At 37.3% G+C, this 72,089-nt stretch overlaps 2 protein-coding genes and 1 pseudogene across 2 annotated transcripts; 1 reads left to right on the forward strand and 2 right to left on the reverse strand.

The window, feature by feature from the left end:
- Nucleotides 1–2,079: 2,079 nt before the first annotated feature.
- LOC149189817 (uncharacterized) lies at nt 2,080–3,272 on the reverse strand. The gene is made up of 2 exons (XM_089413292.1): nt 3,087–3,272; nt 2,080–3,010 (listed from the first exon to the last, which is right to left on the reverse strand). Exons 1-2 carry the CDS (start codon nt 3,225–3,227, stop codon nt 2,312–2,314), a joined length of 840 nt encoding a protein of 279 aa, XP_089269418.1. The 5' UTR covers nt 3,228–3,272; the 3' UTR covers nt 2,080–2,311.
- A 20,232-nt stretch (nt 3,273–23,504) lies between these two features.
- Nucleotides 23,505–44,572, reverse strand: LOC149189818 (uncharacterized). The gene is made up of 3 exons (XM_089411944.1): nt 44,196–44,572; nt 43,925–44,113; nt 23,505–24,046 (listed from the first exon to the last, which is right to left on the reverse strand). The coding sequence occupies exons 1-3, from the start codon at nt 44,334–44,336 to the stop codon at nt 23,540–23,542; spliced, it is 837 nt and encodes a 278-aa protein (XP_089268070.1). The 5' UTR covers nt 44,337–44,572; the 3' UTR covers nt 23,505–23,539.
- LOC149189819 (xyloglucan galactosyltransferase XLT2 pseudogene) lies at nt 24,829–25,320 on the forward strand (annotated as a pseudogene).
- Nucleotides 44,573–72,089: the final 27,517 nt, after the last annotated feature.

A 72,089-nucleotide genomic window follows, 5' to 3' on the forward strand; every position in this document is an offset into this window, starting at 1 on the left:
TAATACAATTTCCAGAAATGACATAAGCCAATTTAGACTCAGGATTGTAATTCCCAGGCGCCTGGTCCCATACATTGTGCAAGTTGAGGGATTAACCTCCCCATGCTGACAGGAGGTTGTCACCACTACTATGTCCCCCTGCACCTAGTTACCCTGCTCTCCCTCAACCCCATTTCCCTCAAATTTCCAACACCCATCGTGTAGAGGTTTTGTTCTAACTACCCAGTTCTTTGTCGGGTCAGCCTCACTCAGTTGCAGAGCCGAGGCCACCGTTTTACCGAGCCAGTTCATCTTTATGCTTACTAAGGTTCACTCGCCCCCTTGGCATCAACCTCTGCCCAATGCCATTCGACCAGAAGCCCAATGGGTCTCATGCATGTAATTCCCTCGCCCTGCCTACCCTCCCTACAAACCCTCCCAGCTTTCAAGGTTAGGAAGATCCCCCGATGAGACAACCATATGCCAAATAGTAGGGAAATGGTGGCGCCTCCAGGCCAATTTCCAATGCAACACCCCCCCCTCCCCCAACTCAATGCAAAACCAAACAATGCACAACTCAGACTCATAAAACCCCACTAAATGATGCCCTCCAAGCCGAGACCTTAAATCTCGTAAACTTCCAGCATTGCGAACAAGGAGATGGGGCAGACTACATACCAATTCACCCTCACAGTGGTTGGCTGAGTGCGTCCTTGGTTCGTCCACCCATCGTTGCTTCAATCTCCTTGCAGACTCCAAGTATTTACCCACAAGCAGTCCTTCAACACCTCATAGCAATAATGGAGATGAATACACCTCTCACCGCCACCCTCATGCATATTACTTCTCCCACTGCGCGACGTGATCCTACTAGCATTGCCACGCATGTGGAAGGCGGTGGGTTGAACTTTCGAGACCTTCACCATTAAATTTGTTGATTGCATCGAAATCCTCGTAGGCACCCCAATCTGGGGAATTTTAATCATAACTTAAAATTATAAAATAAAAAAATAATTTTTAGGAATATTTTGCAGTAACACTTAAAGACTTTGTATAACTATTTTTTTTATTATTTAATATAATAGACATTGTAAATTTTTAGATGAGATGTTTTATTACATATGAACTCTTTTCCACAAAATTAAGATGGCTTGGGATACTTCATATTAATTTTTTTTTTGACATAGAAATTCTACCATAAATTATTTATTTGTGGTTGAATTAGGTTGAGTATAAATTTAAAGTTAAATAAATAATTTGTTACAATAATTGGTTAAAAAAAGAAAAGTATTTATATTGTATATATACATTATTTAATATAAAAATACTAGTTATTGTAATTTCTCCTCTTTATTTGGTTCTATAAGCTAACAATAGAATAAAATATGCACAAACACATTTCAATACTCTTAACTTTTGTGACAAAAGATAACGCTCGAACTAATTTTTCATCCAAAATTATATATGCACCTATCTCTATTTTACTCCAATATTATTTAGTCCATTAATTACTTTCATTATTTCTATAGTCATATTCTAATGTATTTTATTATTAAATTTATGATTTTTTCAAATATTCTATAATTATTATCCATAAAAAAAATTGATATAAAAAACATATTCTAAATAGCAAGGCTTCCTATTATACTTGTTATCTAAATATTTTTTCTTTCACAATATTCATTTCCTTTTCTTTTAAAAGGACACGCAACTGAAATATGGAAAAATATGCCTTTCCATTTACTCACATCATATATGAACGTGGAGTTGTAGAACGTTCCCTATCGTCGGGAAAGTGTTACCGTGTAACACTAGGATACGTTTTCTCCTTTTCGTCTATGGTGTCAGAAGGTGGGTGCGGCCGAAGATCTCCAGCTAATTCTCGGAGAAAGCACGGCACTGCACCACAGTTTGAAACATGGAGCATGCCAGGACCGCTTTGCACAAATTTGACTAAATTCACTAAGAAATTCATTAACTAAAATTAGGTTCGATTACATGCAAAGATCACCGCAAGGAGTGTGAACGCGACTTAATTCATTCAATAAATTGCTGCAAATTTTATTGGCAATTTAATCATCATCGTGCAATTCATATTCAGAAGCAATAATCTACTCAACAAATATAATAAATAAAAAGCGAAACGAGTTCGGTCTTCATATTAATTCCGCGACCGAGACAATGAAAGCTATCAATTTCGACATCAAGAATCGTTTTAGTCAGTAGCACTTATAAAGCGATGAGAATCACAGAATTGAAGGTCTATGTGGCCCTTTTATTGACGTCAGAAGATCGATTCCCACAGACTGGGGAAACGCACAAATGAGATTATTCAAGAACGCTTCAGATTGGGATTTCCTCCATGCTTGGGCGGCGCGAGTAGGAGAACAATGGGAAAGAAAGCAAACAGAGCGATGTTACAGCCGAGGAAAGCCCAAAACATCATACTGAAATTCGAGCCAAAGAGTAGGCACATCCATTTATCCCCCACAACACCTCCAACCGCCAGTACCGCTCCCACCACCGCCACTGCCGACCACTTCCATATACGTTTTCTCACAGCTTCGGACGTTTGCCTGGCCGCTGCCTCTGTATTAACTTTCCAAAGAAACCAAGCTGTCGGAACTATGCACAAAACCATTGGCCCCAGGTAAAGGACTTCCCGCACGGCCTGTGAACCTGAAACGGCCAAGAATATCAGGAAACCATAAATCGCTAGCAGAAAGATACGCGTGGCGTCTGATGTGTCGTCTGCGAGAGTCGAACCGGCGACGATCGAGATCGAGGAGCAGGCCGTCCCTATGATATCCGTTTTATAAAAGAAGGGGGACGGGCTAATGCAGTGGTGGAAGAAACCGCCCAGGCACATGATGGCGTACCAGAGAAACGCGAAACCCCAAGAGAAGAAGCCTCTTTCTCGCCGGCTCCTGGTCACGATGCGGCGGAGCATGTGACCGCTGGTTAGGAAGCCCAGCAGACATCCACAGAAAGAAGCCGCTGCTACCGTCGGCCATCTCAACGCTGCGTCCCCCTGCAGATAGATCGATTATGGGCGCCAATAAATAAAAGAGATTAAAATGGATAGGAATCTGTCGACAGTAGAATACCTGTAAGTGGATGACCGGGACGGGGCATAATTCTTCGATATATTTGGGGTACAATACGGTCAGTATGTAGCGCACAAGAGGTTGCCGTTCGGCACCGGCTACGGACTCCGGAAGAAAAGTCCGAAGGACTGTGGCGGACATGATGACTGTGGCTAATAGATCGTCGCCTACTTCCCCTCCTGAGTTGAAAGACGTCACAGATCATGTGGATTATATGCTGTTGATCCCACGCGACGCATGTGGGATAAAGTATAGTCTCTCATTCGAAGGCCACGTGGTTTGGCGTGTGATGTAGGCTTACGGATAATTGAGTTTGGTTTTATTGGGAAGTATCAAGCACCATTTAATACGCAATGATTGTCAGTCGCACATTTTTTTTTTAATATTACACTATTTTTACGCGATTTTTATTCATCCGATAAGATAGAAAGGCACTAAGTTAATTCTTAGTTTATGCCTGATGCTTAATATTTATTGTTTTGACTTTTGTCTGCTTGTTAGGATTTTTTCGGTTTGGATTTTTTTTTAATATTATATAATTTTTATAAAAGTCGCTGAGTTAATTATTTGAATAGACTATCTTGTTTTATTGAGGATGGGGTGTTCAATTTTTTTTTGGTTGTGTATCAAATTTTAGAAAAGATTTTGACATTGTCGAGTAATTTTTAGAATAAGTTAAATAGCTGAGAGCATGATGGTTATTTTTTTTTATTGTTTGTACTTTTATTTTGCATCATAGGATTTTTTTTCAAAAAACAGGATTTTTATAGCTGCTTTGCCTTTGGTTGGTTATAATGTTTTTGGTTTATCTTCAAAGGGTTTCGACTTATATTAAAAGTAACAAATTTATATAGTTTTTATAATTTAAACAAAAAATTAAACTTAAAAAGAAATGAAATTATTTATTTTTGATTGGGGTCAAATTGATTTTAAAAATGAATTTATTTATTTTTGATTCGTATTTAAATTGATTTGAAATTTTTTATGTGGATTAAATTATATTTTTTTAGAAAAAATAAGTAAAATTATAATAGATACACTGGGTATTTATAGTATTATTGATGGTTCTTCAAACATTTACATCATATACCTCGAGGTGAACACTGTTTGACATTGTATATAATGTGTTATAAGTAGTGTTCCCAACTATGATAAAATTGTAAAATGAAATATATAAATATATATTTAACATTTTGCATTTATAGGTGTAATTTTTTTTGTTTTTATTGTTTTTTTATATTGTAATTAAGTATTTTATGGTAGATAAAGGTAATATGTCGTGTAAGAATTGATTATTGAAGATAATGTAATATGTCTAGTAAAAAGATAATATAAAAAACAAATTTGGTATATTATTTATTTAAAATTTAAAATTCTTATTAAAATTATAAATTATCAATTTAAAAATTCAAAATTTGATTTGGTTTTTATATCAACTTATAATATTAAATTAAAATCTTTTTTTTTTTCATAATTCAAATTTTATTAAAATTTTAATTCATTTTTTTTATTAAATTTGTCACTTTTAATTAAAATAAATATTATGATTTCCAATTATGTTTACATTCTTTAAATAATAAATTCTACTTGCAATTGTATAGATACGACTTGCAATTGTAGTATTAAGTGGTCTTTACTTTAATTGGTCATTTCAATTATGTTCACATTCTTTAAATAATGGATTTGAGTTTCAATAAAAAAAGAGTATTGAGTGGTCTTTACTTTAAATGGTTAAATGATTAGTTCAAGCTATATGTCTATATATTATGTTTTTGTGGGATTTCTTTAGCTTAGGATTGGTTCTAAGTGATGTCGGGTCTTACTCTACTTCAATGTGTTATTTAAGTTTCACTTTTATCAACATTTTCTAATATTTCCCTATCTCCAAATAAAATCTAGCTATTGATTTGAAATGTGTTTAAGAGATTGAATAATATGGAGTTCCAAAAATAATATTTTTATAAAAGTAATGTAGGAGAATATTTGATTACTTGTTAATATTTTTATTTTTTTGAAATATGCTTATTTTTATCTTTTTAATATTTTAATATTTATTTTTAGATAGAGTGTTTTTTACTATTTTACTATTCATATTTATATAGTGAAAAAAGTAAAGTGTAATTTTATGTCTTTTCATGTAATTTAGCATCTCACTATTTAGGTGAAAGGTTTTTTTACCACAAGGCTGGAATTCATTACCACAATATACATACATATTGTACTTTCTTATGAATTTCAAACTATGACCTTATAATAGGAAACACAACATTCCTATTCATTAGGTCCATACATGTTCTACATTTTAATACACACATATAAAATATGTTTACATCATAAAAATATAATTTGCATGTAATAACTTTTGCTATCAATTACTTTTTACATAAGAGGCAGGTACTAAGCAACCACGCTGCATATCACACTTGTTTGGTTTGGAAAATTAGTGATTTATATATGGTTAAATGTTATTATGAATGTTTTTTTAAATGATAGTTCAATTGATAGATGAAATGGTTTTTTTTTTGCTAGAATTCGACAATACAATTTAGAACAAGATTGTAATTTCTTGTTGTTTAAAATGCACTTTTGAATACATAAATAGATTTAGCATCCTTAAACACTTTGAGCCACTCGAACTTTGCAGATTAAATCACTTAAACTTATGATTTTTAAAATTCTCTACCATATTCATATATGAATTTAGCATCCTTAAAAACATTGAGACAATGATTTTTACCCCGTAAGACATTCTTTTGGGAGATCTTCTTTGAGTTGTCACCCTGCATTTCTCCGCATTGTTTGATCAATTTTTAGACGATTGAAAAACCTTTGATCATTGGATTCCACAACTTTAACTGTCAACCAACTTCCTTGATTTACATTACTTAATTGACAACTTCTGTCATTGGTAATTTTCATTTATATTGACAATGTTTTGCTCCCAAACAAAGTTGAAGAAGGCCAAGGTGCACTTGAATGACTTCTCCCTATTCATATGGGGATGTCATTTTTCCTCCCGCATTTGAGCTCTAGCCCCACAGTCTTTAGCAGAAGTCTAGTCTTTTCTAGCAGTAATCTAGTCCTTTCCAGAAGAACTCTAGTCTTCTCTGACAATAATCTGGTCTTTTACAGAAGAAGTTTGGTCTTCTCCGACAATAATATGGTCTTTTTCAGCATAAGTCTAATCTTCTCCAACAGTAATCTGATCTTTTCCAGCAGAAGTCTGGTCTTCTCCAGCCGAAGGCCAGTGCATGTCATCCCAACCTACCTCGGTGAGATCTACCTCCATTACATCTCCCGAAGGATTTACCTCCATCACATGTTCCTCATGTTGCTCACCCCATGCCTGTTTCCATAGCTTGAACAAATCTTTCTCATGGGGGCTCTTGTATGAAAAAAGCATATTTTTTAATATTCCCCTGAGCCATCTTGTTATTTAGGGATTTATACCTCCCCTTCATCCTAATTATCTTTTCGTACAACTGGGTCTTACTTTCCTGGTCGACCAATGATTTATTAATCTTTTCAAGAAATTGTTCTATGTTTTTCGAATATTGCAGACCCTCGTTCGCACAACCAAGGTAGCCATGCATGATGACGTTCTCATCGTTGTCTGTCCACACACACGTTGTCTTCTTGGAGGAGTCCTTTACTATTGTTGCTTTCGCAGATTCTTGTTGCTCCTTCCGTTGTTTCTTTTTCGGAGGGCTCAAAGCCGAGACTTCTTTTTCAGTAGACACATGTTTCTTTCCCTTGGACTCAGATTTATTCTTCGACTCGATATGTTCTTTAACATTGTACATTTTTAAATAACATATTAAGTTGTTGGTATAAAGACTAAATTCATAACACATCATAATTAGAACGAAATTCATAACACATCATAATTAAAACCAGAGTGGAGACCATCTCCATGTCTATCCACACATGGAATTTTATTTCTTATTTTTTTTTATTGGCATACTTGGAATACATTGTGTGGGCACATAGTACTAGTAAGTTCCATGGCATCGTTAAAAGGCGTTGAAGTATGAGGGCACCCTGTGGGATTCAAAATCTTTAAAATACATATGTTAGAGAAGAATTTACGATTAAGTATTTGGAAGTTACCAAGTTCCTTATATGTTGAAAGACTATAAGAGTAAAAAATCTTCAGTAACGTATTAAATTATTGGTATAAAAACTTTATCTTATTAAATTAATATAAATTCATTTTAACGTTATTTTATTAAAACATCGATAAGCAACAATTATTTGCTCTGATTAGGACTTCAATTCAATAACATCAATTTCTACAAGGTATTTTAATACTTGTGAAGTTAAACAAGAAATGGTTTTCAAAGTTCTTTAGTAACATTTTTTTATTTTAATATTCATGCACACCATCATCATCATGCTTCATGGACCCAATGATATAACCTACGATTTCATTAGAATTGCGACGAGGATTCATATAATTTTTATCTTAAAGCATATCTTGGTAGTGAAAAGTCGAATTACAGAGGTATCATACGAAGTAGAGTAGGTACTATGGGGTTTGCATGGTCATCCTCATGGCATTTCTTTGACAAAATATGAAAACAGTGACGAGGTTATGTTAATTTTTTTTTTTAAAGGATTTGGTGTATGTTTTATTTGTTTTGATTCAATTTGGGGTATTTTAATTTGTAACTTGCAGTAATTGTCTATAGCAGTAATGATTGCGATTGACACCAAAAGTTGTGAATTTATGTAATGTATGTGTGGAGCATAGAACGTAGAACTTTATTTTACCATGAAATTCATATTTTGTTTGCAATTTTTTTTGTTAATTTGTACGCAAAATTAATTATCACACTGGTCATTGTTTAGGGTATATAAAAATAAGTAAGAAGTAGCAAATATTGGTGAAGGGAACAAATTATCCAATTATTTGAAAAACAAATTATTTTATTAGGCACATAACTTTCTTCAGCACATGCTTTGCATTGGTCACTAGTGCAACATTCAATTTGGTTAAGATTCAGTTCAATACATCATAGATTCCACAGTTTCCACATTTGCGTGAGATGTTGTTGAGCCGGTCAACAGATAGTACTGAGCTTTGATTGAGCACTTGGGAAGGAAGTTGCACATGCCTCTGTTTTGAGTAGATTGTTTGATTGTATTGTATTTAACATTAAGATTTGTTTTTCACTCAAATTGGCCTACAATTACATCACATAACATATCACATCTTTCATCTATGCTCTTCTTCCATATGCTATCCACTTACAATGTTTCTTTTGCAACATCTAGTACAATTGCTAGTTAAAATCATCTACTAGATTTTGGGCAACGTTTACGAGAGTCAATGATCGTTTCATTTATTAGTTAAACTACACATTTTTTAAATAAGATGTATAAAGTTGTAGTCTAATTAATTGATTTTTTGAGTCAATTTCGTACAAAATTTTTAAATATTTTTTAAAATTGTAAATTGTAAGTTGTAATTTGCAAAATCCATATATTCCATATTTTTTCAAAAACATTAAATAAATAAATTTAATGATATAAATAAATTAATAATTATCATATTTAGATAAATTCAAATTTTCTAATATTTAAAAAAAAACACTCAGAAATAAGTTGCATAACATAACTAACATATCGCACATATGAAAATAACAAGAATATATATATAATCATATTTAGAGTTTTCTTGAATTATTTAAACACTTATAAAATATCATTGAGATATCACAAATATGAATGTAGAAATTAGATAAACATAAAAATCATCATAAATTATAGAATAAGTGATCCGAACTTAAACATGAACGCAACAACTTACAGATATAATCATAAACACAGAGATGCGGCAGAAAAACACTTCATTTCATTAATGGAAAAATACTGAACTATGCTTACAAACACAATGGAAATAAAATAGTTCGAGCGATGTTAGCTTATCTTTGAAGAGAGGTGGCGGCTACATGCCTCTGAACTGTGTTACAATGAGGGTCAAAGGCCTATTTATTATTGAGAAACAATGGAAAACCCTAAACATCCAAAAACCTAACCCTAGGAGATGAAGCACCAAAACAGTGGGCCCCGTTTGGGTAAATTGGTACATCAACTTCCCGGGGTCGTAACTTTGGCATACGATCTCCGTTTGGCTATCATAATACCCCATTTCGAAGATCTCGAAGAGAAGGTTGAAAAAAATGGGCAAGCCGATTTGAGACATTTTGGTTTCTCTGTTTTTCCTAAAAATGTCGTTTAGGGCCTCAAAATGGCTCCGAAAGTTCAAGACCCGAAAAACTGCCAAAAATAGTAAACTGTGCTACAATTAAGGAAACCAGAAAATTGAAAGAGCCAATGTTGGTGGTCCAAGTGGAATAGGCAGGTGGCCACCAATATCCACCTGGATCATTCCTCCCCCCTTAGGAAGCAATGGTCCCCATTGCGTTGAGTGCCTCCATGAGATGGGGAAACTTCTGCTGAACTTGGTCCCTGGTGAGCCACTTGCCTTGGTGAAAGAGTTGGCCAGCATTGACAACCCGATATAGTTGGATCTTCTGCTGGCAAGTGCTCTTGATCCGTGTGTCCATGATCCGATCAGTGGTGGCCTGTTCCATGCAGCGTGGGTTTAGCTCTGTTGGTGTGAGTTGTTCTGCAATGTCAGATGTGTCCAACAATGGTGGGAAGTATGGCCGAATGTGATCTACATTGAACACTGGGTGCATACCAAGGAACGATGGGATGCTGAGCTCGAAGGCATTGTCACCGACGGCCTTGGTGATGGTGTATGGCCCATATTGGAGCGAGCGAAGCTTGCAGTGGGGCCCAATAATGCGCTCTTTCTGCAAATGAAGCCAAACTTTGTCGCCCACCTGGAACTTGTACGACACTCGATGTTGATCATGGCACTGCTTGTACTTAGCATTGGATCTGTCCAATATATCATGGACCTATTGGCGGATGTGTTGAATGCGCTCAATGAAATTGTTATCCCTTTCAGCTTCGGACTGCATGTGAGCTGAATCTACCTGAGTGGCTGTAAATGGTATGGCCACATCAATGGGGTATAATGGCTAAAATCTCAGCCCTACCTGAAAGGGGCTGTGGCCTGTTGAGCTGTGGATAGCTCTGTTGTAGCTGTGTTGGACATAGGGGAGACTTTCATACCATGTGCATGGATGCTTTGAGTTGTACATGCGCAAAATGTGTACGATCATCATGTTGACAACCTCTGTTTGGCCATCAGTTTGAGGATGGAAAGTCGTGGACTTAGTGAGTTTTGTATCCAGCATCGACCAGAGACTTGACCAAAATGCACTCAGGAATTTTTTGTCCCGATCTGAGATAATGGACTGTGGGATCCCAAAGTGTACCCACACTTGCTCAAAGAAGAGCTTAGCAGTGGCCTCTGCTGAGATACTCTTCTTGCAGGCCACCATGATGGCCATCTTAGAGAATCTGTCGACGACCATGAAAACGCAATCGTTGTCGTGCTTAGTAGAAGGAAGGCCCAACATATAATCCATGGAGACAGATTCCCAAGGCCGGCTAGGAGTAGGTAGAGGAGTATACATGCCTTGCTTCTTGATGGTTGGTTTAGCAATGGCGTAGGCAATGCAGGATCTAATGTACTTCCCAACATCCTGATGAAGTTTCGGCCAATAAAAATATTTCTGCAATACCGCCATTGTTTTCTCTACTCCGAAATGTCCAACGACCCGACTATAGTGTGCCTCCAAAATTATCTTGGCACACTCACTTGAAGGAACACATATGTGTCCCAAGTGGCATAACAGTGCATCCTGAAGGTGAAAATTTGGAACTTTCTTCCCTTCCAGGAGTGTCTGGTATATGCTACCGAATTCTGGATCGCTCTTGTAAACATGCGACCACTCCGATGTCTTGTGCCCACATGAGTTGAGCACAGTGATCGATGCCATGATCGGTGGTCTGCTGAGGCAATCAACGACATTATTGGTGTTTTCCTTCTTATACTTAATGTTCAAATGGAACTGTTGCAGATAGGTGGACCATTTCTGATGGCAATCGTTCTGCAACTTCCCTTGTGTTTGTATGAATTGTAGAGGCCGGTGGTTTGTGTGGATGATCATTTCCTTCCCCATAATGTAATGCTTCCATTGACGACATGCTTGCATAATGGAATACATTTCTTTGTCGTAAGTGGGGTACTTTTGAACTGTGTCTGAAAGTGTCTCATTGTGGTAAGCCACTGGATGCCCATGTTGAGTCAGAACCGCCCCAATAGCATAGTCGGAGGCACCTGTCTCAATCTCAAATGGTTGTTGCAGGTCTCGTAATGTGAGCATTGGTGCAGAACAGAGGCGATTCTTCAACTCGGAGAACGCTCGTTGGGTTTCCGACCAAAAGAACTTTGCTTTCGCTCCGCCCTTCGTGACTTGACTTAAAGGCCAAGCGATATGAGAGAACCCCAACACGAACCTGCGGTAGAAATTGGCAAGACCCAAAAATTTGCGGAGCTCTGTTAGAGTGGTTGGGGCTGGCCAATCTTGAATGACTTGTATCTTGGATGGGTCACATGTACACCCTCCTCATCAATGATGTACCCCAGATATTGAACCTGGGTCAAGCCAAAAGTGCATTTCTCCAAGTTAGCACACAGCTTGTGTTGTCGAAGGGTTTGAAGGACCTGCCAAATATGGTGGAGGTGTTCTTCCCAACTCTGGTTGAAGATCAAGATGTCATCTAGATATACCACCACAAATGCATTGGTAAAGGGCCGCAAGATGTCGTCCATCAGTCTCATGAAGGTTGCAGGGGCATTCGTCAATTCGAACAACATGACCAACCATTCGAAAAGGCCCTCCTTGGATTTGAAGGCAATCTTCCACACATCGGAGGGTTCGATAGGCACCTGGTGATAACCTGACTTCAAGTCAATCTTGCTGAAATATTTGGCCCCCTTGAGCTGGTCCAGAAGGTTATCAATCCGCGGGATTGGGTACCTATTCCGGACAGTGATTTTGTTCAGCGCCCGATAGTCAATATAGAGTCTCCAGGTCCCATCCTTCTTCTGTACCAATACAATCAGGCTCCCATAGGGTGATGAGCTTGGCCTAATGTGCCCTTTCTGCAGTAGTTCCTGAATCTACGTCTTGATCTCATCGTTCTCCAGAACAGAGTGTCGATAGACTAGTCCATTGGGTAGTGGTGCACCCAGGGTCAGATCGATGGAGTGCTTGACCTGACAGTGCAGAGGTACCCCTGTGGGTGAGGCGAAAATGTCCCTGTACTCCTCCACGACCTTGTCCATCTGTTGCTGCTATGCAGAGGAGCCCTATTTGGAAGCCGTGGACACAACCTTCTTCTTGCCTTGGGGGCAAAGCATATGGAAAACGAATTTCCTGGTTTGGGAAATTATCTTACTACATTGCTTTGCAGTGATCAAAGATATGGCGGTAGGTAGGCCTACCTCCGTATCCTGTACAACTTATTAGCCAAAGTAATAATTACAGAGTGAGGTCTAGAATCATATACAACATGTCGCTTCCACAAGTATGGTTGTCCTAACAATACATCAAAAACTTCAAGAGGAGCAACATCACACAATACCTCATCTGTGAAGGGCTTGATGCTATAGGGAAGGTGGCACTGTTGGCTGACGTGAAGATCTCGTCCTTGGTGAAGCCACCCAATGGTGTATGGTTGTGGATGTGTTGTAGTCTTTAGGCCCAGCCACTTCACGACTTCTGCTGAAATGAGGTTCTTTTGGCTCCCACTATCGACAATGAACTGCAACGGAGAACCCTTCACCCACATCTGTGAGTGGAAGAGGCGTTCCCCCTCCTTTGGATCTTCAGGTTCAATTTTCTGGATCTTTGTGGTGGCCATGGTGGCACTGGGCTCCGCATCAATGATATGCTTCCCTTTGTCAGTCCCCTTATCGGGTTTTGATTCAGAGTCGGAACCTGCGTCTGATTTGGAAGCCTTCAACTCAGCCACCTATGACTGCTTGGTCCGACACTCAATTGTATTGTGAGTGGAGCTCTTATGGAACTCACACCATTTTCCCGTGTCCTTCTTCGTCTTTGTGGTATTGTTCTTTGCTTGCGGCTTTGGCGGGTTGTCCTGGGTAGCCCCGCCTTAGCTTGGTCCCTTGTTCTGTGGTTTGGGGGCGCCTTTTCCTTGCTTTGGATTCGCAGCTCCAAAGTCCCGCTTCTTCTATTTAAACTTCTGCTCAATATTTATAGCGTACCGATACGCCGTGCCGAGTGAGGAAATGTCCATGAACTCCATCTTGTCCTGGATGTACTTGTGTAGACAGCCGCGGTACTTGAGCACTAAATGCCACTCAGTATCCTTGGTACCCAACTTTGTGCAAAGGGTATGGAAAGTATTTGTGAACTCCGACACATCTTGGTCCCTTCCCTGTCATAGCATGGTCCACTTTATGTATTTATCTTCATAGCTCCTGACAGGGTAATACTGTTCCTTGATGGCGTCTCAAAAATAATTCTAAGTGGGTGCAGTTGAAAACAACGAGGGTTCACTCTCGTCCTTTTGTTCACTGTAGGTTTCCCACCAGTCCTTGATGTGTGGGGCGGCTTTGAGAAGTGCAAACATAATATTTTCCCAATTGGAAAAGTCATGAACTGAAAAATATCCTTCCAATAGATTTAACCATTTATCTACGACGTCTGCATCTATCAGGTCTTCGAATATGGGAATATCGAAGTTAACGTGTGCCTTAAAAGGAGTGGCGCCTCTAGAGCGACTGCTGGATGAAGATGCATCGCTTGTAGGTAGCCGTCGAAGGATTTGGGCAAAGTTATCCATCATCACGTCCCTTTGTCACTCGAGAGATTCTTCGAGCAACAATTTGGAAGGATCCCCTACCCCCTCGTCTTTCTTTTCTTCTGCCATGGGAGGTCGTCGGGTTTTGCGAGGCTGATCCTGCAATGGTTCAACCAGATCGAGCCCTAATTCCTTATACCTTGACCTCGTTGGGGACATGCAAAGAAAAACAGAGAAAGAGCATATCGCTCTGATACCACTGATCTGAACTTAAACAAGAATGCAACAACTTACAGATATAATCATAAACATAGAGATGCGGCAGAAAAACACTTCATTTCATTAATGGAAAAACACTGAACTATGCTTACAAACAAAATGGAAATAAGATAGCTCGGGCGATGTTAGCTTATCTTTGAGGAGAGGTGGTGGCTACATGTCTCTGAACTGTGTTACAATGAGGCTCAAAGGCTTATTTATTATTGAGAAACAATGGAAAACCCTAAACATCCAAAAACCTAACCCTAGGAGATGAAACGCCAAAATTGTGGGCCCCGTTTGGGTAAATTGGTACATCAACTTCCCAGGGTCGTAACTTTGGCATACGATCTCCATTTGGCTATCATAATATCTTGTTTCGAAGATCTCGAAGAGAAGGCCAAAAGCAAATTGGAAAACTAGTTTGAAATGCTTTTTGTCTCTCCATTTTCCCTAAAAACGTCGTTTAGGGCCTCAAAACGGCTCTGGAAGTTCAGGACCCGAAAAACTGTCAAAAATAGTAAATTCTGCTACAATTAAGGAAACCGGAAAACTGAAAGAGACAGTGTTGGGGGTCCAAGTGGAATAGGCAGGTGGCCACCAATATCCACCTGGATCAATAAGGCCGTATAGTTAGTGCCCTGCTGCTTAGTTTAATCGTTGAATTTTAAAAAATATGAATTAGCTCTCACATTTGAATAAGGACTACATTACTTAGTTTAAATATAGTTAAAACATTTCTTTAATAAAAATAATACATTTTTATTTAACCCACTAGGGTAGCTCAATTGGTGATTACCTTGTTATGAAGTACTATGTAAACAATGAGATTCAAAGCCCTGTGGGCCAAACCAACAAAGAAAATAAATACTCTTAATTCATAAAATTTATATATGTCATTACTTAGACACATCAATTAAGAAAACAAGTTATGGATTCCTTATATTGAAAATTTGTTCTTACTTTCTATATGTATGAATTAATAATACATAGTATAATTGTTAGAATATTATTATGTATCACTGAATGCATTGAATTATTTGAAAAGATTGATGTACTTATGTGGATTGTAGATTTTGGGATTATTCTGGAATTTAACTGTTAGGAAAGAGATCGATTGTTTGATCCCTCTCTTGACTGTTAGATTTCAAATATTCTAAAAATCTACAATCTGACATAAAAATGCTAATTTTTTTTTTAAAAAACATAACATTGCATACCTTAAATAGTTAAAAGGGAGTGTCGTCCTAACATGATAAAGATTTATTAAACTACTCAATCACCTAGATATCTTAAGGAACAAATCTTTGAATAAGTGAGATCCACTAGTTAAACTGACTCTTTCACTCTTAGTATCCAATACTTTCTCTTTGTGAAAGAAATACCCAATCCATCAATAAAGTATAGAGCTCTTCGATCCTATCGCTAAACAACTAGAAACATGAGAATAATTTGATTGTAAATTTTGGAATTTTTTAGAAATTTAGCAACAAGAGCCAAATCAAATTATTGATTAAGGAATTAAATAGTTTATTTTGATCATAAATCAAGTCAAAACAAAACAATTAGCTTTATTGATTTCTAAAATATTCCAAAATTTACACTGTAAATAACAAAAAAATGAGGAAATTCAAAACTTTGAGAAGTTAGAAAATTTAAAATTGTCCCCTGTTAAATGGAATTTGGAATTTGTATCGTCTCCTCTAAATATTATGTAAATCTTAAAGTTACCAGGTTTGGTTAGAGCTTTTTTTTAATCAATAAAAACATAAATTTTATTTATAATTAAATTAAGTTAAAAAATTCGCTTAGATAAAAATTGTTATCGTTTAGGTTGACGTACATGAGAAAGAGTCGAGAGAAATTTTTACAATTTGATGATACAATGTCACTAAATTAATTAAACTTTTTACAAGTGTCAACTCCATGCCATTTGGAGCATTCTTAAACAACAAAAATATACATGTGATTTTTTTTTAATTGTATTAATGTTACTTATGAGTAAATAAACACTCTTCAAGTTGAATAATTCAATTTGGCCTTGAAATGAACGTTGGGTGTGCATTTTTGTTAAGCAGACTAAAATTGCCGCGTTTCACTAAAATGCACGCCCAGGCTTCATTTCTTGGCCAATCTGATTGATTCAAATTGTAGAATTTTTATTTTACTATTATACACACATTTACATTGTTATATCTTTACTAACTAGTAGATTTGTAACAATTTTAATTTTCTTAGGGCTAGAAATCTTTGTTGTAGATAATTTCATTTTAAAACATTTTCAACATTTGCACATTGCATTCACCCCATATCATCATAAGAATTTATGTAGAGATAACATTAGCAATAACAATGTTGCTAAACAATAATAGGTCTATCATGATATCTTTTTCATAAGGATCAATATATCTGCTTCATATCTCTGTCAATAACAATTAACGAAGAAAAATATATGAATAAATAAATAAAATAAAAGTTGGCATGGACACATGGATGGTGTACATGCAAATCCATTTCCAATCCCCTTACGATTTTTAGATCCATTTGTTCTATTTAATGACAGAGAAGGGGTAAGAAGAGAAGGCATTCATTCGCTCATTCTTGAGGAAGGAAATACTGTAGGAAGTAGATCATTGGCAGTAGTAAGTTGGTTGAGGGCTCGGAGGTGGCTAGTTGTTGAAATATACTGAGAAAATTAGCTTATGGTTGGGTGGAGAGTCGTCCCCAAAAGCTTATTGCAGGTAGCGGTTACGAATCAGCACAAACACATCACAACACCATAAACCTTAGCAAGAAATCTCAACTCCTCAGGCACGCATCACTATTTAATTTTTATTTTGCATATGTTAATATATAGCTTGTTTGTTGTATTTTGTACTATGCTTAATTTTCGAGATGTTACAATTACATTATTATTGTTATGTAGGCTCTGATTATATTGTGACCCCTTAGACTCCTATATATAGAAAGGAGGTCTTTTCATTTGAATCATCCCAGACTTGTTCATTTATGTGATGTAAAGGAGGTTGCCCCATTGAAGAGGTTGAATTTCAAGTCGTTGATCTATCTTTCTTCTATTTTATGATCTGATTGTATAACCTGGTTTGCCCCTTTTTTCCTTTTTGGTGGATTTTCACCATGGGCATGAGTCCTAAACATGTCTTGTTCGAAAAAAATGTGCGACATCTGAATATCACATTTTCATAGTCCAAAATTTGAATCCGTTGGAAGGATTAATGTTTCAACAAGATACGACCAAGTAGATCCTTGCTTAGGTCTATTTATACACATATATGAGTAAAGGTGAATAAACCTTTCTCCATTCTTTCAACATCCATCTTTTTAAAGGAACCCAAAGTGTTCCCAACACCCTCTAGAACCTTATGATGCCAAAAGGGAAGAGGGAGATTTGGAAACCTTACCCAAACTGGGATCCTTTTTACCACCATTGTAAAAGAATCAAATTTTGGAAACCAAGGGGTGATGAAAATACTTTCTCTTCCCTAGAGCCAAGGCTCTTCCTTCAAAACTTTCTCCAATTCTTCTTGGGAATCAAACTAAAAAATGAAAAAACCTTTTAAACAAAGGTAAATATCACAGTTTTTGGACCATGTCGTAAAAAACCATTGATGTAAAGCTTGATAACTTAGAAAAAAATCGTTAAATATGCAAATCTTAGACTTTGATTGAAGAATCAAAACGAGTTGATTTACCTCTTTTAGATTTACTTCCAAAGCTAACACTTGTTCTGATTGTTCAATAATATAGGGTCTTAAACTCAATTGTGGTTATTCCATTATAACAGGACCTTTCCTCCAAGCCACATCCTTATAAGAAACTGAGTAGCTAAGTTCCTAGAACCCGACACACCTCCACGCAACTTCAAAAGCAATACAATAGTGGAGTTCCTAGTTATGCCATAATCACAAATCTGAGAAAAAACCTGCAGTTACTTCCCTTCACATAGAAGCTACTGCATGGATACTAGGATCCCAAGTTGTTTCTTTAAGATCTGCATTAGATCTGCCACATACTCCTCTTTTGAGACCTAAAATACGATCGAGGTCCCGGTTAGAGCCTTTACAAAAATATGGAAAAATTCCACCTTGCTCTGATCAAGCTTGACCAGATCTGGTTCTTTTATCTTTCCCACCAATGCCAACGGAGGATAATAAGTGGTTTCAATTATATCTGCTACAATCGAAGGGTAACAAAGGGAGAAATCATGAAGATATGAACATGCAAGCCTTAAGATCCAAAGGGAGGGAGATAAAAGAACAAACACCAACTCATAAGGTCGCTTGAGAACGAAAATCACTAAAAAATCAATTAAAAAACCTTATGAATGGGCATAAAAAGCATAATTCTACCCCCACATAAGTGACTGGCCCCTCTACACACCACTAGATGGGATAATCAAAAGATAACGAGATGAAGGAGGCAGAAACCAAAATGCTATATGAATCTCCCCACGCTGCCATCGACTAGTAGAGTGGGTGCTTGTGAAACCTCCACAACTCTGAACATACCCGATATGAACTCGAACCCTAGCCACACCATCGACATAATGTAGCATAGAGGGGCAAGAACGAAATGGAGGTAGAAGCCAATCCACTGCAGGAAAACACCCAAGCCACCATCGATCATCTAAACAAAAACTAAAGAAAACTCAATTCCCATTCTAGCCTGAAACGGGAGGTGAAGGGTTTCTGCTAAAAAAAACAAATCCAAAGCTTGGAACATCATAAGCAGAAACCCTACAAAGCATCCCCTCGCCAGAAACCCAAATCTCCCTCTTAGATCGTGATATCTAAAATTTATTTTCAACAATAACTTAAAACTACTCTTTAAATAGATTGTTGTAACTATAAATTGAATTTCTTTAAAATTTCAATTTTTTATAATTAAAGCCTTAATAAATTTAAAATTAAATTAAATTTAAACTAATACAAATAAATACAAAATAAATAAAAATTGTGTTTTTAAACAATATCATCACAAGAGCCATGTGGTGGAAATGTCATTGCTTTTTCCCACATGGTTCTTGTTTTTGTTTTTGTGATTTGCACTTACGAGTTGCTTCTTCCCACCTCTGAGTGTAAAACAATTATGTATCCCATTGAATCTGAAAAATACTACTAGTATAAAATGGGTGTCTTTTTCTAAAGGACAATAGATCGGGTTCCCACATACTGGGACAATGCGTAAATGAAATTAGTCACGATTGCTTCAGATTGGGATTTTTGACTTGCTCAGATGTGTGAAGGAGAACAATCGGAAAACTAGCAAAGAGGGTGACGTTACAACCAGAGAATATCCAAAACAACATATTGAAATTCGAGCCAGAGCGAAGGCACAACCATTTATCACCCACGATACTTCCACCCACCATTAGTGTCCCCATGACTGCCACTACAGACCACTTGCATATACATTTTCTGGCCACCTCGAAATTTCTGAAACTTTGTACAACTCACAGGTTTATTCTGTGGTACAAGGGAAGAATTTACCTAAGTCCAAATTCCAAATTTAAATCCAAAGTTCTTAAGGAGTTTCATGATTCATTGTTAGTGGTACATGTAGGTTTCTTTAAAACCTATTATAATGCATGCCAATCATTTTTCTGGAAAATAATGAATAATGAAATTCAAAGATATGTAGCAGAGTGTGATCAATGTCAAAGAAATAAGAATGAGAACATTATGACACCCTATTTGCTCCATCCCTTAAATATTCCAAATCCAAAGTGGGAAGAAATATCAATGGACTTTATCGAAGGGTTACCCATGTCTAATGGCAAGGGAAAAATCCTTTGTAGTAGTCGACAAACTCAACAAGTATGCACTTCGTAGGAATGAAGAAATCAAACTCAACAAAACAAATCATTTAGATATTTTACAAGAATGTCTACACACTACACGGGTTTCCAAAAGTCATTGTTAGCAATAGAGACACCAAATTCAAAGGAAATTTCTGGAAGGGATTTTTCAAACATATAGGAACCTACCTTAGCATGAGTTCAATATACCATCCTCAAACAAATGGTCAAGCCGAAGTTGTAAATAAATGTTTAGAAGCCTACCTACATTGTTATGCAACAGACAAACAAAATAAGTGGGTCCAATGGTTACACCTCGTCGAGTGGTGGTACAATTCCACTTACCACACTTTAACGAAAATGACCCCATTTCAAGCTCTGTACAGTTATGAACCTCCTAAATGGAAGGACCTTACCATTATCGAAGAAAAACTTCCAGCAGTTAAAGATCAATTAGAAAAACCCCAAAAATTCTTCTAGACACTAAAGGAAAATCTAAACATTACAAGAAATCGTATGAAGCAACAGGTTGACCAAAACATAATAGAAAGAAAATTTGCAGTTGGGGAATGGATATTTGTTAAACTTCATCCCTAACAGATAGTTGTCCTTAAAACAAAAGGGAAAAAAGATTAGTTCCAAAGTTCTATGGAGCGTACTAGATTAAAAAAAAAATAAGCCAAGTAGCATACAACTTAAGCCTTCCTGATAAAAGTTGCGTTCACAATGTCTTCCATTTATCTTGCCTTAAAAAGGCACTTGGAAAACACCAAGTAGCACAGACAACACTTCCTACATTAGATGATGAAGGGGAGATCATTTGAGAACCAGAAAGAATCATCACCATCAGGGAAAAGAAGTTGTGATCATGAGCAAGCAAAGAATACATGATTAAGTGGAAAGACCTACCAGAAGAAGAAGCCTCTCGGGAGACCAAAGCATTTTGTCAGCAACATCCTTCGTTGCCTATGCTTTGAGGACAAAGCATTATTTCGAGAGGAAGGCAATGTTATGCGTAAATTAATTTAATTTAATTTCTAGACTAAGGGGCACGAGGCACGATCAAAGATCATGCCCCCTCTTGTAATGACATCTAAGTTGTATTTAAGCCAGGGCCTTCCACCATTGTAATAATCATCATCAAGTTCTATATATATATATATATATATATATATATATATATATATATATAATCTTTGTTTGTCAATTATTGAGCATTTATGCTCCATTTTATAGCTTGTGGAAAACACAACTGCAATTTTGCTAAGATCAAAACTATATATTATAATAGCAAAATAACAACAACTGAAATGTCATGGTTGAGTTATGGTCATTGCTAATCTTTTGTTGCCTTTTAGACAAAGACACTATTTTTCCGCAACTAGTCTAATTTCCCTAGTAGCAAACCTTGCAGCAAAAACTCGGATATAGATGTATATGATGTAACACTTCTTGATTGATTAATAAAATTTGAAACTTACAATATATTTAATTTAAATTTTAGCACAAATAATTTGGTGAACAATTAGTTTTCTCAATTATGTGGTTTCAAGTTTTCATAAACGTGTTTTCTAAAAATTCTTATTCAAATTAAAAATCATAATAATTTAAACTTATGAAATAAGTTTTATAATATATATATATATTAAATAAATTCATTAAAAAAATAAATTATAATAAAAAAATGTTTATAGTTAGAGAAATGTAATTAAGGTTAAATGTATCACTTAAATATAGTCAAGGTTAGTAATGGTCATAAGTGATGATTATAAAAAATAAGAAATGAGTGAAATTATTGAGTCGAGAAACTCATTCTATAACCAGTATGAGAGAATGTGTAAGTCCGTCAATCTGTTCATGGAGTTGACACATGCACTTTTAAAATGAAAATAAATTATACTCTAAATATAAAAATAATGTGAGCTATAATAAAAAATGAATATGTTTAAATCTTATACTCTAAATAGAAAAATAATGTCAACCATAATAAAAAAAATATGTTTAAATTTTATACTTTTCAAAAAAATTCATAATTTAGTTGTATATATACTCCATTCAAAATACAATTTAAACAAAGAAAAATTACAAGTATTTTACAATCTAAATAAGTTTGCACCTCAAGAAATTTGATCCCTCTCCGCTCATGTTAGATCGGTACTTAAAATGGATCTAAGAAATTTGATACCTCTAGATCATGTTACATCATTACTCAAGATGGATCTATGCCTGTTTATTTTGTTTGTTAAGTTATGTGAGTCTTGAAATGATTTGCGTGCTTAACTTGTCATTTGAGTAGCTATGATCTAAGAACATCTAAACTATCAAAATCCCCTACCATAAACGACACCACTGAATTTTTACCAACGATATTTCGAATCAATAACCTTTACACTATATATTTTAACAAAACACTTTATCTTAATCTGCTCTACATTAATACTCTATCAACTAATAAACAAAATTATTAAAAAATATTTACACATTATAATCTAAAGTCTTTCTCACAAAGTTGTTTGGAGAGATTGTACATTTAAATCCAAACGAAACAGACATATGTTTTCGTATGCTTTAACAATGAAATTGTTATTTAATAGAATGCAGAAATAATTTAAATTTGTCGAGGCTATTGAAGAAAATGACCACAGATATACTTTAACTATGAAATAGTTATTCAATAGAATGCAGAAATAATTTCAATTTCTCTGACTGAAAATGAACACGGCATTCGATCGACGCACAATTAATAAGCTCTGAATCATTACGAAAGTACGAGTTATAGTTGTACATAAATTTCACGAGAAGTAAATTTGAACCACTACATTTCAGTTTTGTGTGAGCTAATTTGGCGTTGTTTACTGGGGCCATAATTTGTGGTGGCCCTCTTCTGGTTAAAAAAAATTAATTTCTCTAGTGTTTTCATTTTTTTTGGGTTAAAAAAATTGGATGGCTAGAAGGTTTGAATTGTTTTTTAATGATTAAAATAGATTAAACACTATTAAAAACTTTGAATCTCAGTGTTTGAAATGTTTTTTAATAATTGAAAAAACACCATTAAAAAAATGTTCTTTTAATAATGGAAAAAGTACCATTAAAAACCTTGAAGTACCTATAATTATGAAGATTAAACATTATCAAATACCTATAATTATGAAGATTAAACATTATCAAAAACTTTAAAACACCTAAAATTTTGAACATTAAACATCATCAAAAACTTTAAAACACTCAAAATTCTGAAAATGGACAACTATAAAAACATCATCAAAAACTTTAAAACACTCAAAATTCTGAAAATCAAAATTCTGAAAATGGACCACTATAACTTGGATTCCAAAAATATAATCATGAAAATTAAACATTATCAAAAACTTTAGACATTATCAAAAACTTTAAAACACCTCAAATTCTGAACATTAAGCACCATCAAAAACCTTAAAACACTCGAAATTCTGAAAATTGAGAACTATAACTTGGATTCCAAAAATTTTGAATGAATTTTATCAAAATTCTACGGGAATTTCATTATTTTCCCAGCGAAATTATGGCCGCTACTCTTTTTCTAAAAGACAGCGGATCGGGTTCCCACATACCGGGACAACGCGAAACGCGTAAATGAAATTATTCACGATTGCTTCAGATTGGAGTTTTTGAGTTGCTCAGATGCGTGAAGGAGAACAATCGGAAAACAAGCAAAGAGGGTGACATTACAGCCTAAGAATGCCCAAAACATCATACTGAAATTCGAGCCAAAGAGCACGCACAGCCATTTATCCCCCACAATACCTCCAATCGCAATTAGCGTTCCCATGACCGCCACTGTAGACCACTTCCATATTCGTCTTCTCGCCGCCTCGGACGTTTGCCTCGCGGCGGCCTCGGTATTAACCCTCCACAGAAACCAAGCTCCCGCTACGGCTCCCAAAACCATAGGCCCCAGGTAGAGCACTTCCAGCACAGCCTGCGAACCGGTTACGGCCGAGAAGACGACGCCGCCATAGATAGCCAGAAGAAGGAGCCGAGCGGCGTTGGATGTGTCGTTAGCGGGAATCGAACCGGGGACGATCGAGAGCGAGAAGCACGCCGTTCCGATGATATTAGTTTTATAAAAGAAGGGCGAGGGACTTATGCAGTGGTGGAAGGGCATTTCCTATTTCCACCTCCATAGCAAAGTTAATGCTATGGAGGTACCCCATCTGACAGCGGCAGACGGCGTGGTTGACGTCATGGCGACCTTTCATCCTCGACCATGCATCATGGCATCCATCCGGCGCATCCATCCCTCTCCGGCTACCGTGCTCCTGCCCCTCGACGGCGACCCTGCCCGCAGCCACTTTGGCCTCCCTCTGGTGTATTGATGAGCACATTTACCAACCTGACGATATTAATGTTATTTATATCACTAGTCTATTTGAATTCGAATTCAAATTTGAATTTAACCGCGAAAAAATACCAGTGCCATGCCTTTTATATACCCTATTACATCGGCCTGGATGCCCTACGTTATCTTTACGGGAACGAAAGAGACTGGGCCTCGGGTCATGGGGCAGAGCTGATTTCTTGGCTGGAGAATAATGGAAGCTGGAGCTGGAGCAAAAGGGGCGGAATGGATCATTTTATAGCGACCGGGCGAACCGCTTGGGACCTGAGCAGCCTACCATGGCGAGCGGAGTTAAATGGGGAACGAGTCTCTTGGAGCTCTCGGCCATGGGCAATGTCACGACATTGTTGGGAGAGCCAAACCTGGATCGACAAAGAGCAGGCCATTCCGTATTTGACTTCTTTTCATCCGAATTCGCAGCAGGAATTGAAGGAATGGACGGAGACTCTGGCATCTGCGAGGCGGGATTTCTCATTTGCGTTCGTGGGTTCCGCGCGCCGGGGTCTGGCAATCCGGCGTGCCGTTATTGAGCAATGCATGGATTCTTCGAATGGCTGATGGTGAATTGCACTAAGATGCAGTGCAGTCACAGGCCGGAGGCCCTGATGCAGGAATTGCTGAAGGCCAATTTCTGCCTGCAACCACCCAGGAATACCCTGACCTGGCGATCAAATTTTCATGGGTTGATAGCTGGGTGTATACCCGTATTTCTCATAAGGGATTCTGCGTATGAGAAATACACATGGCATCTTCCTTCAGACCCAGAAACCTACTCTGTTATTATTGCAGAGAAGAGATTGGTGAATTCCAGAAACACCTTCAAAATCGAGGACGTATTGAGCAGTTATTCTGAGGAGAAAATTAGGAAAATGCAGGAAAAGATCATTAATATTATACCCAATTTTCTTTACATGAATTCTGCAGAAAAAGATGATGGTGAGATTTTTTCAAAGGATGCCTTCGATCCTGAAACCGAAGGCGTGCTTCGCAGAACCATGAGTAACCGGTTTTGGAATCCACTGTAAAATGTGTTGACTCCTTATTTGTTTATTTATTTTATGGTAGCATCAAATTAGATTTCCAAAAAGAATTCGGCATCGAATTATTCAGTTATGATGATAGAATCCAGATTTAGCAACATTAGTATTAAATTCAGGGGACTATCAAAATGTAAACTAATGGAAAAGTGTTGTATAAATGAGAATCCACTCAAAGCAGTTTGGAGAAATTTGTCTTCTAAATTGAATGTCCGATAAATCAAGTGTTATCCACTCAAAGCAGTTTGGAGAAATTTGTCTTCTAAATTGAATGTCCGATAAATCAAGTGTTATAGATCAAAACTGCACTGTGTAAATTGAGAATCCACTCAAAGCTGTTGGAGAATTTGCCTTTGTAAATTGAAATAAATTGAATGTTTCAATTGTATATTTTTTATTCTATCTTTTGCACTGATTTTCATGAGAATCCACTCAAAGCTGTTGGAGAATTTGCCTTTGTAAATTGAAATAAATTGAATGTTTCAATTGTATATTTTTTATTCTATCTTGTGCACTGATTTTCATTGGTAGAGGGCATGTAAGTTTTGTTAGATAATTAAGGGTTAATAACAGATAATTAATTTGTTCATAGATATAAATGCACATAAGCTATATACTTATAGTTAAATAACTGCAATGGTAGACTTATACAGCCCCATACATATGGCCATTAAAAAATTTGTTATTTTCAGCCCAACCAAAATAACCCCAAATTTGCTTAACTGTAAACACACTGAAATTATTCAATCTAACGACTGTCTTCACGTCCGTGAAGACAGGTGATGGATGCTATGAGAAGATCAGCTTTTAAAAGTGAAAACAGGTGATGGATGCTATGAGAAGATCAGCTTTTAAAAGGGAAGCCTAAAGGAAACGTTATGCAAGTCAATTGAGAGTAGCGACAGAGAGTCTACTTAAACACCATTTCAGAGAAATAATGGATACATTGTTCCAGAAATGCGGAGAAACACCGAGGAACAAATTAAGTAAAATTAAGGCCTATCTCGTCATGGCCTAAGAGCGTAAATCAACTTGTTGACCATTTACACAATAATTAACACTCTTAATTCATACCAGGCTACATGAAAATGCATTTCTAACGTTTTATTTATTTTTTAATATATATTTCTAGCCTTAAAGATAAAGTGAAAGTGCCTCTCCTTGGAAGTGCGAGGTCACTGTAGTATTAGTATATATTTTTAATTATATTATAATTTTAGTTTATATTATATTATATTTTTTATATTCTATATATTGCTTTTATTAGTTTGAATTTTTTTCCAATATAATATTTAGACTAATTATTTTTACATATATAATGTTTTCTGTCAGTTATTTTTAAAGGTAAAAGAAATTTATAATAATTAAAATTATAAATTTAATGTAGCTTAATATAATATCAAAATCTGTATTTATGATTTATTAGCTATTTATAAAAAAAAAAAAAATTATTAGCTATTTATAAAAAAAATAAATTATTATTTTTCTATGTGTTATATTAAAAAGTCAAAATTTCAATTATCTAAAGAAAATTATAATTACATATTAATATTGTTGAATTGAGGCTTCTGTGATCCATATTGGTTTATGAGAGATTTTTCGGCATAAATCACAAGATCTATCATTTGTCGACGGGTAGATCTATCTATCATTTGTCGACGTGTTTTGAACCAGCCAATGTGGTTCATCGTCAGGACAAGTTGAAGGACCAGATCCAACTTTGCATGTTAAATAGCATGAGCAAAGTCTCCAACCACTAGCTAGGCCAACGGCTAGAAAGGAATAGGGTTCTAACCTCGAAAAAGGATGAATAAATAAAATAATCTAATATGAAGTTACTTGAAATATGGGATCAAATAAATAAATTAATTAAATAAAATTAAAATTAAATAATAATAATAATAATAAATAAATAAATAAATAAAATAAAAATAAACAAATAAATACAATAAAATCCTAAAAACAAAATAAATATGTAGAAAAACAAATAAAATAAAATAATAATAATAAGATTAAGATAATAAATAAATAAATAAAAATAAAATAAAATAAAATAAAATAAATAATAAATAATAATAATTTAAATGAATTATTATTAATAATATTAAATAACTAAATATTAGGTTAAAAAATAATACTAATAATTAATAATTAATTAAAAAAAAGAGACCAGAAACAAGGGGAGGGGAGGAGGAGGGGTGGAAAAGAAGGAAGCGACTAGGAAGAGAGAGCAGGGACCTAACATCCATTGATTTTCCAACCATCCTCTTTATTGAGATTGCTCGGCTTCTTTTCAATTTCCAGAGCTCCCCTAAATTTTCGATGATGGAATTGAGAAACCCTAGCAATGACACTAGCATCTTCAATACAAACATGATGATTCGTTTTTTCCGCATGCTCAGCTAAAGCCGAAGACTTTGATCTCCTATGCTTAAGGTCAGCTGCGTGTTCACTAATCCTTTGATTGATGGAGCGGCCCGTCTCACCAATATAGGGGGTCCCACAGGAACAAGGGATAATATATACCCCTTTCATATCTTTAGGGTCGATAGGATCCTTTGCTGACCTGAGGGACATATGAATGGTGTTAAGGGGCCTAAAGGTTACAGGGATGCTATGCATCTTGAGAATCCTTGCAATCTTATCAGTGGTCCCCTGAACAAATGGAAGATGGACACCGGGAATACGTTCCTTCGGTTCCCTTTTAGTAAGAGAATTCATGGCGGCTTTTATGAAAGCCTTCTGTCCCATGTATCTACTATATCCATTCTCAACAAAGACGTCAAGGAGATGGGATTTTTCTTTCTCAAAGCTCTTTTTATCCGAGATCCTTAGGGCTCTGGTAGCAAGGGTGTTGAGAACCCCCATCTTCTGAGCTGGGAAATGGTGGGAACTGGCATGAAGATACTGCTCTGTATGTGTTTTCTTTCGAAAAACTTGGTGGGAGAGGGAGCCATCGCTATTCTTAGAAATGAGAATATCAAGGAAAGGGAGGCATCCATCAACTTCCTGCTCTTTAGTGAACTTAATGGCTGAGGATTGACTGTTGAGATGATCGAAGAAGAGATCTAATTCCTCTTGGCCATGAGACTAGATAACATTGGTGTCATCCACATACCTTTTCCAAAGCTTGGGCAGAAGACGGGATGAGTTAAGAGCCTTGGACTCAAAATCTTTGATAAACAGATTAGCAACGACTGGGGATAGGGATGAGCCCATTGCAACCCCATAGGTTTGCTCAAAGAACTCGCCCTCAAAACAGAAAAATGTGGAAGTGAGGCAGATCTCAACTAAGCGAGCCGTGTCAGGATCTGTAAGGCGGTTGATAACCTCCAAGGCCTCACTAATAGGGATGCAAGTGTACAGGGAAACAACATCGAAACTAACAAGAATGTCCCCAGGGTCAAGCTTAATGTCCTTGAGTTCATTAATAAAGGAAGCAGAGTCTTTTACGAAGGACTTCGTACGACCAATTAAGGGCTTAAGCCTTAACGCAAAGAACTTAGCAAGAAGGTAGGTAGGACCTCCAATGGTGTTGACAATGGGCCTTAATGGAGCTCCTTCCTTGTGAATTTTGGGGAGACCATAGATCCTGGGAGTGATAGGGTTGCTCTCAATGAGTTTATGGTGCAGGGAACTCACTGAGCTAATGGACTTGATGGCAAGAGCCACATTCCTAGAAACCTTTTTTAAAGGGTTTTTGGGAAGCTTTTTATAGCTACCGCTATTATGAAGATGATCTAACATCTTAACATATTTTTTAAGTAGATGGAAAGATGTTAAACTAATTTACAAAAAACTTATTTGAATATTTTAATTAAAAATATAAATATAGTGTAATTAAAATCATATTATTTTTAATTGCTTAAAAAATTGTTTTAGATTAATATAAAATATACATTTTATAATAATTCAAACAATATTAAATCCATTTTGTTTGAAATTTAACATCAAAATATAAGGAAATATCAAGTTTTTTCAAGTGGTTTATGTTTCTTATTATCAATATATCAATATACATGCAATGTCTTTCAAAACCAAAATATAAAATGAAAGTATATATAAAGTTTGTAAATGCAACATCCACGTTGAAGCATCTATATATATATATATATATATATATATATATGTATGTATGTATGTATCTTAGCCATGGACGACAATAAAGCCTATATATATATATATATATATATATTAGCCATGGATGTGGTAAGCACGGAGGATCAAATTTCTTGATAGGATTTTAAATAAAATCAACTAAAAGAATATCAAAGGCCAAAATCTAAAATAGTTAAACCACTTAAAATACATGACATTATTTACATTAAAATATTTTTTTTAATCAATATATTAAATACATATAAAAGTTATTGAATTATTTTAATTTCAACAAATTCAATTACTTTATTTCTTTGGGTATTGGAATATTTTGTTATGGTTATATACATATATGTAAAATTAATATTAAAATAAATTAACTAATTTGAATATTCAAATAGTTTATTCAAATTTTATATTGAAATATCACATACATATACTAAAATTCATATTAAAATAGTTTATTCAAGTTTTATATTTGTAAGAGGTATAAGAATTATACATATTCCTCACATTTAAAAGGGAAAATATAAGATTTTATTTATTTATTTTTAACTTTTAATTACTTTATTTCTTTTAAAAATTTATATAAAACTATGTTTCTTCACATGAACATCAAAATATTTTATTTATGGCTAAGAGTGAGAGTGAAATATTTTTACCACATTTGCTAAGTGAAATTAGGATTATTGATGTTTTATAATGATTTTCATTAAAACTAACCAATTATGTATATTCATTTTTGTTTTTAATTATAGTTGACATTGTTTTTTATTTACCTTTATTTTTAAAAGGCACATATGTCAACTCTATGTTGATCACTTACGGTACATCATCCTCGTCTGGGTGTTATAACTTGTCATTATTTAAATTGCATTTTTGAATGCATAAATGGATTCAACTGCTTCAAAATCTCTTTGGGCACTTAGATTGTGAAGAAATATAGAATAACGAAACTATTTGAAATCTTTTTAAACAGGAGAATGTTTGTCTTTTAATTGTTTTATATAATATATACATAGTTCACACACACACATATTATTTTTGTAAGTAAAATTTCATTAGATTATTAAGAATTTACATAGAGTACAAATATATTGATATCGATTTTTTCAGTGGACAATGTCTAAATTGAGCATATGAAAACAAAAAAAAATTGCATATTTGATCTAGGACTAACATTGTGCATGCCTTGGGGGTGACCATCTTCCCATAGATGGGAAACTAGATGACTTTCATAAATGTCATGAAGCTAGTTTTTAAATGTAGAAAACACAACTACTATGCAAATGAGTAAGAAACACGGAAAATGATTTTCTTGATTCATGGTAGTAGTCAAGGCCATGCCAAGAGTTAATTGAAGGGATCGTCATGACCTTCCTTCAACCATGGTGGTATTTCCCACTTGATAAGCATCATTTCAAAGTTGGTGTCTACATCCTATTGCAGTTTCTCTTTTGTCTACTTGTCTTTCAGTATTTTCCTACCACTAGTGGCCTATTCCTTCACATTGTTTCTCAATGGCCCTTCTTTTGAGAAGGTATTCTCCATCTCGAAAACTAGACGTAACTTCTCAGGATTGGGTGGTTTTGCACCTTGAGAAATCAAGTCTGAGAACTTAAAGAAGAAGAGTTTGAGCCATCTGAGGAGTTAGAGGGTGCTATAAGCAGGGGTGGTGGAGGCAGTTGAATTCCTAGAGTATTAGCTAGAACACGCAATATTGCTCTAGCCTAGACGAGATGAAAGTCTAGATCCATGATTTGGACTTCCAACACACACATAGTCTCTTCCTAGTCTCGCATGTGTCGTTCGAGCAGGTTACTCAATGCCCATTGACAACCCCTAGTATTTCTTATCTCCTTCACTTCCAGTGCCACAATCAATCTTCTAATGTGTTACATAAGATCCTCATAAAACCATTTTACTCCTAGAGTATGCCATGGAAGAGGAGGTTTACAACCTCTGCCCCTCCCTCCTCTCCTAGGACAATCATGCTCATGGACCATGGTTGTTAGCTTGTGTTGTCATGAGTTTCCCCTTCCAACACTGACATCTTCCTCTTCATTCTCAACAATATTAAAGGAATATTGAACAAGAAACTACTTATAGAGATAATATTTAACATCTCGATTCAACATTAAATGCCAATATACTTTTATCCAACCCAAAAATCTCATGAGTGAATGATATCTTTGGTGATGGTAGGAAGGGTGTGTTGCCATTATTCAATCATTAATGCACTCGATCTAGCTATCATGGAGGCCATAAATACCGGAGAATAATTTTGGGAGTCACCCGGAGAATAATCCATCTGATTAATCTTTACAATTCTCCCTTCATGAGGAAAACAAAGGATGCGAAAATAACGACGATATAATAGCATCCATCTCATAAATCCAATTCCTACCTAAAAGGAGGTTGTAATCTAGGTTCGCATCGACTATTTATAACTCAATATTTACCACCTTTCCCCCAACACATATGTGAAAGGCTTGAATAATCCCGTGCAACCTATGAGAATGACCATCAAATGCTGTCAATAGAGTAGGTGAAGGAACATCTTGAGGTGATCCAATAGCCTTCCAACATCATATGGACATTACACTCCTGCTACTCCGTCACTGGCCCTTCGCCATCTGCTTGTACCCTCTGATGTGTTCCCTGCAAACTAACCAATTTTCCTTCGGTGGTGGCTATGAGCGCATATGCTTCATCAAGCCAAGGCCCTATTGTAGCCTTGAGGATGCTTTCTTTGTGTTGCGCTGCATCCACCTACTCCTTCAGCACCTTTTCCTCCTACAGTTTTGCTAGCCTCTATGTAAGGGTGACGGTGCGTGTCGTCACTCTGACTTCATCATATCTTTACTGCAGCTCCTGGGAAAACAAGAACAAAAATGCCTATGCCTTGATTGCATCATCTGTAAATGAAGAGGTGAGTCGTCATAATGCACCATTTTCAAATTCTTTTGAAGCCTTACATAAGTTGAAGGAACTTTATGACTCACTCTCTCAACTTGAAGTTGTCCAATTGATGATTAAATTATTCAGTCTTGAATTGAAAAATGATGATCCTCTTGCTTTAGCATCAAAAGTAAGATCTATTATGCATGATATCAAAACCACTGGTGTTCTAAAGAAGTTTGCTGAGAGAGAGAAGGTTTCTGGGAAGAAGACAACTCCTTAGTCTTCTAAAGAAGTTGTGTGTATTGAAGATAAAGAGAAGAATCATACTCAAGATTCTTCTAGAGGAATAGGTGGCCGAAGAGGTAAAGGAAGAAGAAATTTTAGAGGCAGCGGTGGCAGACAGTTTCAAGGAGAAAAGTCTGATCTTCATTGCATACGTTTCAATAGAGATGGATATGATGCATCGACATGTAAGTTTCTTTAGGACAAAATTGAGTAGGAAATAAATGAGGCCAAAGGTAAAACCCTTGACGATGAGACAGGTATATACTTGTTTCTATGGCAGACTTGATGGATGGCACATTGCAGATATGATGGAGGTTGCTTCATAGACCTGGATTTGGCACATCTTCCGTATATGCGCACATCTTCCGTATATGCCCAGTTTCCGTATATGCGCACATCTTCCGTATATGCCCAGTTTCCGTATATGCGCACATCTTCCGTATATGCCCAGTTTCCGTATATGCACACATCTTCCGTATATGCGCACATCTTCCGTATATGCCCAGTTTCCGTATATGTGCACATCTTCCGTATATGCCCAGTTTCCGTATATGCACACATCTTCCGTATATGCCCAGTTTCCGTATATGCGCACATCTTCCGTATATGCCCAGTTTCCGTATATGCACACATCTTCCGTATATGCCCAGTTTCCGTATATGCGCACATCTTCCGTATATGCACAGTTTCCGTATATGCGCACATCTTCCGTATATGCACAGTTTCCGTATATGCGCACATCTTCCGTATATGCCCAGTTTCCGTATATGCGCACATCTTCCGTATATGCACAGTTTCCGTATATGCGCACATCTTCCGTATATGCCCAGTTTCCGTATATGCGCACATCTTCCGTATATGCACAGTTTCCGTATATGCGCACATCTTCCGTATATGCACAGTTTCCGTATATGCACACATCTTCCGTATATGCCCAGTTTCCGTATATGCGCACATCTTCCGTATATGCCCAGTTTCCGTATATGCACACATCTTCCGTATATGCCCAGTTTCCGTATATGCGCACATCTTCCGTATATGCCCAGTTTCCGTACACATATTTCGTATATGCCCAGTTTCCGTATATGCACACATCTTCCGTATATGCCCAGTTTCCGTATATGCACACATCTTCCGTATATGCCCAGTTTCCGTATATGCGCACATCTTCCGTATATGCCCAGTTTCCGTATATGCGCACATCTTCCGTATATGCCCAGTTTCCGTATATGCACACATCTTCCGTATATGCACACATCTTCCGTATATGCCCAGTTTCCGTATATGCGCACATCTTCCGTATATGCGCACATCTTCCGTATATGCGCACATCTTCCGTATATGCCCAGTTTCCGTATATGCACACATCTTCCGTATATGCGCACATCTTCCGTATATGCCCAGTTTCCGTATATGCGCACATCTTCCGTATATGCCCAGTTTCCGTATATGCGCACATCTTCCGTATATGCCCAGTTTCCGTATATGCACACATCTTCCGTATATGCACACATCTTCCGTATATGCCCAGTTTTTGTATATGCGCACATCTTCCGTATATGCCCAGTTTCCGTATATGCGCACATCTTCTGTATATGCCCAGTTTCCGTATATGCGCACATCTTCCGTATATGCCCAGTTTCCGTATATGCACACATCTTCCGTATATGCACACATCTTCCGTATATGCCCAGTTTCCGTATATGCGCACATCTTCCGTATATGCACACATCTTCCGTATATGCCCAGTTTTCGTATATGCGCACATCTTCCGTATATGAACACATCTTCCGTATATGCCCAGTTTCCGTATATGCACACATCTTCCGTATATGCCCAGTTTCTGTATATGCGCACATCTTCCGTATATGCCCAGTTTCCGTATATGCGCACATCTTCCGTATATGCTCAGTTTCCGTATATGCGCACATCTTCCGTATATGCACACATCTTCCGTATATGCCCAGTTTCCGTATATGCGCACATCTTCCGTATATGCGCACATCTTCCGTATATGCCCAGTTTCTGTATATGCCCACATCTTTCGTATATGCCCAGTTTCCGTATATGCACACATCTTCCGTATATGCACACATCTTCCGTATATGCCCAGTTTCTGTATATGCGCACATCTTCCGTATATGCCCAGTTTCCGTATATGCGCACATCTTCCGTATATGCGCACATCTTCCGTACATGCACACATCTTTCGTATATGCCCAGTTTCCATATATGCGCACATCTTCCGTATATGCACACATCTTCCGTATATGCCCAGTTTCCGTATATGCGCACATCTTCCGTATATGCCTAGTTTCCGTATATGCGCACATCTTTCGTATATGCCCAGTTTCCGTATATGCGCACATCTTCCGTATATGCCAAGTTTCTGTATATGTGCACATCTTCCGTATATGCCCAGTTTCTGTATATGCACACATCTTCCGTATATGCGCACATCTTCCGTATATGCCCAGTTTCCGTATATGCGCACATCTTCCGTATATGCCCAGTTTCCGTATATGCGCACATCTTCTGTATATTTCCAGTTTCCGTATATGCGCACATCTTCTGTATATGCCCAGTTTCCGTATATGCCCACATCTTCCGTATATGCCCAGTTTCCGTATATGCACACATCTTCCGTATATGCCCAGTTTTTGTATATGCGCACATCTTCCGTATATGCCCAGTTTCCGTATATGCGCACATCTTCCGTATATGCCCAGTTTCTGTATATGCGCACATCTTCCGTATATGCCCAGTTTCCGTATATGCACACATCTTCCGTATATGCACACATCTTCCGTAGGGCCCAACCAAGGTGCTCAAGGCCCCTTCTATTCTTATTCTATTCTTATTCCGCTGCCGCCACTGTCACCTAACAGGGCACCTGCAGAATTCTTGCCCATCGCTGCCTGCAAAATCGAAAAAGGGCAACTTTGCAAAGACCAAACCCAAATGTTGAACCCCTTGTCCTCCGCTGCCAGCAGTGAGTTCTGATTCCTCAAGCTCGGAAGATGAGGAGAGCGATGCAGAACCAGACCAGGTGCCTCAAACGATGGATCCGTTCACTGATACTCCTGCGCAAACCACTATCATAGCAGCTGCCCAGAAATGTGTCCATGAGACCTCCTTTTCTGAATCAGATAAGGAGATCCCCCTGTTGGAGAACTCTAGTCTTCAAGTTGTTTTAGCTCATACTCCCCAAGATGCTTGGATAAAAGTCAATAAAAAGAAAGGGAAAAAACATCGTGTTGATAATTCTGCCCCTGTGGGGTAATTGTTAGTTTTTGCTCTCAAGTTAATTGTTGTAGCTCTGTGAATGGTTCACCCCTTCTCCAGGACCGAGGTTGATAGTTTCATCATTTCCGGTCATCCGGTTTCTTGTCACTCTGGATTGTACTATATTTTACTCAATAGAAATAGTTTAATTTTACTGAGAAAAAAAAAATGTTTTGCAATGCATCATTCTCGTTGATCTCCCAATGGTTTAGCCAGGCCCTCGTGTCTTTATACCACCCCCGCTTGAGCCTTAGGTGGTTTTGGCTAGAATTTAAAGCTAGCTTAGGAAGTCTATGATCTCCTATGTTGTTGAGTTTGTGCTTGTACAATAGAAGCCTAGTCATAGCTAGGCTCTTGATAAGGGAAAGACCTACTTCTATAAGGAGAATATGATAGGGTGTATTGCTTTTAATTTTTAGGTTATATGTTATAAAACACTTCTGGATTTGCTCAATCTTTCTCGTGGATTCTCTAGAGATGCTGCAACCCCAGACCTCACATCCATATAAGATAACAGGAGTGACTAAAGTTTCAAAGAGGAACTTCTTTTTATCCCACATTACGAGGTTTGCATTTTTACAATTATTTTCAAGACCAAAATAAGCTTTCCGCCCCCCATTGATATTTTTCTCAATACTGTAGTTCCAGTTGAGCTTGTGATGAATATCAATTCCTAGGTACTTGTAAGAATACACTTCCTCCAAGTTATTATTGTCATACATAAAATTAGCATAAGTGTACTTCCTGGATTTGATAATCATAACTTTTGTTTTGTCAGTGTTAACAGTCATACCCCTAGTAGAGCAGAAATCCTTAAGAACCCTAAGTTGCTTATCAAGATCAGATGGGCACCTTGCGAGAAGAACAATATCGTCAGCATAGAGAAGAAGGATGATGACTATCCCAGCTAAGATCGTGCCAGCACATCCTGCTTCCTCTAAATAGGGTAAGGGAGAGGGGGCAAACTTGTTTAAATTTGATATTACATTTTATATCTTTTGACCACCCCTCATTGCTTTTTAGCTTGGCAATTACATTCTCGTATAACCTCATTGCTTTTTAGCTTGGCAATTACATTCTCGTATATCTATCTATATATATATATATATCTTTCACTTAAATTAAAATATTTAAAGGATTAAAATTTCCTCATAACTTTAATGACAAAATGTCATAAAACGTTTTCTAATTTGAAAATGACTTAAAATATGAAAGGATTTAATGAATGAAAAAGTCAATCTTTTAAATCATATAATTTTCAAAATTATCTAAAATTTTATAACTATTCAATAGTAACATCAGTGGGTCCAAAACTCTAGTAGAGCCACAACTTAACTTTCTTAGTGTCGTAGGTCTTCTGCTCTACAATATTACAATGAAAATGCCCATAAATTTTACAGAATTTCCCCAAAAAGTTTTCAAATTTACATAGCATACTACATTATTTATTAATTCTCCCTTGAAGGGCTAGGGTCTCGCTTGTCCATAGTTTCTTCCTGCTTGTTGTGTGCTCCTCCTTCATTATGTGCCACACCTGCATTGATCATATCTTTCAAAGACAAGGTGGGTCCCAGGGAGTCCTAATTTCTTTCTTCCTCTTAGCTCCAGGCAGGCTCCTTCATCCTTAGTAGCAACTCTATCTCCATGTGAATGAGATAAAGTTCCATCTTTGCATGCATCCATACCCATTTGTAATCAACCGGTTAGGCTAGGTCATCCCTCTTTCTAAAACTTCCATTCTCCTTCTTAGCAATTCAGATATTCCCATCAAGTTTTTGAAGTTTTTTCTCACAACAGTCTTCGAGCTCTTGAAATTCCTACTAGCATAGTTTCTCCCCATCATTGGTAGAATCCAATTCTCTAGAGAAGGGTTCCAACCAAGTGTAAGCTAATGTGCCGATTAATGTCTTTGGCTTTCCAAATTTATGGGTTCTTCTCTTCTCAAGATCCATTTCCTTTCATTTATAACATTAAATTCTCCAACACCTCAAACATTAGAGAAGCGATCCTCACCCATAGGGAATACATTGTGGCATTAAATTGACTCTCCTCAACTAGATCTGAACCCCACATTTTCTATAGAACGGAATATCTATGTGAATGTAAGTCTAACCCACCTCCTTCTTAGTATCTCTAGATGTGATGATTGTTGTGCATGGATTGTAACATGGGCAAGATTTTCCAGTCTTCCATATGTCCTTTCGCATCATTGGTTGTGGGATTGTGTGCTTCCAACTATCCCTTGTTGTTAATTCTCCTTAATTCAACCTTTCCCATCATCCAATGTGGGATTGTGTGCTTCCAACTTTAACTTGTTGTTAATTCTCCTTAATTCAACTGACATTGGGGTCGATTCATTCAATCTCAACTTTTTATTTATTTATTAATGTTAATTACTAGATTGGCACGATAGATCACACATCATCAACCAAAATTACTCTTTGTTCTAATTGGACACCCCACTTGGCTAGGCAATCAACCTCATGTTTAGAGATCTAAGGATGTGATGTAGAGAAAAAATTTCAAATTTCAAAGATAGAAATTCCATTCCCTGAACAATTGAGGGAAGACATGGTGAATTTCCTACCATTGGTTTAGAGATTTGTCTTGTTACCAACATTGAATCCCCTAGGATCCTAAGTTTTTAAACTCCTTTTCTTTCGCAGATCCTAGACCCCACTGAAATTTGTGATCCTCTTGTTCTTGGAGGCAATGAATTACCCCTCCATCTCTTCTCCCCCCAATAAAAATTTAAAATTTATAATTACATAAATTTCATAATTAAATAAAAATTTGTGACAAACTGAAACTTCTCCTTTTCATAAATTTCATACTCACTTTTAATAAATAATTGGAAGAGAGGAAAAATGTTTGGTTGCATTCCATGTATAGAGTGTCGAATTCAATGGGAATATTAAGCATTTTATCCTACATTTGATGGTCCAACCCTGCAAGCAATGTCCCTCATTCATAATTGGCATGCAATCGTACAAGGAGCCCAACTTTCTTTGAATTGATTACATATGATTGATATCCACCCAAGTATGACCTCATTGTTACTATGAGAGACAAAACTTGACATGCTCTTTGCGGTGAGATTGTGTGAAAGAGATATTGCCATATATACTAATAACTAGAGGCCTTCAAACTCCCAAAACTCTAAATACTATGGTTGCATGACTAAAGCTCCTCCAATGTGGCATTTGGCACCAATTCGCTAATTCTTATTTAATGAAGAGTTTATTGTTCATTGGAATATGGAATGGGTCTCAATTGCTCATTATAATTAATCCTAAATAATCCTTATGCTAATTATTCACTTGAGTTAGACAAAAAATTAGCTAATTGACCATGTTGTCCTAGACTATTTGATCTCATAAGATTTGAATTTACTCAATGTTCTCATAGTTTTCTAGTGGAAAAACTTTAAAATCATATCTTTGGGTGATGTTTTCTTGACCAAGATTTAAGGTCTTCTATGAAAAATAAGCTAGGGATAGGCTTTTCACTAGCTATCATTAGGCCTTCAAGAAGAGTCTAAACGACATAATAATTATTAGTTGGAATTCCTAATCCCCAACAAAAGGGTTAATGCTTTCATCAAAATTAAAATAAAAAAATATTAAAGTCTCTTATTTTGAAATAAAATAATTAAAATATATGCATATTTGAAAACTTAGCCTAACTATACTATATGGTACTAATTATTCATTATAATGACTGTTTGGTAAAAATAAAATATAATAATTCTTAAAGCTTTTTATTTTTCATATTTTTAAATAAAATTATTAAAACATAACTCTGTTTAAACTTTTTAAATAAATTTCTTCTCATTTTTGGCACAAGCTAAATAAAATCCAAATCCCAAAAAACAAATCATATGAACTCCCGTATACCAATCCTAATATACCAATCAGTTTTGATAAAATCTTTGAAAATACAATTAATTCTTACATTACATTGCAAAACATAGAAAAAATTTAACTTAATTTTACATTAAAAAAACATTTTTAAAATTTAATATATAAATATTATAGGTATAAATAAATATACTTAATCATATACCACATAAAATAATTAACATTTCAAATATATATTTTTGAAAGAAAACACACTAGATGAATAATTTTGCTACCATATTTACACGGACAACAATACTTATAATTAAAAATTTAACTGATAATTTATTTCCAAATAAATCATTAAAACCTTAAACCTCATACCAAAGTTGAGATAGACGGCTATCAACATAAATGAAACCGTGAATAATTATCTAATAAATTATTAAACTGAAACCCTATTAATAATCACTCACATTGGTTCTCTATGCATCTTGTCTGCAACTTACATCAATAAATAAATATATATAGTTTTAAAACTCTGCAACTTACATGTGCACAGCAATAAGGAGATATAATTTTAGAACTTTTAGGTTTGATTTTGAACGTTGTACATGTGCGAAGGGCTTTTCAAAATGAAACCCTATTAATAATCTCTCTCATTGGTGCTCTATGCATCTTGTCTGAAACTTGCATGTGCACGAAATAAATAAATATATATAATTTTAAAACTCTGCAACTTACAAGTGCACAGCAAGAAGCAGACATCATTTTAAAACTTCTAGGTGTGATTTTGAGCGTTTTATATCAGGTTTAATTTTGTCGGTCCGTTGAGTGCAGAGGGTTTTTATCATAGACCGAAAAATGCTCTTATCCGCCCTCTATTTCCCGAGGATTGAAGAGGAAATGCGCTAAAGAGTTAAAAATTAAAGGCGGAAGGATGATTTTTTAAACTAACGATACACCGACCAGAACATTTCCTTGATGCTGTTATGAAGACTCAAGCACCGGATTTGACAAAGAAACGCCATTAGGCGTAAACTCAAAGTTAAATGTACAACCAAATAAGAATGTAATATTTAATAGGATAGTATTCATTGTTAATCTAATAGCCAGGCCCAGGGCTGTCTAGTAGCCAGGTGATAGCCAAAATTGCTTAGTCCGCGTTCTCCTCCCCCACATAAATTAGACAAAGTCATAATAAACACAAACATTTAAAATTTGTCAGATATTCACAAACGGGAAGTCATAATAAACACAAACATTATTCACAAACGGGAAGTCGATGGCCACGAGGCCCAAACATTATTATCAGAAGATACTACTCTAGCCTTTGAATCGCCGCCCATTCTCGTTCCAACCGGCCACCATAGGGGGTGCAGGGGCGGCCTCTTCCGCAGATCATTGCCGCGGCGCCACTATTCTGCCCTCGTCGTCTTTGCAGATTACCAGTGTCAGATATGCGAGTTTTGATAAGCCAAATATGCTCATTACACATTATTATCAGAAGATACTACTCTAGCCTTTGAATCGCCGCCCATTCTCGTTCCAACCGGCCACCATAGGGTGTGCAGGGGCGGCCTCTTCCGCAGATCATTGTCGCGGCGCCACTATTATGCCCTCGCCGTCTTTGCAGATTACCAGTGTCAGATATGCGAGTTTTGATAAGCCAAATATGCTCATTACACTGCTGCGTATGTGATTTATTATCATTAGCGAATATGGGATTCCTTGATACACGCGACTTATTGCCAAATACGAGAATATGGGTTATCGGTTGATATCGGCGAGTTACCACCAGATACGCGAGTTCCCAAAGGATATGCAAGCTATATGCTATTTGTAATTAGGATACGCTAATTATCACGACAGGATAAGCAGGTCATTACGCTGATATACGCAGTCCTCGACCCCGTTCATCCACGGCGGGGATTGGGACCTCAAACCAGGAGGAGGAGGCGGAGGCATTCGTTCAGAAACGTTTTGATACTTTCACCACAAACTTCATGAAACGTCAGCGCTGGGTGAATGTAACATGAAAACCATGGTGGAAACCCAACAATGGTTCTGTCATCAGTTCATTCCAAAAATTTGAGCGCGCATTGAAATTCAAATTTCAAAGTTTGGAGGGTTTTCAAAATTCAATCGTATATGTATCGTGTACAAAGGTGCATCCCGCTCAAAACTCAAATCTGAAATTTGAAATAGAGGGACTGTTGTCGCAACAAATACGATCTGACGGGAGGCTGCGGGTGGCTGCGGGCAGGGTCGCCGGGGGTTTCGATGGGCAGCCGGAGCCGGATGCCGGAGACAGATAAAGTTTACGATGCATGGTCCGATGATGTATGGTCGATGATGCTCTATGAGGCTGTCAGAGGGGTACCTTTATAGCATTAACTTTGCTATAGAGGTGGAAATAGGACTTGCCTACACAGATATGCATGTATTGTTATTGTACGTAATAAAATTATGGTTTTTCTTTTTTTTTAATAGTTTTAAAAAAAAAAAAAAAATTGGGTGACCGAAATTTTAAAATGTCCAATATTAAATTGACATCAATCCAAATTAAGTTAGAATATATGCATTTTATTAATAAACTTAATATAAATTTATTTTAACTTACAATTTATTAATTATTGCCGGATGGAAAAACACATAAATATACAATATTCTAAATACAACTTTATAAAAGTAGGAATGTTTTTGAATATTTATATTTTTAATTTATCAATTATAATTTAAAATTATATAATTAAAATTTAGAAAAATAAAAAATATTATTGTTTTAATAAATATTCATAATGATGATGGTATTGGTTAACATTTATTGAGGTCAAATTTTGATCTATCAGACTTAAAGAAACGAATTATTTAGTTTGATTTAAGATTTATTCCTATATTCAAAAAGCTGGGAGAGAAGCCTCAGAGGTCACTGCAAGTCTCACCAACCGAAAGTCTTGGGTTTAAATATTGTGCTACTCCAGTGAGAAGTTGGACATGATAAAGATATAGTCTTACCAAACTTACAAAAAGAAATAATCATATTATTTATTAATTTACAAAATATAAAATAATTAGTATAGTGATCAAAAATTAGACATAATAAAGATATAGTCTTACAAAAAATAAAAAAATAATCATATTAATTATTAATTTACAAAATATAAAATAATTAGTAATAAAATATTAGTTAGAGTTCCCTTGCTAGAAATTTCATGACTAAAAAAGAAAATCACAAATATTAAAAATTGATGTGATGCAAGATTATTTTTAAGTTGTCTAATTATTATGGATTGAAATGTTTAAACAAAACAATTTTTAATAAAATTTTGATTTTTTATTATTTAAAATGTAATTTTATTTATATTTATAAATTTAACACTTTGAAAATTTCACAAATTTCTATTAAATTTATAACCAATTTAATAAAAAACTGTCCACAAAATCTCTAAACATATAGCAGTTAGACTATAACATTTTTAACTAACAACTGTTTCCTAAATCATAAACCAAATAATATTAAATAAAAAACTAATTTTTTGAAAAAAATAATTGATAATCTATTAAAAAACACAAGGAAAAAAAAGTGAAATATGAAATTATTTTTATGTGATGAACCTCCATTCAAATATCGTATTTCAATTTTTTAAATGGTGTAAAATTCCAAAAATTCACATATTTCAATTTTTTTGACTTTTGTGACATTCCAAAAATTAGCATACAACATGATACGGAGCTGTACAAACGTACACAAATTTCGCATTTTTTATTTGTATAATTTAAAGAATTGTTTTTTAATCAAATTGGGAACATAGCTTACTACAACTGTGTTTAAATATGGAAACCCTGTTCAAATGTTTGAGATAAGCATCAGTCAGGTTATACGTGTAAACGGGTCGGCAGATTTGTCTGAATCGCATCGTAATCAGTCATCATATTAAGTGCTTGCACGCCAGAGTGGAGGGCAAAGGGGAGGCGGGCAGGGTCGTCGATGGGCAGGAGCACGGCAGACGGCAGAGTCGCCGGAGCTGCGTGCCCTGTAATCGCCGGAGACGGATGCATGCTATGATGCATGGTCGAACATGGAAGGGCCCCATGACGTCGAGGAGGATGTCTGCCGCTGTCAGAGGGTGTACCTCCATAGCATTAACTTTGCTATGGAGGTGGAAATAGGAACTGCCGTGGTGGAAGAGGCCACCCAGGCACATGACGCCGTACCAAAGAAACGTGAAACCCCAAGAAAAAAAGCCTTTTTCTCTCCGGCTCCTGGTCATGGTACGGCGCAGCATGTGACCGCCGCTTAACAAGCCCAGTACGTATCCACAGACACAAGCCACTGCTACCGTCGGCCATCTCAATTGTCTCTCGCCCTGCAATTAGATGGATTAAGAGCGCCAATAAATGAAGAGAATAAAATCGATATAAGTATAACAGAATTCAGGGATAGAATACCTGTAGGACGATGACCGGCAGGGGGCATATTTCTTGGATATAATTGGGCAACAGTGTAGTCAGAACGTAGCCGAGAAAGGGCTGGCGCTCGGCCCAGGAGGTGAACGGCGGAAAGAAACCCTGAGCGACATGGGCCGACATGGATTGGCGTTAAGCGAGGAGGAATGGGGTAGCAGACTGTTTACCTGCGGATTAAAGGCCTCCTTCTGATCCACGTCGCAGGATTTTCTTTTGTAAGACTGGCAGTTGGATTCTTTTTCTGTGGGCAAAAGATGTTACAGTGGGCCGCCAATTATTGGTAGAGAACCGCGAAAGGGGTCTACACTATTGGAAAGGGGACTGCACTTAGCTATAAAAGGATTTTAATTTCAGGCATAAAACTAAATTGCTGTGTGTAATTTTGGATTTCTGTTTAAAAACTCAGTGGAATTAGGTTAAATTATCGGAAGTCGGCAGAGGAGGTTTTTTAAATTTTTATATAGTCAGAATTTGTCTTATGTACTTGGAATTTAGTTTGAAGTTCTGTTTTTTTCTCAATTTTAAATTCGCTTTTAAATGTTGATAAAATTGTCTAAGCAAACACTTTTAATTAAAGGGCTGATGAGATCAGGCCAGTCATATCTAATTTACCCAAATCTATTTAAAAAATCCCATCCATATTCTACCCTACCAATATAAAATTCTGAAGAATGTTCATTAATTTGGAACTTCAGATTTTTTCAAACTAATAAAGTTAAGTAAAAGTTTTTTCCCATCCAGATTCTACTCTACCAATATAAAATTCTGAAGAATGTTCATTACTTCGGAACTTCAGATTTTAACTAATAATGTTAAATAAAAGCTTTTTAACACGGCGCTGCGATAGCTATCCCATCTACAACACGGGGTGGGATAGCTACCACTTACAACACGGCCCTGGGATAGCTATCCCACCTACAACAGGGCGGTGGGATAGCTACCACCTACAACACAGCAGTGGGATAAGGCGGTGGGATAACTATCCCACCTACACATAGCTCGCGACAACACCAGGATTGAGATATAAGAAACAATTGTTACCATTTCATGTCATGATATTATTACCCCCTTATTGTCATTGTCATTTCTTTATTTCTCTAAACACAACTCCAACTTCTATTTTCGAGATAAATGAAAAGTGAATAAATAATAATTAAATTAGGATTTAAATGTTTTTTATTATTATATTATGATTTAGGTAAATTAAGAATAAAAAAATAAAAAGAAGGGTTTGGAGCACGTTTTAAAATTATTTTTGTTTGGTTAAGAGTTTATCTTTCTCATATGTAAGGAAACAAGTTAATGACCCAAGACTTAAAAACATTTTTCAGGAGTAAAAACCTATCCTGTGACATACCACCGTGGGTAATTCCAAGTGGCTTGGTTTTCTTTGAATAACAAAAATGAGTCAATCTACATTGGCAAATATTAGCCAGTGATGATTGTCCCTACTATTAGTTTGACAATTGAACTATGATAAGTTTGAGAGTGAAGATTTCCACAATTGTTTATATTGTCAAAAACTTTCGGAAAAAAATGTATAGATGTTTACCATGTTTGACATTGGCAAATAGAACCCAGTGATGATTGTCCCTACTTTTGGTTTGATAATTGAACTATGATAAGTTTGAGAGTGGAGATTTCCACAATTGTTTATATTGTAAAAAACTTTGAGAAAAAATTGTGTAGATGTTTACCATGTTTAATTTGATCAATATTAATATCCCCCCACCCCCTAATAATAATAATTCTAATATTTCTATTAATATTACCCCACCTAATATTATTAATTCATTCTCCCACGCTTGTCTTGATACATTTGTGGTATACTAAACAATACCCCTAATTTGACTACATATTGAAAAATACCTCTAAAAATCACATTATTTACCCCCCTACCAATACGAATCCAATACACCTTCCCAGTTAAAAAAACTCCTACTTTCATATCACATGTATCCATTTTTTCTATCTATTTATATTTTTTCATTAACTTCGAGCACCATTTTTATACCTGCCAATATAAAAACCCTTTACCCCCATTATATGCTCAATATATTATGTCATTTTTTCCTCAATATATATCCCCCAATATGAACACACGTGGTAGGGTATTGCTCCCTAGTGAAGCCCCCATGACTACACCCCCGCCCTTTTCTCAACCCTCTTCTGTTATCAATCTCTCGTCCCTTAAAGTTGATTCCTCTACTCTTCACCTCTGAGAAAAAGTATTCAATTTTTCCCTTGACCCTCATCAGATCCCTAAGGAAGACATCATCTGCTCTATTGAATCAATCTCTCAAAAAACCTCTCCCCCTCACATTGCTAATGAAATTAGGGAAGATTGTAGCAGAATTCTCCATCACACCAAGCCCCCCAAACCTAATTTATCCAAAGAAGATGCCTTGGCCATCAAGTAACTTAATGATAACCCCCACATCTATCCTTAACGTTGATAAAGGAAATGTTTCCATGGTAATGAACACTGAAGATTATGAATCCAAATTACTTGATCTTCTTTCCTCCTCCTATAAAATACTTCCTAAGAATCCCATTAACTCCATTAAGATGTCCTAAGGCTATAAAATCCTCATCTGTTGATTCTAAGATTCAACAATGTCTCATCCCTCATACCCCCAAAGCCCATAAAATCTATGGTTAACCCAAAATTCACAAACCATGGGTTTCCCTTAGGCCTATTGTGAGTGCCATTGGAGCCCCAACCCATGCGCTTGGTCAATATTTAGCGATAAAGCTTCAACAAATTGTGGACTCCACCCCCTCTTATATTAAATATTTCATTGATTTCATTTCTAAAACCAAAAACATCCATGTTGATGAACATGACATTTTTGTTAGTTTTGATGTGGTCTCCCTATTCACAAAAATTCCAGTCCCTAAAGCTTTAAATATTATCTCTAAGTCAGCTGACGATGAAACCCTTAACCTAATCAACATTTTCCTCTCCTCCGCTTTCTTTTCTTTTAAAGGTATCATCTATGAGTAGACTGAAGGGATAACTATAGGTTCTTCCTTGTCTCTGGTCGTGGCTAATATCTCCATGGATTTTTTCGAAACGAAAGCACTTAACTTGCGGCTTCGAAAGCTTAAGTGTTGGTATAGATTTGTTTATGACACTTCCATTGTATGGCAGCACATCCTGTCAACCCTTAATTCCTTTCTCGCCCATCTCAATAGTATTTCACCCCATATTCAATTCACAATGGAAATTGAATCTAATAAGTCTCTTCTTTTCCTTGATGTCCTTATCACCCGACTTCCTGATGTCTCTCTTTCCAACCAAGTTTACAGAAAAAAAAAAAATCACACTGATCGTTATCTTCATGCTCATTCTCACCACCACTCTTCTAAAAAATATAGGGTCCTAAAAACTCTTATCTCTTGGGCCCTTAAAATCTCTGCTCCCAATTCCTTCCATTAGAAAAATCCCACCCAATCCAAGATTTCAAATCCAATTACTACTTTACCTCTCAAATTCGTAAATAATTCTAAGCATGCTCTCACCCTAAATCCAACCTCTTTAATCACTCCCCTCCCATTGGCGAGATCTCTCTCCCTTACATAAAAGGAACCTATAACACCCCACTCCACATTTACCCACTTTTACAAGCTCACCAAGGTAAACATGAGTTGAGAGTTACTATACATGACTCGACATCCAAGTTCGAGTTATGGAAGTGGGGCCTACTATCCTAAAACTTACCGCAACGTCCTAGGGACACCCAATCACCTAGATATCAGAGAACATCCACTGGTGATCTTTCCCTGAGCTGCAACTTTCTTTCTGACTCACTTTACAGCCCAAACACATGCATGACAAGTTGTGCATTCAACCAGAAGGATTCAGCTGCAAGCACAAGCCTTCCTCTGTGCGGCTAGGTACTTTGTCTCAGAAATTCAAGGCTAGCCTACAAGCCAACTCCCCAGAACTCTGTCATCCAGCTACAGGAGCCTCTAGAATCAATTTCTAGGCTCCAATCATACTCGAACTTACAAAATACACAATATTAATTTATGCAAACACTTTGTAGACAAAGTACCTATAGCTCATGAATGTAAATATGTTCACTAATTCATTAAGTCATATGAGGATCATCAAGAAGGCTCACTATCCTCTCTTACTAGTTGTACAAACACATGTTAGCTCATGCATTCATATAAACTTATTCAATAACTTTTCAAACCATGAACAAGATCATTTACAAGAGCACATCATATACTAAGAAATATACCATGCATGTAATCCACATTTAACCAAAATGAATCCATGACAAACCAGTCATATAATCATACCTTAAACCAGAACATGTACTCATTTATCTTAATGAATAATAATACATAATAACATATTCATAATACCAACCAAGTCAGGGACTTCCACGCACCGCCCGACCATATATTGAAACTGCACCAAATCTCTCTTTGTTATGTGGAAAATCCCTCTTGCGGATAAGAGCGATCTCCCTAGACTTCAAAGAACCCTGGTAACAAACACACAATAAATGCTACCTTTCTCTAAGTTTTGATCGTTTGAAAGCAAATAGAATGAAAGAGGCTTCTTACTAGTTTAGCGAACTGGTTGATGAAGTCCCTCAAAGCTTTCAAATATCACTCGCTCTCTGATGCTCTAAATTCCCTCTCGTCGCTCCTAATAGCTTCTCTGCAATGTCCTGAAAGATATTTGCAAAGACAGAGGCAAACAAGAGATCAAAGCATACAATATATAATCAAAGAGATAAATGAACTAATTAACCAATTATGCATGTGAACTGATCAATTATACAACCAAAATTTATGTAGGTGAACAAGTAATCCTACAAATTAAATTAATGAAGATGTAACTGAGAAAGAACAATTGCTTATATTCATAAAACTAGAGAAAATACTTACAACCATGTAGCTTTGATGTAAAAAGCGCCTTCTGTAATCTACAACCCTCTCACTTGCAAGAAAATCCTTCCAATCTAATCTCAACGGGACAAACCTACTTCCGACAGTCCTCTTCCAATTCTCAGACCTGTAATGGCTTTATAGCCCAAGAATGGGAAGATATGGATCCATTCCCCAAGGGATGAGATCCACTATTAGTGGGATAGAGGTACCACAAAGGAAGGGGAGTTACTCCATGACGGAAGGGACCAGCATTGAATAGGCATTCATCCGAAGCTTGCTGGTTGGGATAGATGTTACCAACAATGCTTCTAGACTTTACTTTTTATTTTTACGTACTTCTTGCATGTCATAGTGGAAGACAGTGCGTACTTATGTGCAGATAATAATGGTCTTCCCTGCATATGCGCAGGAATCAGCTAGGTAACTGCGAACATAGCCAAAATTATGGTTTTGTACCATACGATCTAGAAATTCCACTTTCTTTGGGATAATTTACTTTCAAACTCTGCAGGGTAATGCTCCGGAACACATGTTTGGATAGTAAGTGATCCAAACCGATGGTAATTTGCCTAATGCGATAAAATGATGTGTAACAGATTGCCCCCTAAAGCGAAAAGTCAAAAGAAATATTTTGATGACTGAATTTCTTTATCATGCGAAGGTTTTGGTTAGAGACTACAGTGAGAGACCTAAAACAATCAGACAAATGTTACAATGAAATATATAATATCATTACTGAGGTAGGCATTCCCATACTCAAAACATAAATGTCTCAAAGCACAGTATGTAAATACATCTGAAGATCCATGTCAAAATATGACATAGTATGGACGCAACCATCAATGGATATATGTTTACAATCATGAATATGTAATAACTGCACATAGTCTGGATGGTTGAAACTATTATTATACTACGATTTTACTTATCAACATAAAGAGAAGTTTCCAAAGACTATATATTTTTAATTTAATAAGTAGCCTAATTTCATATTTTCATAAATTTAATTTTTATTTTTATTTTGATAGACAGTTATTTTCAACCAAATTTAATCCTCATATATAATTATTTTATGATAATATTTAATTATTTTTTATTTAAAACTTAAAGTTTATATGTATTTAATAATTATTTAATTTATTAGGTTTATGTGCATAAAATTAATAAGAACAGTGTTTTGTTAAGGTACTCTGTGGTGTAAAAGTCATTTGCTTAAAATTTCATAAGCAAAAATTCAACCAAATTAAATACATTAAATAATTTTAACTATAAATACCCTTAAATATTTACTATACAAACCGCAAATTAAATAAACTAATTATTTCAAAAATCACATAACTTAACACACAAAAATTATTATTTAATTTACTACCCAACAAAATAAATTATAAATTATTTAACTTACCATATAACTTCCCCCGGTACATTTATCAATAATCCATTTATTTTTTCCACGGTGTATTAAAATGTATCCTCCATCCATCTGCGACATGGCAATGAGACAACTCTAACCATCCACCTACAACATGGCAGTGGGATAGCTCGCGAGAACACCTGGATTGAGATATAAGAAATAATTGTTACCATGTCATGTCATGATATTTTTTTTTTTAATATGATCGGGTACTTATATATTATAAAACTGCTTGGAGCCAAATCCAGTTACATAAGTGGATGGAAGTAGATAAAGAGAAGTCCAAAATGGGTTCGCAGACCCTGACTTCTTATAGACAAACTTGAGTAGTGTAGATTGGAAAAGAAAACGGCTATAAAGCCTTACAAACAGACCTGCGAGCAGACAAAATTTGCTAGTCATTAGTTAGATTACTAGAGCTGATTGACAGAGTCATCAATCTGGGGTTCTTTCTTGACGCTTGCTCTGGTTGAAGTCTCAGCTTGCATACTTTGAGTGATGGCTTTGATGTGGGCGATTGCCTCCTCCATGTGTTTGCATTTTTAATTTAGGCTTTCTATCTCTGCCTTGTGTTTTTCCAGTTTCTTTCTCTTTGATCTGCTATCTGCCTGAAAGTCCTCTTTGAGCTCGTTGAAATGTTTGACAAACCTTGCAATCATAAGGCAATGAGCTTTACACAGCGTGCAGTTGCCATTTCCAAGCACTCTGTCCAGAGGATTCTCGGGCAACTCACGATTTTCCTGAGCCTCAGTATGCTCTCTGTTTTCCGGGATCTCTGCCATTTCCAGGGAACTGATATGGATGCAGAGCGGGAATAGGGAAAAGGAGCTGGGGTGAAGGGGAAAGAGACCTGCGCGATAGAGGGAAAATGCCACGAAACAGAGCAAGGAGGAAAACACAGTTAAAATGGGGAACTAGGCACAGAGATTTACCAAACTGTCAAAGAGGAGAGGAGCAGCGGAACTGAAGGCGATATTTCGGTCTTGGAGATTGCTGACTTCCCAGGGAGATTTTGAGAACGATCTCACAACCGATCTGAACGGATAGCGGCCTCTCTTGATGCCGAACTTCCTGAGCTGAATGCCTGGAATAGAACCATTACTCTCCTGCGAAGAAAGGGACGAGTTTCTGATGCGCTCGTAGAGAGGAGGGTAGGTGAATATATATAGCGAAGAGGAAGGGTGAGCGGGCCGAGGATGTGACATAAGCTCAGTGATCTGGCTAGGATTAGCCACCAACTTAAAATCTTTGCAGCAGTCTAAGGAGATCGTGAAAAGACTTCTACCTATATTCTGCATGGGATAGTCACGAGAGAGCTGGGGTATCGAGATCCTGTGATCGGACCAAAAAGGTTGAGTGGTGGGAATGAAGAAGGGAGGATCGAAATTCAATGCCTGGCGAGCAGCGTGCGACTTGACTGATTTTGGCCAGAGATCACAAGAATGAGGGTGGGGAATGATAAGACAGGAGGTTGAATGGGTGCTGGAATAATTGGTCGGAGATTTTGACAGGCAACTAAGCCAACTACGGGATGGGATTTTCATATATGAGATCATTTTCTTTGACTTGGCCGATCTTTCTGTTGGTTGCCTTAGTAGCGTAATGGTCCGCTTCAGTGTTGTTGTCTCTTAGAACATGTTTGAAAGTCGTGTCTCCCATTTCTTTGACATTATCCTCAATCCTGAGCTTTACATTATTAAGAGCCTCTTTTTTAAATTCTGTTCCCACCACCATGGCTGCAATGACGATGGCCGAGTCTCCCACTATTATTGGATTCCTGATTCTCAGCCGATTCAGAATGAGGGTAGCTAGGTAGAGCCTGTAAGCTTCAGCCAGGTTATTGGACATTTGGCCCAAACCCCATTCGTAGCTTACCAGAGTTTTGCCATGGTTGTCCTTTATGATACCCCCTGCTCCAGCTTTCCCCGTGTTATTTTTGGAGGCCCCGTCGAAATGCAAAGTAGGGCAATTCTGATCTAGGATCCATTGACTTACTTCTTCCCTTTTGCCTCTGAGCTTCTAGTGTATTCTTCTCGTGCTAGCTTTGGGGTGTGCTAGTTGATTGTTGCTATGATTGATGCTAAATTTGTTATACCATTCCATCTCTTCTTTGTGCCAGCTTGATTGGTCTGGAGGAGCTACCAAGTTTGCACTTATTGTTTCAGATATGAGCGCTGTTGTTTTTTCCAGTATGTGGACAAGGTTGGGCTTCTTGTCATTAAAAATACAGTTATTCCTAGTTAACCAGATTTGCCAACTAAGGGTAGCCGGGATGCATTTCCACATACGGGTGATATTGTTTTTACCTTTCTTAGGATAGGGATAACATTTTGCCCAGTTTTTTTGAAGGGAGGATAGCTGATCAAAAGTCTCTTCAATTTTCATTGGGCTGACAATCTGAGTCCAACAACTTTGAGCGAGGGGGCAGTGGAAGAATAGATGATGGCTGCTCTCCTCCTCAGCGCGGCAAAAGAAGCATATTGATGGCCCCAAGATCCCTCTTTTCCTTATATTTTCAGCGGTAAGCACCTTTCCTTTGAGGAGGGTCCAATTGAAATGTTTGACCTTTGGGATGCATTCTGATTTCCAGACAGTTGTGAAGAGGTCCCATTTGGCTGTCGAAGTGGATGCCTGGAGGAATTTGTAACCATCTCTGACAGTGAATTTCCCACCGCTTGGGTCCCATATATACCTGTCTTCAACCCCTCTGTTGGTGGGTGCTGCGCCTGTGAGGGGGACCTTGAGATTATGCCATAGTTCTCTGAGCTCATTGGGAATTTGCAGGTCCTTCTAGCCCTGCCATGTGTTCCGGTCCCAAGTTGAAATGTCATACAAGGAGGTTAAGTTTTTGGCTTCCATCCAGATGTGCAGAGGCCTGAGATTTTGGTTGTGGATTCTTGGTCTGGTGCCCATGATTCTATCAGTCCAGATATTGACCTCCTGGCTGCTTCCAGGCACTTTGGAAATTTCTCTCTGAACTGAGGAAGGACTTTTTTAATTAGCTTCCAAACAGGGGTGCAATATCTTTCAGCTATTGTTTCGGAAAGAAGATTAAAATTTGGTCCATTCAGATATTTCCTCTTTAATACTTCCACCCACCAAGAGCCTTTGCCGGTGAGGATTCTCCAAATTAGTTTAAAGCCCATAGCCCTGTTGGAGAAGCTCGGAATTTTGATGGCGAGCCCACCTTTGTCATAGGGAAGGATGACTTGTTCCCATTTGACAAGGCTAAATTTCTTGGATTATTGCTTTCCCCCCTGCCAAAGAAAACTTCTCATTAATAATTCCATGTGCTTGTGTGTGCTGGCGGGAGCCAAAGTGACCGCATATTGGTAGATGGGGAGAGCAGAGAGAACGGCCTTTATAAGGGTCGATCTACCAGCCAAATTTAGCCAAGAAACTCCCCAACTTTGAAGGAGACCTCTCATCTTTTCTATGTGTTTGGCCCATATCTCAGCCTTAACTGTTTCTTTAGCTAAAGGCAGACCAAGATAAGAGAAATAACTCCAGTTCCTCTGCATTGGAATGTCCAGGATCAGAGAGATTCTTTGCCTTATTTGTTTAGGGACATTCCAGGTATAGATCTTGCATTTTTTGTTGTTCAGCATCCCTCCATAGGCAGCTAGGAAGGCGTCCAAGACTTTCTTGAATCTTTTTGCCATTAGGCTTGAAGCTCCCCCAATGAGAAGGGTATCATCCGCGAAGAGCGAATGATTGATCTCTTTAGTCCCTCTTCCTATACCAATTCCAGTGATCTCTTTTTGCTTGCAGAGTTTTTCTAAGTGTATACTTAGAGTTTCCGCCATTATGATGTATAGGAAAGGGGAGAGAGGGCAGCCTTGCCTCAATCCCCTGGTGCTTCTAAAATACCTGCTTGGGCGACCATTAATCAGAGGGGCAGTCCAAGGGTTGGAGATGCAACCAAAGATGGTGCTTATGAAGTTGTTTGAAATCCCGAACTTTTTGAGAACTGCAGTTAGGAAGTGGTGGTCGATTCTGTCGAAAGCGTTTGCCATATCAAGTTTGATTATCATTCCTCGTTCCTTCCTGCTGATGCTGCTGTGAATTGCCACTTGAATAAGTATGACATTATCTGTGATTTGCCCGTGGGGAACAAATCCCCCTTGGTTCTCTGATATTAAATAAGGGAGGAGCTTTTTGAGCCTATTGGCTAGAATTTTGGTTACTATATTGTAGGAAGCATTACAAAGGGAAATTGGCTGGAAGCGGTCGAAAGAACGAGGGTTAACTTCCTTAGGGATGAGAGCTAAATGTGAGGATTTTGTGTTGTCTCCCATCTTGTGATTTTTAAAAACGTTTTTGACCATCCGCACAAAGTCTTTTTTGATGTAGTCCCAATGGTTTCGGTAAAAGGCCACCGTGAAACCATCAGGCCCCAGGGCCTTGTCCTGTTGCATACTAAATGCTGCCTCCCTAATTTCCTCTTTTGTGACCTCCTGATCCAGCTCTCTGTTTTGAGGGTCTGAGATTTTGTTCTCAACTGCGCTAAGGAAGTCAGAGTTGTCCGACTACTGCGGGGTTGCTGCTAGAAGAGATTTAAAGTGGTTGAAAGCCGCCTCCTTAATTTCATCTTGGTCACTGTACTCGTGCCCTTCTGCCTCAATTTTATCTATCTGATTCCCGGCACGCATGAGCTTTATGTTGTTGTGGAAGAAGGAGGTATTTTTGTCACCCGCCCTCAGCCATAGGCACCTTGATTTTTGCCTTTGTTCCTCTTCCTCAACTTGATTTTGTCTATATAGCTCCCTGTACATTTCATTTTCATGGATTATATCTTCGTTTGTGGGTTGGCTGTTCTCCTTGTCTTTGTTCCACTGTTCCATTTGTGTTTGCAGATCCATTTTTTTTCTCTTCTCCTTTGCTGCATCTTCCTTGGTCCATTGTTTAATGACCACTCTTAGAGATTTTAATTTGGTTTCCCAAATGTAGTAAGGCAATCCCCACACTTCCTTTGCCCACTGATTTTGAACGAGGGAGCGAAAGTCTTCTTTGTAATCCCATATTTTGTTGTATTTGAAGGGGAGGGGCCCCATATTTCTCCCTTTTTCCATGTTCATCACCACAGGTTTGTGATCAGAGGCCGAAGCTTGAATGATTTTTCTCTTGATGGTAGAGAAGCTTGCTGCGATTCTTTCCTGCACAAGAAATCTGTCTAACCTCTCTTTGATATTGTGGCAGCCTGTTCTTTTGTTACTCCATGTGTATTTCCCGTTGAAGGGAGGTATATCAATGAGATTATGAGACTGGATTATAGCCTCCAGCGCCTCTCTTGAGTGGTCCGCATGAAAATTTCCTCCTAACTTTTCATCCACATTTCTTATGAGATTCAGATCTCCTCCCAGAATTATGTTACTATCGTGGGAGGACTGTAAATATAAGGATAGAGACTCCCAACACGTTGATTTGTCCCTGTAATGGTTTGGAGCGTAGATGTTGTATATGCTGTAGACTTCTTGAGAGGCTTTATTTCTGAGTTCTGTTCTTATCCACCGATTGCAGGATTGGAGGTTGATGTGAGTCCATTTATTCTTGTTCCAGAGTGTTCCTATACCTCCTGATACTCCTTCTGATCCTATTGAGTAACCTTCAAAATTTTTGAATCGTTTTACTTGTTTTTGAAAATCTTGATCTGAGATTTTGGTCTCCTGGATGAGGACAATGTCTGGCTGCTCCTGATTTATTAAGTGACGAACTGCATTTATTTTTAAGGAGGAGCCCATCCCCCTACAGTTCCAAGAGACCAGATTCATCATTTACCAGTGTCTGGGTGAGTCTCGCTTCTCTCCTTGGTTTTGTCTCCACTTCCTTTTTTCCTGTCTAGATAGGAGTCCATTGGTTGCTGTGCTCCAGTGGCCATTTCTTTTGCTGCTGCCTCGTCTCTAAGTTCCTTGTTTGACTTTCTTCCTGCCTTTCTTGGGGGATCTAAGGGAAGACTGGATTCTTTCAGTTTATTTCTGGTGAGTATTCTCTCTATTGTTGGGGGAGGGGAGGGCAGAGGGATCGAAGGTGAGGAGATGACAGCTAGAGAGTTGTTGCGAGGGGAAGGGGGAGGAGAAGAGGGATCTTCAACTTCCAAGGATTCAAAGGGGTTGGAGGTAGATGGAAAAGAGGGAGCTGAGCTGGGTGGGGGAGGGGAGGGAGGGGGGGGGGGGTTTCTAGGGAGGGCTTAGAGCTAGGCCCTTGAGAGGCAGAAGATTTTTTCTTTTTTGCTTGTTCCCATTGGCCATCCGGAGATTCTTCATTTTCGATGGATTCATTTGATTTTGATTTGCTACATCTATTTGCAAAGTGTCCGTATTCGTGACATACCTTTCATTTGAAGGGCAGTTGCTCGTAGTCCAGTTGTTGGATGTGCGTCCATTGGTCGACCTTGATCTTGATGGATTTTGGCAGGCCTTTCCCAAGATCTACTTCTACACAAATCCTGGCGAACACATGCATGTTCTCCCTTGGCTCGGATCTGTCGATGTATTTGCCAACCGCATTCCCTATTGCCTTTACTGATTCGTCCCCCCAACACTGGAGCGGCAGGTGTGGGAGGCAGACCCAGACCGGGACTGCGTTTGGGATGTCCATCTCCGGATCAAAGTCTTGAGTCCATCTGTTTAGATAGAGGCCTCTTGAATCCATGAAGTAGGGGCCGTTTCTAAATATGAGATTCCCGTCCTCTTTTGTTTCGAAGATGAATGTATAATAGACCCTTCCACAAAATCTGATGGCTATTTTGCCTTGTGTCATTGCGATCCAGTTGCGCTCCACCCATTTTTGGACTGATCTTGGGGAAGGCCAGAGGCTAGTGAACTGACCTACGAGACCTCTTTCAGCGAGGGTGATTGCATATTTCCTTGGCAGAGATGGAGGGAGAGATACCTCGGCGATTTCATCCAGTTTCTTGATAAACTTAGAGACAGAGGGACGAGTTTTTGTAGAGGCGATATCAGGGATCAAGGAAGCAAAGAGCTCTGCATGGTTCTCAGGGTCAGGGGGGGGGTTCCCAGCCATTCAAGACTGAGAAGCCAGCTCAAAAGGGCGAGATCTGGGATGGGCCCCAGCGTGGAGCCGGGTAGGAGGCCCGAGGATGGAAGCGCAGCGCGCAGGAGGGAGGAAGGCAACAACTGGCGGTAGCCTGCCCGGCAGAGCCTGGGGAGCGGAACCAGTCAAGCGCGGGAAGATGAATCGCCTTCAGCAACCTCCGTCTCGTTCCATCATGTCATGATATTATTACCCTCTGATTGTCATTGTCATTTCTTTATTTCTCTAAACAAATAACTCCAACTTCCATTTTCGAGATCTATGAGAAGTGAGTAAATAATAATTAAATTAAAATTTAAAAATCATTTTTTTATTATATTATGATTTATGTAAGTTAAGAATAAGAAAACAAAAAAAGAAGTCTAGAGTTTGTTTGGTTAAGAGTTTATCTTTTTCATATGTAAGGAAACAGGTTAATGATCCAAGACTCAAAGGCATCTGGCAGGAGTAAAAACCTACCTTGTTATAGACCACCAGTGGGTAATTCCAAGTGATTTGGTTTTCTTTGAATAACACCACCAGTGGGTAATTCCAAGTCGCTTGGTTTTCTTTGAATAACACCACTAGTGGGTAATTCCAAGTGGCTTGGTTTTCTTTGAATAACACTAATGAGTCAATCTACATTGGCAAATAGTAGCCAGTGATGATTGTCCCTACTATTGATTTGACAATTGAACAATGATAAGTTTGAGAGTGGAGATTTCCACAGTTGTTTATATTGTCAAAAACTTTCGGGAAATTTTTTTTGTGTAGATGTTTACCATGTTTGACGTTTGGCGTCTATAGGGTAAACATCTAATAATTTGATCAATATTGATTCTCACCCACCCCCTAATAATAATAATTCTAATGTTTCTGATAATATTACCCCACCTAATAATATTAATTCATTGTCTAACGCTTGTCTTGAACCCTTAAATACACCCATAGAGGCTTCACTCAATGAACCTCTGACATATCACATGCATTTGTGACATACTAAACAATACCCCTAATTTGATTACATATTGAAAAATACCTCTAAAAATCACATTATTTAACCCCCTACCAATATGAACCCAATACACATTCCCAATTAAAAAACCCCTACTTTCACCAGATATCATAAGTATCCATTTTTTCATTAACATTTTTTCTATCTATTTATATTTTTCATTAACTTTGAGCATCATTTTTATACCTGTCAATATAAAAACCATTTACCCCCATTATATGATCAATATATTATGTCAATTTTTCCTCAATATATATCCCCCAATATGAACACACGTGGTAGGGTATTGCTCCCCAGTGAAGCCCCTGTGACTACACCCTTGTCCTTTTCTTGAAGCCCCTGTGACTACACCCTTGTCCTTTTCTCGACCCTCTTCTGTTATCAATCTCTCATCCCTTAAACTTGATTCCTCTACTCTTCACCTCTTAGAAAAAGTATTCAATTTTTCAACCAAATTTAATCCGCATATATAATTATTTTATGATAATATTTAATTATTTTTTATTTAAAACTTAAAATTTATATGCATTTAATAAATATTTAATTTATTAGGTTTATGGGCATAAAATTAATAAGAACAGTGTTTTATTAAGGTACTTTGTGATGTAAAAGTCATTTGCTTAAAATTTCATAGGTAAAAATTCAACAAAATTAAATACATTAAATATTTTTAACTATTTAAATGCCCTTAAATCTATACTATACAAACCACAAATTAAACAAACCAATTATCTCAAAAATCACATAACCTAACAAACAAAAATTATTATTTAATTTACTGCCCAACAAAATAAATTATAAATTATTTAACTTACCATATAGCTTCCCCTAGTACATTTATCAATAATCCATTTATTTTTTCCGCGGTGTATTATAATGTATCCTCCATCCATCTGGAACATGGCAATGAGACAGCTCTATCCATCGACTTACAACACGACGATGGGATAGCTCGTGAGAACACCTGGATTGAGACATAAGAAATAATCATTACCATGTCATGTCATGATATTATTACCTCTGATTGTCATTGTCATTTCTTTATTTCTCTAAACACATAACTCTAACTTTCATATTCGAGATCTATGAGAAGTGAGTAAATAATAATAATTAATAATTAAATTAAAATTTACAAATTATTTTTTTATTATATTATGATTTAGGTAAGTTAAGAAAAAAAAAAAAATTGGAGTTTGTTTGGTTAAGAGTTTATCGTTTTCATATGTAAGGAAACAGGTTAATGATCCGAGACTCAAAGGCATCTGACAAGAGTAAAAACTTACCTTGTTATAGACCACCAGTGGGTAATTGCAAGTGATTTGGTTTTCTTTGAATAACACCACTAGTGGGTAATTCCAAGTGGCTTGGTTTTCTTTGAATAACACCACTAGGGGGTAATTCCAAGTGGCTTGATTTTTTTTTAATAACACTGATGAGTCCATCTACATTGGAAAATAGTAGCCAGTGATGATTGTCCCTACTATTGATTTGACAACTGAACTATGATAAGTTTGAGAGTGGAGATTTCCACAATTGTTTATATTGTCAAAAACTTTCGAAAAAAATAAAATAAAATTTATGTAGATGTTTACCATGTTTGATGTTTGGTGTCTATAGGGTAAACATCTAATAATTTGACCAATATTAATTCTCCCCCACCCCGTAATAATAATAATTCTAATGTTTCTGATAATATTACCCCACCTAATAATATTAATTCATTGTCTAACGCTTGTCTTGAACCCTTAACTACACCCATAGGGGCTTCAGTCAATGAACCTCTGACATATCACATGCATTCGTGTCATACTAAACAATACCCCTAATTTGATTACATATTGAAAAATACCTCTAAAAATCACATCATTTAATCCCCTACCAATACGAACCCAATACACCTTCCTAATTTAAAAACCCCTACTTTCACTAGATATCATAAGTATCCATTTTTTCATTAACATTTTTTCTATCTATTTATATTTTTTCATTAACTTTGAGCACCATTTTTATACTTGTCAATATAGAAACCATTTACCCCCATTATATGCTCAATATATTATGTCAATTTTTCCTCAATATATATCTCCCAATATGAACACACGTGGTAGGGTATTGCTCCCCAGTGAAGCCCCTGTGACTACACCCTTTTCCCTTTCTCGACCCTCTTCTGTTATAAATCTCTCATCCCTTAAACTTGATTCCTCTACTCTTCACCTCTTAGAAAAAGTATTCAATTTTTCCCTTGCCCCTTATCAAATCCCTAAGGAAGACATCCTATGCTCTATTGAATCAATCTCTCAAAAAACCTCCCCCCTCACATTGCTAAAGAAATTAAGCAAGATTCTAGCAGAATTCTGTGTCACAGAAAGCCCCCAAAGCCTAATTTATCCAAAGAAGAAACCCTGGCCATCAAGTAACTTAATGATAACCCCAACATCTATCCCAAAGGCTGATAAAGGAAATGCTACCATGGTAATGAACACTGAAGATTATGATTCCAAATTACTTGATCTTATTTCCTCCTCCTATAAAATCCTTCCTAAGAATCCCATTAACTCCATTACTCAACATGTCACTAAGGCTATAAAATTCTCATCTATTGATTCTAAGATTCAACAATGTCTCATCCCTCATACCCCCCAAACCCATAAAATCTATGGTTAACCCAAAATTCACAAACCATGGGTTCCCCTTAGGCCTATTGTGAGTGTCATTGAAGCCCCAACCCACGCGCTTGGTCAATATTTAGTGACAAACCTTCAAAAATTTGTGGGCTCCACCCCCTCTTATATTAAAGATTCCACTGATTTCATTTCTAAAACCAAAAACATCCATGTTGATGAACATGACATTTTGGTTAGTTTTAATGTGGTCTCCCTGTTCACAAAAAATTCTGTCCTTGAAGCTTTAAATATTATCTCTAAACCAGTTGATGATGACACCCTTAACCTAATCAATATTTTCCTCTCCTTCACTTTCTTTTCTTTTAAAGGTACCATTTATGAGAAGACCGAAGGGATAGCTATGGGTTCTTCCATATCTCCAGTTGTGGCTAATATCTCCATGGATTTTTTCGAAACCAGAGCCCTTAACTTGTGGCATCGCAAGCCTAAGTGTTGGTATAGATTTGTTGACGACACTTTCGTTGTGTGGTAGCACATCCTGTCAATCCTTAATGCCTTTCTCACCCATCTCAATAACATTTCACCCCATATTCAATTCACAATTGATATTGAATCTAATAATTCTCTTATTTTCCTTGATGTCCATATCACTCGACTTCCTGATAGCTCTCATTCCCACAAGTTTATAGAAAAAAGACCCACACTAATCCTTATCTTCATGCTCATTATCACCACCACCCTTCTAAAAAATATAGGGTACTAAAAACTCTTATCTCCTCGGCCCTTAAAATCTTTGCTCCCAATTCTTTCCCTTGGAAAAATCCCACCCGATCCAAGCTTTCAAAACCAATTTCTACTCTACCTCTCAAATTCTTAAAGCATTCAAGGTAGCCTCTCACCCCAAATCCAACCTCCTTAATTACTCCCCTCCCATTGGTGAGATATATTTCCCTTACATAAAATGAACCTATAACACCCCACCCCACATTTACCCACTTTTACAAGCTCACTAAGGTAAACATGAGCTGATAGTTATTATACATGACTCGACATCCAAGTTTTAGTTATGGAAGTAGGGCATACTATCTTGAAACTTACCACAACCTCCCAGGGGCACCCAATCACCCAGATATAGAAGAACATCCACTGGTGATCTTTCCCTAAGATGGAACTTTCTTTCTAGCTTACTTTACAACCCAACCACATGTATGCCAAGTTGTGCATTCATCCAGAAGGCTTTAGTGCAAGCACAAGCCTTCCTCCATGCAACTGGGTACTTTGTCTCATAAATTCAAGGTTAGCCTACAAGCCAAATGCCTAGAACTCTATCATTCAGCTACAAGAGCCTCCAGAATCAATTTCCAGGCTCTAATCATACTCAAACTTACAAAATACACAATAGACAAAGTACCTGTAGCTCATGATTGCAAATTTGTTCCCTGATTCATTAAGTCATATGAGGTCATCAAGAAGGCTCACTATCCTCTCTTACTATATTTACAAACATATGTTATCCCATGAATTCATATAAACTTATTCAGTAACTTGTCAAACCATGAACAAGATCATTTACTAGAGCACATCATATACTAAGAAATATACCATGCATGTAACCTGCATTTAACCAAAATGAAGGCATGAAAAATCAGTCATATAATTATATCTTAAACCAAAACTTGTATTCATTGATCTCAATGAATAATAACACATAATAACATATGCAGAGTACCAACCAAGTCAGGGACTTCCACGCACCACCGGACAATATATTAGGACTGCACAAAATCTCTCTTTCATCCCATTCACCCCCATGCCATATTCCAAGTGTGAATGTGGGATCACATGGGATAAACCAAAACATAACCAAACAAGGAATCCAAAGGTTAAATCACCTCCACCCTCAAGCCACAATGATCTCACTTAAACCAATCCAGAGATCACCAAACCAAACAAGCTAGGATGCCTTTGAGTTTCTTCACCATACCTAGAGGAATTTTCCTATCTCCACCCACTTGTCAAGAGTTTCCGAGAGAAAACCATCTCCACTCTCAAACCTTGAGGTTTTCCTAAAACAACCTCAACCCGGATCCGAAATCTATTGGAAATCCAAGATCAACCAAATAGATAACTGACTACATCATGACTATCTAGGAAATGACATAGGCAAAGGTTGTACACCAATGTCAATCCAGGAAATCTCCATGCCAATGAAAACAAAATGAGCAATAAACCAATGCATGAACCATGCATCCAAATCCCAACAAGATATTCACACGTGCAAACTGTTACCTACAACAATCCTCACGTTGGTTGCTCTTTTCGTTACTTGATTTCTTCCCTTGCTTTATGTTGATCCAATTCCTCTTGTGCTCCTTACTTTCTATTGATCCAATTCCTCTTGTGCTCCTTGCTTTCTTGCTTGCTTGTCTCTTCCTTATGTCTAATTTCTCTCTCCCTTTTTCTTGTCTTAGAGTACCTATTGTTATAATATTCTCTTTCTGTAGTGTTTTCTTCTCCTTTTTCTCTCTTTTCTCTAAAAAGGAATGCTAGAATGATGTCTCTCCAATTTCTTTTCTTTTTTCTTTTTTCTTTTCCTTTTCCTTCATTTTCTCTTACATGCATATTATTGTATTATCATCTTCCTTTTCTCTTATTTTTCTTTTTTCCTTGAATTAATTATCATTTATTGCCCTTTTCGGTTTCCAATGCCAATGCCAATGCCAATTTCCATAGCCAATAAATAATTAACCGCAAGTGACCCCCAATGTGATGTTTTTCCCCTCATTCAACTTGGAATATGTGCCATGTGACCTTGGTTTGTTTTTTTTCCTTTTCACATGGAAATATAACCCGAGGATGTTACAAACCCCCCCCCCCCCCTTGGGGGAATACCATACGAGGTGTTCCGTGACACTTATAACCAACAAAACATATTGCTTATGGAGCTTTATAAACACTGCTCGATGCAGTATTTATAATGGCACACTGCTGAAAACATGAAAAACATACCGCTTATTGGAGTTTTATAAAAAAAGCTCGATGTGGTATCTACAATTACATACTTATGCACATTTGCTTCATCCAACAAATAAACATATTGTTTATGGAGCTTTATAAACACAACTCAATACAATATTTACAATAATATACACACATATACATATGCACATTTATTTTAACTAGCAAATAAAAGGATATGATTCCCACAACAACGACAAGAGAATCCAAAGGCTCATACCTCCACCCTCAAAATTAGTATGAGTCATCTTGGGGATAAAAATATGCTAAAAAATGACAGTGATCCCGAAACCAGTGCCAAATTTTAGATCTCATTGTTCTAATTCCAACGATGCCTGAATAGCCTCAATCTGACACCGTAGGAGGAAGTTATCACATTCTGGAGTTTTTGGCAAACATTTAAAAAGTCAACTTGTAGGTTTCACAATACAGTGTACGGATGCTAGTGTCAGTCTGTACAATGACATCATACTGACATCATTTGCTGATTGGAAAGATATGGGTGTCAAGACGGAGCCAATCAGAATCCACCATTTGGGCTAGTATCGTGAAGACACTTGGTGCACCATTATTGGTTGATGGTTTTGAGGAATGGGCCAATCACAGAGTGACACATGGTCCAATCCTAGGGCGCCACATGGCATTCTAGATGAGACCAAAAATTGGTCTAACCGAACGAAAAGCCTCTGCGAGGTTCGACTCCATGACCTCCCAAATACGTAACGAATGCCCAACCAACTAGGCTACAGGTGGTTCTTAGTATACATAGTCGGTGGGTTTCATTCAAGTTAAAACAGTTGGGCGATTAGGGGGAAGGGTCAGGTCGGTGGGCGTGCTCGACTGGCCCAACCCCAAGTCATGTAGAATCCTTGGAACCAAAGGTGAAGGCATCAAGGGTTATGGAAAATGGTTAGTCGCCCGCGGTCACATGTGGCCCCAAATGACCAACAACGCGACATAAGGAGGGGAATTCAGACCATATTGTTTAAAAAATTAATTTTTTTTAATAGCGAAACAATGCCAAGCCCGCTGAGGATCATGGATTGAACCCAAGACCTCCCGAATACCAATAGAGCGCCATACCAACACACCACCGAGTCACTTTTTTTCCAAGTTTGCATAGTAGAATAATTTGTAGAGCGTTTTTGTAGGCAATTTGAAGAAAGAGGCCTATCTTAATCATTTTTCAACCTTTTTGAACCCAAGAAAATCCTACACATGGGTTTTTGGGCATTCTAGATGCAACAACAGTGTTATTTTTGAAAATTGAGACTTGCAAGTTGATGTAATTAAGAATTTGAGCATCTAATAAAAAATGACACCATTGGAAGTTGGACCCGGAGACGTAGCCCAGGAGGGGTGAACTCCGTCATCAATTTGATGTGTTTTGATGTTGCATGTTGTCTATTTTAACTGTTAAAAATATGCAAAATTCACTTTAGTTTGTGTGCTTTTGAAATCACAATCCATTGCCTAAAATACATAAACTAGCTTACAAATCATTTTATCAAACCTTCATCTTTTTAATTTTGGATCAGCTTGGTATTAGAGCATGGTTTTTGTGAAGGTTTGACAAAATTTGCAAGGTTTTTGAATGCTTACAAGGTCTAAATTGAGAAGAGGAGCACTTGAAGAACCTAACCCTCAAATCGTCTTAAGGAGGCCACAAACTCCACAATTCATGGCACATGAAGAAGGACAAGGACAAAAGTTAATGTTTGTAACGAATCTTCCCCTCATATCTACCCACTTTCACCGGCTTACCTAGGGTGAACATGAGATGGGGGGCTGTTATGACAAGACTGAACCTTCTAGGTGACCTTAAGGAAGTGGAATCGATGGAAACCCATAACATAGACCTTCTATGCCTTCTATAGGACTCCCAAAAGCTTTCCTAGTCATCCACATGACCATTCCTTGAGACCAACTAAATTTGTAGTGCATCAAAACCCTAGATGCTCCCTTGATATGGACAAGGGTGCATTTGGGAGGTTCTAGAAGCTCCCACAACAAGGGCAAGGGAGATTTCGAGGAATTTTATCCCCAATTTTGTGCCTGTGACTCCGAGATTTGTGCCACTTTTCAAGCCCAAAATCCCGATCACTGCCCAGAAACCCCTGTAGCTTTTAGAATCCATAATTTCCATGACAACAAGACTTGAAAGCCAAAAACTGGATCCAAGGCTAGGGCTGACCCTCCCCAACTGAGACTAACATTATATCAAACACTTGGCATCAATACAATCTACATGACATGAATACAAGACAAAGCATAAATGACTGATAACTTATATGAGACTTGACAAGGAGGATCACCACCCTCTTCCCTTAACTGTTTTGACATCAATTAGGTCTTGCATCAATTATCTTTTCAGTGACAAGTAAATACATGAAATAACAATAACTATAACTAGTCATATAAACATGCTTATAACAAGCATTAAACCATGTAAATAACAATGAGATAACAACCATTAAGACCACATAATAACAAGTACAAAAGCAAGAGAACTTAACGTTTATTAAACATAGGCAAGAGCCAACTAGGTTCAAGACTTCCACATACCACCTGACCATAAACATGGTTGAACCAAATATTTCTTCCATCCAGTCACCCCCATGCCATATTCCAAGCATGAATGTGGGATATCATGGATAAAATAATCCAAAAACAACCAAGGGAATCCAGAGATTAAACCACCTCCTGTTGGGCACAACCCAACTTGGTCTAGTTTTGGTCAAAGTCTCTGCATTTTGAGGAGCAGAGTGCGTGGAGTCTGTGAAATTCTATTTACCATTCAATGTCTAGGGGCTTCGGGGTGGGTTGAAGCCCATCATTTTGTAACGGGTATCAAGATTTTAGTCCATTTTTTTGTTGAGCCTATGGCACGTGGACCATGGTTTTTGTAGCAATGTAATGTATTTAAGGACATGTTATGCTTTTTCGAAAAGGTATCAATTAGATCATATCATAGAGAGATCACGATTGATTGAGTCTTTTGTTCTGTGTTTTGGGTCTTAAGGAAAGGCTCCACCCTGGGTACGCAGAGACCTTGGAAGAGTCTACGGTTGAGTGTGCAGACCACCTGCAACTGGGTGCACAGGTCAAGGATTTGTATGTACTGAAATAAATATCTTAATAAAGAAGAAGAAGTTTTGATGAAGTCTTTTGTACCTGTATTTGTTAATTGTGTTCTATCTGTTTATGCGAAGTAATTGCAAGTAAATTGGTATGTTAGCGCAACCGTTATTGTTCTGTAATGTGTGTATATTAAAATGAATATGACAAAGTGTGTAGTTGGAATACATTGCGTAGTAATGTTATGAATGTTAGAAGAATGAATAAAGTACAGAAAGAGAAGTTAAGAGACACTCCACTCAGTCCCTCAAGGTTGCAAAAACCTGGTTTTGCAATCACCCATAGCTACCTCGGGTGAGACTTCAACCTGCTTGTGGGTCGTTGTCGAAAGGGCGGTGTCTGAGGGTTTTGTTGGTGCGAAGTACAAGCTGAACCTGGGTTAAGCACAACCGATCCAACAAATGGTTTCATTGCAGGGACCAAGATCTATTTGAGGGATGTGGATGTGGCATCCATCAAAGAAGGAAATACAATATTGGATAGATAAGAAAGAACGATAATTCGTAATTCAAGAAAACAGAAATCCGCGATTGTCGACTGAAGCCTGGTTGCAGAAGTATCTCTTTACAGAACAACATGAGATCTTCTTTGCAAAATTTTCTAGTGAACTATATGAATGGGTATCAAAGTTGACCAAGAATAATACTTGTTTCAAGAATGACGAGCCTACTGCGTGGAGCCCTGAATTGATACAACAACTCAAGAATACTAACAACAGTATCTCAAGAGTGGTTGATTTTTGGATTGACAGTATCCTAGGAGGATTTATTACTGAGTTTGCAATAGACACGACTGTATCTTACAATGAATTTTTCTCAAGAGTCTGCGAGGTAAGTACTTAAATTCTTTAAAATCGTGGATTAAAATGCTTTTGTGTGAAAAGGGCATACTACAAATGTAGTCAGATTAATGTTTGGATGAAGAGGGAATAAGTTTGAACTAGGATCAGGGTCCATGCGAAGTGGAAAGCGATATAGAGTAGAACATGAACCAAAGAACTTTATTGAGACCGACTATAGTCCCTTGTTAGGTGGGTCTGAGAGTGAATAAGAAGGAACTAACCCGTAACCTTGCAGTAATCTCCCTCCCATCCTGAAGGTGTGTCGAAGTTAGGAGTTGAGAAATCAGGGCATCTTTGAGATTCCCCATCCATCTACTCCCCTTAGCCTCCATCCCCCTCCCCATAATTCCTCTACGCTCGTTCCCTCTCCCCCTAATCACACCCCTCCCCCTAACCCCCCAAGAAGAAAATGGCTAATGATATTAAGATGCCTATCTTTAAAGGACTTGGATCAAAGGATCCTTAGTAGTTCTGGTTTGTAGCTAATGCACTATGGAAAGTAATACAGATCACTAACGAAGATGTAAATAAGGCGCAACTCATCATGACGCTGCGAGAAAGAGCGCTGACATGGTACATGAAGTATTTTGTGACTAATCAGGTTGCTTCATTGGATGATATTAAGAAAGCGGTGGTATCATAATTCAAGAAGCCGAAGTCAGAATCATAGTGCATCGGAGCTAAAGGAAATCAAATAGACGACCACTGAGTCTATGTGGGAGTTGGATCAGCGATTCAAGGTGTTAATGGGACAAGTAAGCTTTAAAATACCCCCAAAACAACATAAATAATGGTTTATAGCTGCGCTGCTGCCACATATCAGGTTAGCCTTGACGTAGCAGAAGATAGTGACTCAAGCCAAAGTATTGGAGATCATAATGAAGCTGGAAGTTTCGTCGATCGAAAATATTCATGTAGGAGTAGAACAAATTGAGAGTCAGCTAGCAAATTTGACCTTGATATTGTAAGATCTTAGGAAAGGTAAAGAAACCAGATAAGAGTGTGGTGCACAAAATGCAAAGCAGAGAGCCATTATAAGGATCAATGCCTTGTGTTCAAAGATTACTTGGCAAGCGGAGCACCTAATCCAGTAAACCCCGGATCAAGCTTATGGTACGAGAATTGTAGAACAAGAGGCCAACATCGCTCTGAAGACTGCTATTTATTACAGAAGTATGTGCATACCCCAAAACAATTGTTTTTCAACTTTTGTAAATTAGTAGGCCATGATGAGAGAAACTATCGAAGCTATGACTTAATGTTGGAGTGCATTGATGATGCTTATAAAATGCAAGCTAAAGGACATAAACACGAGGAGCCAGGCCAACATGTTGGTCGAGGAGGCTTCCAAGGACGATGACAAGGGCGAAGAGGACGTTCCAGTTGAGGATGCGACCATATTATCTATTATAATTGTGGACATGCAGGACACTTCGCAAGAGATTGTCATAACCCTACTACAACTTGCATCTACTGTAAATATTTTGATCACGTAATAGAAGAATGTCATGTTCTTATCGTGAAGATGTGGGAGAAAAGGAACCCACAGACTGCAACAAATATTTAAATGATGACCGTTGAGCCAAGGGAGGATGAACTGCTCATCAACATCGTCACAAGGAGTGGAGCTGCGACACGAGACAATAAAGGTAAGAAGAAAGTAGAAGAGACATAAGTAAGAAAGAATGAAAAATGGGCCCTTGGGTTCAGTATCCAAAAGGAAAAATAAATGTTCATGGTAGCAAATTGAAGATTCATGGATGTTGGGGCTTCAACATCTAGTGCGCAACCGAAGTTAATGCCAAATAAGGACTCTGACAAAGTGTCTACTCCAACACAAGAACTAGATGCAAGTATTTTGAAGTCACTTTTATAGACTTGCACGAAATTGTTAAGGAATTAGATGGTTGTCGAAGGACTCTAGAAATTAATAGAATCATGCACTGATAAAGAGGGACCGTGAAGCGATCTGTGCACAGTGAATGATTTACATCGACACAAGAAGAGAACAGGGAAGGAAATGAGATTAACTATGCAGATCGGGGAATATGATATGGATCAGGTAATCCTGGATTTAGGATCCGATGCCAACGTGTTACCTAAGAAAAAATGGGATTTAATGGGAAGACTGAAGTTGTAATGGTCGTCGATACAGTTGAGGATGGCTAACCAACAGAAGATCCTCCCTATGAGAAGGTTACATGGCATCATAGTAGACATCGAAGGAGTCTGAACTGTTGTAGACTTTGAAGTGATTGAAATTGTAGATGACAATAACCCCTATCCTACACTGCTTGGATTGGATTGGGCTTTCAATAATTTGGTGATAATCAATATGAAGAAGAGACAAGTGGTGTTCAAAAAAGACGATGAGGGTCATTGTTCCTCTGGACCCCTTAGAAGGAGTGTGCTATACAGAGCCTGTCCATGATGAGTACTATGACACAGATGTTGAAAACATTTATCAGATAACAGATAAGGAGAAAGATTGGATTAATCCCATGGTAGATGGAAAATTGGGTTGGGAACAGGAAAATTCTTGTACTTTAGATTCCGAGGAAGAACTGTAAAATTGACAGAACATGTTATATGAAGTCTCTACCGCAAAATCACTTCGTTGCATAACTTATGAGCTATGTGATCTACCTTATTATGATGGGATCAAAGATGCAAGCCTGCTTATTAGTGAATATGAAAGATAAATACCAGAATAACAGAGGTTGCAAGCTTTGGATGTAGCCCTGAAGGCTACACCTGCTAGATGGTGGGGTACTCATAAAATAAATATAACAGAGTGGTATCAATGTCAAAGATTAATGTGGATCAAGTTTGGCTCAATTGACACAAAAATAGAAGTAAATTATGATGGTAAGGTTGATCCTTGGGAGAATATTCATCGATGCACTTCAGTTTGGAAAGAAATTCCAGAACAAGAGTGGGTACATGGGTTTATCCACACACTAGAAACGATTCCTATAAATTGGTATCTTGAAACATAATTGTGACATGGAACTATGAACTGGACAACTTTGATTGAAGGGTTCATATTTACATTTAGTTTTGATGATGATTTCCCGTGTATAGAATCATCTCTTCAGGAAATCAAAGCAAAATTTTTTGGCAATGAAGCTCCATTAACTTGGCAACATGATTGGGCTGCACAGTTACAAAATGCATTGGAATGTTATAATATCACTATCGAATAAGATGAAGATCCGTGCAATATTGATATACCAGAATCAGAAGGACATCGTGAAGTTGTTGGACTAGAACTAGAAATATTGGATATAACATAGCCAGTAAAATCATAGAAGAAGATCCAAAGTTCGCAACGATTGGAGACTATTGGGACACAGATACAGTTAGTAAAATCATAGCGCTGCTACATGAATACTAGGAGCTATTCTCTATGAAGTTTCAGAAATGAAGGGCATATTAGGGAAACTAGGAGTTATGAGGATCCCTCTGAAACCTAGACGCAAACCCTGTGAAGCAAAGACCCTATAAGTTGAATACAAAATACAAGGAAAAGGTGAAGGAAGAATTAGACAAAATGCTAGCAGCAGGGATCATTAAGCCTAGTGAAGAATCTGAATGGGTAAGTCCCATGATAGTCCAGGAAAAGAAGACTAAGGGAGAGATCAAAATTTGTGTTGACTTGAGGAAACTAAATGATGCATGTGTGCATGACCCCTTCCCTACACCATTTACAGACGAAGTATTGGATAATGTAGGAGGTCACGAGGCCTATTCTTTCACAGATGCTTTTCGGGTTACCATCAGATAAGAATTGCGCCAAAAGATAGACATAAGACAGCTTTTGCAACATAGTGGAACTCATTCCAATACACGGTGATGCATTTTGGCTTGAAGAATGTGC

The sequence above is a fragment of the Pinus tabuliformis genome, chromosome 3_1, assembly GCF_031772625.1.
Source record: "Pinus tabuliformis cultivar Carrire ecotype Pingquan chromosome 3_1, CPIR1, whole genome shotgun sequence".
In the NCBI taxonomy this organism is placed as follows: Eukaryota; Viridiplantae; Streptophyta; class Pinopsida; order Pinales; family Pinaceae; genus Pinus; species Pinus tabuliformis.

Coding starts and splice junctions, on each gene's coding strand:
- LOC149189817 (XM_089413292.1), bottom strand. CDS start 3,227: ATGTCCGCCACAGTCCTTCGGACTTTTCTTCCGGAGTCCGTAGCCGGT. Junction 3,011..3,086: donor TCCCGGTCATCCACTTACAG/GTATTCTACTGT, acceptor ATCTATCTGCAG/GGGGACGCAGCGTTGAGATG.
- LOC149189818 (XM_089411944.1), bottom strand. CDS start 44,336: ATGTCGGCCCATGTCGCTCAGGGTTTCTTTCCGCCGTTCACCTCCTGG. Junction 44,114..44,195: donor TGCCGGTCATCGTCCTACAG/GTATTCTATCCC, acceptor ATCTAATTGCAG/GGCGAGAGACAATTGAGATG. Junction 24,047..43,924: donor TGGGTGGCCTCTTCCACCAC/GGCAGTTCCTAT, acceptor CCCTTCCACCAC/TGCATAAGTCCCTCGCCCTT.